The 72089-nt window shown below is 38.9% G+C and overlaps 2 protein-coding genes across 2 annotated transcripts; both read left to right on the top strand.

The window, feature by feature from the left end:
• Positions 1-33244: 33244 nt before the first annotated feature.
• On the top strand, positions 33245-34408 carry LOC306857983 (inward rectifier potassium channel 16-like; the record flags this gene model as incomplete). Its single annotated transcript, XM_079398304.1, has 1 exon — positions 33245-34408. The coding sequence occupies one exon, from the start codon at positions 33245-33247 to the stop codon at positions 34406-34408; it is 1164 nt and encodes a 387-aa protein (XP_079254430.1).
• Positions 34409-36994: 2586 nt separating this feature from the next.
• LOC306857981 (inward rectifier potassium channel 2-like) lies at positions 36995-42055 on the top strand. The gene is made up of 2 exons (XM_079398301.1): positions 36995-37209; positions 39757-42055. Exon 2 carries the CDS (start codon positions 40002-40004, stop codon positions 41283-41285), a length of 1284 nt encoding a protein of 427 aa, XP_079254427.1. The 5' UTR covers positions 36995-37209; positions 39757-40001; the 3' UTR covers positions 41286-42055.
• Positions 42056-72089: the final 30034 nt, after the last annotated feature.

The raw sequence follows: 72089 nt of genomic DNA, 5'->3' as shown, positions 1-72089 counted from the left end.
AGACGCCTCGTGGATCGGCCAACAGATTAAACTGGCGGGGAGATGATTTCCAGTATCAGCCCTTCATCAGAGAGTCACAAAACAAGGAGGCCTTTAAAGCCGCTAAGCGACATCGGTCAGGATGGACGACGTTTGAGGAGGAGGAGGGAGGAAGAAATAGAAGACATAGGCTTGTAAAATTTCTAGGATTGGGTTTGAATGAACCGTCTTCGCATTGTGCGTGCTTGAAATGTGCTGCCCTAGCACCACCAGAGCAGGTCAAAGCGCCAGGCTAACATTTCCCATTACACTAACAAGAAATATTTTCATTATTCTTTTGGTTTGTTCATTTTTTATTTGTCTGGTAACAGCACATGTCAAGTATTCACTGCTCAGCTCTTTCCAAGCCAAGAAATGCACAACAGCGAAAGAGAAGAAAAGCGAGTGAGAATATTGGGAATATTAATTTCCCAAAGTATGTGGATATGATAAATGCCAGGCATCAATGGGTCATTAAAATATTTTGCTACCGAACCAAAAAGTCATACAACATAGCAGAAAGTCACAGACAGCACATGAAAATTTGTGAAAATCCATCTCAGTTAGTTTGTGCAAGAGTCGTACTTTCAGCGTGTCACTGGGGATGTACACTTAAAGGGACACAGCTGTACTTTTTTGTATATTAGCACATTTAGATGTACATTGATATGTGTACCCTTATACTACTAATATCCTTTAGTAGTAGATATGCTTTAAAAGTATTTGTTTAAGGGAACTGCCCAAGTGACAAGTTGATGTACCCTGAAATGAATATACATTAAGGGCTAAGAATAAAAAATTTGGTGCCAATCAGTAGGGAACCAATAACGCTGCCTTCAGAGTATTCAACAACTATTTGGTAACAAGAAACATGAACTAACAAGCTGTTTCTAATGAGAACTATTTCTTCCCTTACCCATTGCACACTCCAGCTCAGTTCTAGCGGGTAAGATTTACTGTTTGATTTGGAGTTCAAAGCCATAGCAGTAAATTTTTCATTTAAAAAAGAGGACAGAAGTGAACAGTACCCTTGTTATGGGCCGAAATGTTGCCTTTTTTTCCTCTTTTTTATTGCAGGGGATTAATAAGACAAGCACTGGAACACCCTCAAAGCCAAAACTTGACTGCTCAAGACCTGCTAAACTTGCTAAATCAAAATAAATTATCTTTAAAAAGGTAAAGCTCTAGGGGAGCACTTGGACACCAGCCGACAGTTTAACCTTTGCTACACAGGACCCCAGTGGGGGTTAAGGGGGTCTAAAAGGCCAGCAAGTTTGGAGAACAGATGACTGACACTAGAGAGACAATTTACGAGAGAGGGCAAAGAAGGTCATACCTCCATCCCAGCTTAAAGTGCAGTCAGCCAATCTTTAACCAACACTGCCAGCATCATCGTCAGTGAATGTGCAGAGGTGAGAAAGTGTACAAAACTACGAACTCATTCAGTTCAACCTTAAATGACCCCAACGGAGGTTGAAATCTCTGCTTTACTAAGAATTTTTTTTTTTAATTTATTGTCTTTCTTCTGTGGAACAAAGAAGATATTTTGAACAACGATGAAAGCTTTCTCAATAAGTAAGGCTACTTATATAAAATAAAATTCACAAATAAAGGTGAATCAAAAAGACGTATACAATTACTATAGCTTATGGCAGTGGTTACTCATACAATGATGGAGAAAAGCATATCACTCTGAGAAGCTACGACATGCCACTGATTCAGGTTTCTTTTGCTTCACATGCTTGCCAAGGTATATGTGAACTATAAAGGCTGGAACTGGGAATCTGTTTTTGATAGATCCTTAATCAATGAATTAATCTTTCAACGCCACCTAGAAAAGTGGGACAAGCAATGTCCATTATTATTTTCACCTAAAACCACTTTAAACAAGAATCAGCCTTCAAACACAGTGATTTGTCCTATCTGAACTAAATATTGCGCAAGCACCAATCGCCGGATAATTAAAAAGATATTACGTGTACGAGAAAGTGAACAATGTGGGAAAATATCATGGAAAATATTAGCAGGATGGAAAATGTTACAGGTATTTGGATTCCATGAGATACTGTAATAATAGAAAGCTCTCTGCCTTCGAGATGACAAAACTTCCAGAAAAACATTAGATCTCTTCAAATCCCACCTACTCACACACCACACACATAAACACACACACATACACACTTCCCTAATGAGTTGGTTTGGCTGCAGTTGTATTCGGGCAAATTCGTGTATTATGACATAACCCAAAGCCCTCTGACAGACCTGAACTCCGAAGTTGTCTGATTTACACTGGCCTCCGAGGACTTGCTGAGAGAAATACACAGTTTCTTTCCTAAATTTCACTTTCTCTTTGTCTGTCATTTTCTCACTCTCTCGGGACATCTAACTGTTTAGGGGTATCAGATTAACGTTCAGATAGAGGAAAGACCAACCTCAGCTGTGTGACTAAGTGAGTGCAGACAGGACAAAGAGTGACAAAGTGTAAAAAATATGTGGGAGTTGTAAAGAAACCGTGTGTGTTTGAGAGAATGAGAAAGCAACAGAGAAAAGCGTGTGAGCGGAGGAATAATTACCTGCAGATGCTGGTCTTAGTTGGGGGGTATAAATCTCTAACCACATCAGAAATTATCCATAAAATTTACAGCTTAGGAAAACCATGTGTGTGGCTCTTTAGCACCCTAAATCTACAAAGCCTTCTCTAGCACTCTCCCACAACAGGACAGCAAGATGTGGGGGGTGGGGGGTGGGTGGGGGGGCAGAGTAACGGAAGGAAATTAAACCAGCCCTCCCTTCTTAATTGTTTTTATGTAGCCAATGCAACCTGCCCCTTGCTGACATGTGAATGGAATAAATCTCTTTTTTTTTTTTAAAGGTGAAATATACTAATAATGTTAGATATATCCGGCTGCAAGTCTAACAGATGAAACAATCTCCTTTATAGGGAGGTTAAAAAGCAAGACTATCAATCAAAATAATATGGAAGAATGGCTTAGGGATAGAGCTGTTAGGACTGGGCAAGATATACTATACATGTAGTGATTTAAATGAGAAAGTATATATGCCCGTAAAGCTATTACACAAAGTTTCCACCAGAGCTGGAACCAATCGTACATCTGAGATACATAACTCCAGACGCATCATTCCATTGGCTGTCTGCTGATTTACACAAACATGTGGTTCTGGGCTACTGTGCAATGACTGACAGCATTTGGGAGCTTGATAGCAGTCTGAAGGCCTAGAGCACAGTAATGAGCCCCGGATCTAAGAGGGAAAGTCTGCATAGATGCTCAAATATAGTCATTGTGAGATTGCGATGAAACCTAGAGCAAAGGTGACTGAAGGTTGCAGAGTTCAAAGTCACATTTACTGGTGCCTGCGATGGATATAATGATACATGCTTGGGATCATCACTATGCTTACAGGTCTTAATTCCAATTGAAACCAGAAGAGGGCATTTTGTGTCAGAACAAGAAAAGCAGTAAGAGGCCAAGTGACAACCTATGCATGCATTTAAATCCAATTATTTTAAAAACTGTGACAAGTTTAAATATAAAGGTTAAACTATAAACCAGTAGGTGGCGCTGCCACCAAACCCTTAAGATTCTCTCAATGTCATAAGCATTGCTAAGATATAGCCTTCCTTCTTGTTTTGCTTTCAAATTCAAAGCAATATCCAAATATTACAATAACCAGGATAGTCATGAGTATAATCGTATCAAAACTGGAAGACAAGATGAAAGCTAGGAACTACATGTAAAATGGCAGATGGGGAATATGGCTGACCTTTGAAAGATGGCTCAATGATCACTGGGCTCAAGAAAGCGAGAAAACAGAGAAAGATTTGTGCCTCTAGATATAAGAGTTCATAGCTCTAACCAAAAGAAAAACTTGAGCAGTTGGTGGTGCAATAGCATTATCAAGTGGGATGCCTAAATGCTTTGCCAATTAGAGTGACCAGATGACCACGATAAAAAAAATTAAATACTGGTGGGCAGTGTGTATGCTTTGACAAGCTGATTGGTGGCAGCAGAAATGACTTTTTATGCTGCATTCACGTGCTATCGTAAACTGCTGATTTTGTCTGGCCAGAGGAGAATGACACTATTTTGACACACTATTTCCCAGTCTAAATACTGTAAAGCTGATATAAAGCCACCCAGCTTTATATCAAGCCGATGTAAAGCTGCTTTGACACAATTTGCATTGTTAAAAGCGCTATACAAATAATATTGACTTGACTATCGGAATTATCGTAAATACGAGCTTCCTAGTCGGAAATTGGACATGAACGGCCTAGAGAGGCCTTATATGGCCAATTTCCGACTAGGAAACTCGTATTTACGATAGTTCCGATAGCATGTGAATGCAGTATAATTCTCCTCACATGACATACCTGTGAACTCCTTTTTCATGTTCTAAGGATTTGTCAGGTTTCAAATCAATTTCTGATGATCTTTCAACTGAGTATGTGTCTAAAATGTTATTTTTCCAGATGGTAGTCAACACAAGTCTGTCACTTGCGCAATTACGTATATGCAATGTAATATTTCAGTCGGTTAAAGAATTACAAAGTCCACTCATTCGTGTTATTTACGGTTACACATTGCGGTGCTGCTTTAATATGATTTTAAAAAAAATGAGCCACATCAACGTCAGTTTAAAATGTTTATTTATAACAATAAAACCAACTTTAACTCCAGATACGGGAAAGTAGTTACATAATAAGCACTGTCTTGGTTTTATTGGGACATTTTGTCACTCTATCCCTAATCGGTGTGCCAAGTTTTCACCATACAGCTCTATGGTTTGCCAAAGACTGGAAGAAAAAGACTGGGCACTAAAAATTATTTGAACACTTGGCAGAATTTTTGTTTAAAAATTTTTGTCAAATGTAATCTTGTCAGCGCAAAACTTGGAGAGTGCCCATGTCTTTTGCCTTTATCATAGAGATGTCTGCAAGGCACATCACCGTTATTATTGGGTATTATATTATTATTATTAAGTATTATATTACTTACCAACTTAATACACCATTAAGGCAAAATCTAGGTGGGGAAAATTTAAATGACAATTGCTGTTGTAATTGCATCACAGGTGCTCACCTCCTGGTCTCAGTGATGGAAAATGCTGTGGGAATCGAGCCAGTGTACTTCCCTTGAGGCTCCGCTGTTCTGCCGAGGGGAGGTGGTGGTAATGGGTCACAGAGATGTGGCGAGAGAGAGACGGATGGAATGGTCACCCTGTCCTTGTGATGATCTCTTGAGTATATTAGATGGCGTCAGTAGGCTCTAGGAGGTAATCACAGTGTTTATTGTCACAGGTGGATCACTATGTACGACTCTGTGCTGGAGACCCAGCTGTAGGGACCAGCGTTTCTGTCGGCCAGTGTGCGTTTTCGCACTAGTGTTTGTTGCAGTGTGTATTACACTGTTCTTTCTGACAGTGCTCTGAAGTAATCACATTTGACCTTACGAGAAAGAGTGTGAGGGTGTTTGGTAGAAAGCTATCAGAAATATTCTTCTCTGCTCAGATATTTGCACGCTGCACAAACACACGACAACCTAAAAAAATGTTGGTTTGTGTGAACAAGCCTTGTTTTTACTTGCTTGCCTGTAGTTCATTTACTAGTGTTTATTGCAAGTGCTACAGGATCACGTGCCTGAAAACCCAATTATTATGAACTCAACCTTCTAGATCAAATGATGAGTATGATGTGATTTGAGATCGAAAATGTCAGCGGAAAAAAGATAACATCTCCTCAGTGGCCCTGAGTCAAGTCAATTTTCCCTGCGGAGACCAGGATAAACAGCACCAGCAAGAAGAGTGGGATTTGATTTGGCCCATTCGACAGACAGAGAAAACAGGAAAATTATGGACCAGGGTAGAGCGTAATTGAAAATGAAAACGATGGAGCGATGAGGAGAAGGACTCTGCCAGACAGTGTGGTGAGTCTTGGCTGAGCTCTTGTTTCTCCTAAACAGCTGATTTCCTCCTCATTCACATACTCCATCAGTGTCTCTCTCTCTCTCTCTGTGTGTCGATCCTGACTCCAGTCCACTAAGTCTCCCAGTTCATCCCAGGACAGATTGTCAGGAACCCAAACGCCCAGTCTCCACCCAGACTAGCCCAGTGAACACCAATGACATCTACAGGAACTCTCACTGTACTCACTCACTTTCTCTCTCTGGAGCGCTGGAGTCGACAGAAGGTTAGCCAGAGATCTCTCATCGCTGTCTTTATGGACTCTAATAATACAGAGAGAGAGAAAAAGAGATCATCTTTATCTTTTGAATGACAATGAATTTCAGTCCAGAACAACCATGTCCAAACTCAACATTACCCCATCTTTAGCATTCCTTTCCAGCTGTAATCAATAATTAGGGGTCTTCCTTAGTAGTCTCTTCTATTTTTTTTTTTTTCTATCGACTCCACCCTGAAGCCTTGTTGTGCATTTGTTCCTCCATTTAGTTCCTCCAACTGTGTGAGAAAGAAGTCAATATATGTCTTAAAGGGTTACTCCACCACAAACATAGCCGCAGGGACATATTTTATCTGGGGGGTGCTGGAGGCGAGGCCATGTTGGGGGATTTTTGACAAAATCGTAATATTAAAAGGCCAAAACTCTTATAGATTAACACAAATGAATACAGTTATATGCGAACCAGTATATATTTGTGCTTTTGTGATTTTAGTTCAATAATTGTTTCTTTAATATTTCTATTATTTAAGGGGATTTTACTAAATATAAACATTGCTAATACGCAAATGTTTCGTCTCTCATCAGAATAAGATAAAGTGCAGATGTACATGCGATGTAAGAGATTAATTAATCATACACAGCAGACAACACTGATTATAGCTTATAGCTTTTTTTAGAGTGCTTATGCTCACGCGAGACTGAATTCAGTCATATTTTTTGATAATGTAAATGTTCTTTGCTCAATGTATAACTTATTCGTTGTTTGAATAATCATGGACATGTGGCGTTATAATTAAACTAAAAATGTATTTTTATTAAACGTGATCAGGTTAAATACAATTCAATCTTATTAAAATATTTTGTCATAATATGGATAGTCTACTTTCCAAAAACGTTATGATGTGCATAGTTAATAGATTACAGTATGTAGTTAATAGAGCTGTGCTTATGAGATTGACAGTGGCCATCTTGAGAAGATAGGAAGCTTCAGAAAACGGCTCATTAAAAAGGACGAAGATATGAATGGTTTTTACAAGTTGGAATGTAAAATTACGGTATCGCGTGAACATATCACATGAAATTCTGTCAGTGTGAGGGGGAGATGTAGGGACACACGCCACGAGGTGTGCAAGAAAAATACAACCGCACAAGGCTATATTTCTGGCCAGTTTAATACATAATTAATCACAAAACTATCAAAAAAATCTATTATCTTGGGGATGATCGAGGGTCACAAGGAAAATCTCAGACTTGGCTCTGTAGCGGGGGGTGCTGCAGCACCCCTAGTTCCCGTGGCCATGACCCCAAAATGAAAATTTTGTCATTAATCACTTACCCCCATGTCGTTTCAAACCCATAAAATTTTCGTTCTGCTTCGGAACACAATTTAAGATATTTTGGATGAAAACCGTGAGGCTTGTGACTGTCCCGTTGACTGCCAAACATTTAACACTGTCAAGGGCCACAAAAGTATGAAAGACATCGTCAAAATATGTGTGGGTTTGTGAGTGTGTGTGTTTGTAAGAGTGGAGAGACAAAGACGGAGAATGTTTGAAAGATTCAAAAAGACTAGAAGGGCTGTTAGTACACACACACTGAGGGGATTTCAATCAAAGAAACAAATTTGAGGCAAGCATAAAAACAACAGATGTATTAACAGTTTGAATCATCGGTCCGTCATATTTTCACCATGGAGAAAAATATTATATAATGACAATAGAACACAAATGACCATTCATTTTTTTCAGCAGCCTGGCTTCCAGAACAATTTTTTTCCCTTTTGTTTTCTCCAAAGACATAAAATCTAAAGAGTATAAAAATACCCCAGTATAATATCCAGAGACAGTTATAAGTAAGTCATTAGTTGAATGATTTCCCCTTCCAAATAATTGCGCTGTTTGCTTGAGCTTCCCATCCAGCTCAACAGTATCACTGGTATCTGTTTGACTGACCAAGTGTTTGGGGAACCTGTTTGAAAGCGATCATTATTTTTGCTAGGCCATTTGTTGGCGCTAGTGGCCAGTGTTTCCATGTACACTTATAAAAACAACACTTAAAAACTTCAATGAGTTCTAAGCCCTAAAACAATCTAACTTGCATAATGAATACTGACTGCATTGATTGAATCTCACTTCAGGATTCTGGATGTTGTACTTTGGGATTTATATAAGATTTAAAAAATGGTTTCTGCAGCAGCATATTCTTTAACTACACTGGATTTTATTTTGAAAGGTTTATAGCCTGTGATTTATTACTATTATATTTCTCTATGGAGAAAATAAATGCGATTTTTATAACTGGAACTGCTGCAGGTGCCATATTGAGCGCCGCATGCTAATTTTTAAAATGTGTTATAGACTTTTTCTCTACAATTTTTTTTTCTGATTTGGTCTTTAAGATGTTTTAAGGGCATAGTAGTGAGAGGGGACATAAAACCGTCACATTATCTAGACTCTGTTGTGGCTCTGTTTGAATTATTGACCATATAATCCAATTAAGTGTACAAAACATTTAAATGTAATTTAGTTTAATGAGTTGAATTTATCTGACATTAAATCAGTGTAAACTACCAAGATGAGTAGATCTACAGCAGCTGAGCATAGTGAACAAAATACTGGCAAAAAAAAACAGCATTTTGCTATAAAAAAAATATGGTGACAGAAAAAAAATTATTTACTTTAATTATCACAACATTTTTGTCACTACAAGTTTTGACAAATAAACACACAGAAACACTCAAAAGCACAAAATAAATGACATGCTTGTATTTCATAAATGTTAATAGATCCATCAGCCTCCGGCAACATCACTATTAATATAATTTTGACCATGAGCATGTCCTATTGTCAGACGCATTTGCAGTCTTTTTAGGCTAGAGTAATTAAAAAATGTGAAGTAGAAACAACCTAAAAAAAAACCAAAAATGTAAATTTATCAGCCTGGTTCAAGTATACTAATTAGGTTATGTTCCCCCAGTAAATGATTTGCTGAAAGCAGGAAAGTGGATTCTATCAAAAGTCCACAGGAACATGTCAGTATTTGGGACAAGGCCATTATAGAAACATTTTTTCAAGGTTCTATGAGTCATTAGTGCCAACTGGAGACACAACGGGCAACCAGAGCAGTTTTGAATGCTTGAGAGATATGCAGATAGATAAGAGGGTTCACAAAAGTGTGTGTAATGTGCTATATCCTTCTTAAAGATGAAGAATATACAACACATCACTTTTTGCCCACAGACGGCAGATTTGTTTATTTTATATGAAAAACGACTGATAAAGTTTCACTTTATCATAGACTTTAAAAATATTTATACAAGTCAAGACCAAAGGTAAGAGCACTTGTCTTGACAACAGGTCAATACGTGACCATAGCCATAAGGTTCTGTTGGATTGGAGGGGAATCTAAAATACAGAGGCAAAAATATCTGACAGGCTAACGACATCTATATGAAGACCTTTCAATCTTTCTGTTGTCCTGGAGCCATTTAACTCAGTCACCAGGAAACATAATCATGTGGATTTCGGCAGAGGAATGAGCGAATAAAAGACAGAAGGAAAGATAGAACATAGTGAGCAAAAGGGCTAAATCTGAAATGTAACATGGAAAAAGCAGGTCTGAGATGGAAACATGGTTGTGGAGCCAAGCGGTCGGGGCAGGGCTGAGGTTGGGTGAAAAAGGGCCAGAGAAAAGTGGCTATTTCCCCTCGCTGTGCTCTATCAGATTAGCATCAATATACAGCCTCATCGCCACTGACATGAGAACGCTTATGAGCAAATGTGAGACTCCGAATGGAACGGACAGGCCTAGACAAATCCACAGCCACATACACAGACGGCTTATACCAGGGGTTCTCAAAGTCTACATTCAAAGGTTCAAATCTGAATTTTCATCAGTGTCAAAGGTCCGGATCAATTGGTTATTACAAAACGTGTTTTTAATAAACATACATAACATATAACAAATAAACACTCATTTAAAAAAAAAAAGGTTCCCTTTGCATTCAAAATACTTTAATAACAAGTGCAAAAGTGGCAAAACAATTAATTTAAGTGTCAGCAGTAGAAGTCGACCTATAATGTTTTTTCTCTGGCCAATGCCGATATTTAGAAATCAGGGCAGCCTATGGCCGATATATGATGCAGATTTTTTTGGGCCGATTTTGTCTTTTTTCCCCTTTATATCAAAAGAGAGTTTGTGTAAATGGTTATTGCAGGGCACAAGATAGTAAGAGTAGTAGTAGTAGCCTAATTCATAGTAATAATACATGGCTCAAAACTTAAGCACCTTCTCAAAACAGTTCTGAAGCATGCTTTTTTGTTTATGTTTGCTGACAGACACCAGTGTTTCCCACAGACTAGCAAATGCAAGTTGATTCTCTGCCAGCAGGAGGCGCTGTTGGAGCGTGATATATAGCTGTTTCCCCGGTAACGACTGTAATCAAATAAGCGCTACTTTATCAGCCATTACAGGAAAGACCAAATGAAAATTGACATCAAAGCTTTTCTGAAGAAAACGGACGGTTCTTTTAAAAGATACATTCATATAAAAACACCCGCGCAGCATTTTATTTTTGAAACGCGCAGTGCTCAGTTTATTCAACGAAGTATAAGCCTTTTGGAAAATCTATTTAGCGGTCAGTTTTGATATTGTGACAAGCCGCCACAAATAAATGTATACACTGGGCACTGCTATAAGACAAATTGCCATAATATAAGTGATAGCAAACCAAAAAAAATAAAAATAAAATATTAGCGGTGAAATGTCGCCCGATTATGTCAAACGTCATACGCTCACTGGATGTCATGATGACAACAAATGTCATGAAGGAAAAGTTTCAATATCTCGCCTGCAATTTCGGACCTTCTCCAAAAGACATAAAAAAATAAGAATAAATAAACAAATGATTTACAAGTTTAACGTGCGTTTATAAAAGTAGGAAATATAATTAGTGTTCTTGAAATATGAAATAGAAGCGGGTCCGGATTGAATTCCCTCCGGGTCCGGACCCGGACCGGAGTCCGGACTTTGAGAAGCACTGGCTTATACCAACGTCAGAAATTAACTTCATTATAAGAAGTGATATTTACAGCCTGGTATTGATGTTCAGGGACATATGTATTTTTAAATAGTTCAACAAAAAACTGAAAATTCCATCATCATTTACTCGCCCTGATGTCAATCCACACTGTGACGAGTCGGCTGCCTCTCCCCTGTCCATCATCACCACCCCGTCCCGTATTCGCCGCCCTTCACCAGGCTCCCGACGGGAGTGGGTGTGTGAGAGAGGAGGGGCGCTGAACACCTAGGGCTGGCGGCGTGTGATGAGGCGCACCTGATGTGAATAGAGCCTCATCACCGCCGCTGTTTAAATGCCGATCGCGCCTCTCCTCGGGAGACCGGTCTCTTCCCCGTGCATGCACGCTGGTGTCCTCGTGGGTCCAGGAAGGGAGCGTCGAGGAGGACGCCAGGAGATAGACGAAGCCGCGCAAGAGACGCCGCCGCCACTCGCTCCCGGCCCCGAGAGGGGAGCGCGGTCGGCCACCGGACTCCGCCCCTTCCCTGGACCCTTCCCTAACGAACACTACCCTCCTTCACTAGCCCCGCGGCACAACGAGGACACCAGATTCCCCGTTTATTTGGACACTTTTCCCCTTGGACACTTTATTTTCCCTTTTTATTGTTGAATAAAAACCTCTCCGAGGCTTGACGCCACGCCCACTGTGTCTGTCGTTGGCTCCTCCCGCCACAGTGGTGGAGAATGCGGGCAGGCGGAGCCTAGACAGCGCAGTTGGGCAACATCCGATGACGTCATCCCCTCTCGCTCGCAAGAAGCCGTCGAGCCCGTACGGGGACGGAGGAAGGACGGGGACAGCCTCCCAGCCACCAAAGGGGTAAGTGACGTTCTTTCTATTGGTTATTTACCCTGTGGCTGGTTGAGGCTGACAACTAATACCCGGTTTCTCTGTCCCGGTTCCGGCGCGGTGCGAGAGGGAGAGTTGCCCAGAGAGGAACCCCTGCCCCGCCCACTCCGACCGCTGGAGCCTGGTTGAGGAAGGTAGCACTCCCGCGTGGGCGGCGACCCTAGGACGGGGATGACGCCCTCCTTCACTAGCCCCGCGGCACAACGAGGACACCAGATTCCCCGTTTATTTGGACACTTTTCCCCTTGGACACTTTATTTTCCCTTTTTATTGTTGAATAAAAATGTCTCCGAGGCTTGACGCCACGCCCACTGTGTCTGTCGTATGCTCCTCCCGCCACAACACCCATGTTAGATCTTATCAATGAATCAGTGAATCTAGCTTACAAAACCAGCTAGAATGATTCAATCACCGATTCGGTTCTCAAACTCAGTTCTGACTCAACAATCCAGTTGCAGCAGTTAACAGCTAACTGTTAACTGCGGTTTTCTTGTTTTGGGAGAAACAGCACAAAATTTCGGTCTGTTTCACAGAAAGTTTTCTTATGATTTCAGAAAACCTGCATGGACCAATCTTAGTGCTTTTGTGTCCTTTTTGAAGCTTGGAAAGCTTTCATCTGCGTTTATTACAAAAACAAGTGTATACAAATCAGTAAATTACCATTTTCATTTCTGGGTATGGTTCCATACCCAGATGGAAAACAAATCTGAGTTAATGGAAAACAAAAAGAAAGAGCAGATAAAGACAAAAAGCCACACCTTAGGGTTTATTTGCATAGAACATTCACAACCATGTACAACTTATTTGTAAATGTCATTTGAAATCTGAATGAAAACATTAGCCTACTTGGACTGCTGCACTAGGAATTATGTAAGGTCCTTCTCTAGAAGCACAGGCATAAATAAGTCTGTTTCAGGTCATCTGTGTTTCTCTTAATAGTTCACATGTGAGACAAACTAATGACCCACAGTGAACCAGGACTCCACCAGTTCTGTAGACAGGGTGGCCCACAGGGTCCCTACAGTGGTACAATTGTTTGTTTATTTGCTGCTTTGCTTGAAGGAAGACATTTAAATGGGGGATGCTTTCTGAACCATTGGACACCAAATACCTTGAATAGATCCACAGACATGCACACACTTACTCATACGCACGCACAGGCATTTAAAAACCTTAGGAGAAGCATATCATTACTGCGTACCATGGTCACAGAGTAAACATCCCACAAAACTATTGTAAAGTGTCAGGTTCAAATGCACTTTGATGGGATAAAAACTAACCGTAACTCGTACTGAGCACATGATCTTATGGACCCCAAACTTATGAACAGTAGTGTATGCATTTTTATGCTTATTATGGTATCAAGCTTTAAGGTTAGCAACATGTTTAAGCACTGATTAAGCAAAGTTAAAAGCCTTGATTAACACCAACAGTGTCTGCTTTGTATGGGATTAGAAGGGGAAACATAAAGCCAGGGAAACTCACAAATTGTTTGGGCTAATTCAATTTTGTTTCATTGAAAGCATGTGCACATCCAGGACCTTGATGACAGTTTTACTGTGTAAAACAAAACAGATCTGCAGTTAAAATAGAAGTGGCAAATAGTTAGATGGAGAAAGACATTGTTTAAGAGTCTCTCAGGTATGTTCTTAACTTAGTTGAATGTTGTGCCTTACATTACAGAAGTAAAATGGCTTGCGGCTGTCCTTTTATGTCCACTGTACAATGCTGTTCAAGTTTGGGGTCACTTTTCAGCTAGGGATGCATTAAATTTCTCAAATGTACCAGCATAGACAATGTTGAGGTTAGGGTTAGGAGGGTCCCATAAAGCGATTTCAGCCAAGGGGGGCCCAGGATCCCTAGTAAAGTCCACAGGAATATCTAACATTTTAAAATATTAAATTAAATTAGAAAACTGTTTAATTGTAATATTTCACAATACTGCTATTTTACTGCCTTTTTACTGTTTTAACAACCTTTAAGATCAATGGTTAACAAAAGATTGTCCCAGAGAATTGGATTGGGCAGAACAACACTAGATGACAATATAGTTTCTCTACCTATATTACATATGATATTACAGAAATCATTACCACACAAAAATGCAATTTCATTGTCAATATTTACTCACCCTCGTGTGATGTCATTGATGCCAATCATAATTTCAGCCTTACATAAAACTAATGGGTTTTAGAAGATTCTGAATATAGTGCATAAGTCATATTGTCACTTTTATTAATTTCTGAAGCTTTTTTTGTTTTTGTTTTTGTTCTTACAGTGCAGCCAATGGTAACCATTTTTAGGCAAAATAATAGCATCAAACACTTCTTTTGTATTCTGTTGAAGAAAGAAAATCAAGTGGGTCGGAACTATGAGAGGTTAGTAAACTTTCCTTTTTGAGTGAATTATCACTTTCAGTCATCTGTTCTCTATACCAGGGTTCCTCAAATCTTTCCCTAGAGGGCCAATCTGCTGCAGAGTTTAGCTCCAACCCTGATCAAACTCACCTACCTGTGATTTTCTAATGATCTTGAAGACTCTGATTAGCATGCTCAGGTGTGTTTGATTAGGGTTAGAGCTAAACTCTGCAGGAGTGGGCCAGATTTGAGGATCACTGCTGTATACTCTAAAAACAACTGAATCAAATATATGCATTTTTAAGAAAACACCTTATTGTGAATCTACACATCTAAAGTACATGTAAATTTCTAATTAGACCAGTGATAATTTATAGATCATTTTTATTTGTGCCAGCATGGAAAAGTTACGGTGGCTGAACAGTAATCTCCTGTTTCCATTTCGTTATGTGTGCCTGTAGGCAGCAACAAACAGCAGCAACCTGTCCAAACTGTTTATAAGTCAAGCTAACCTATTTCCTTCTCAAGCAAGAAAGAGATATAATGATCCTGCATAAGTGAAAATGAACAGAACAAAATTATGTGGCCTAGAGAGATCCTTTTGTCTCATTTTGAGATGCTTTTGAGAAAACAGAAGAGATAAAATTTACTCTCCTTTGTATCAGTAAACTCACTTTATCAGAGCACTTGACAGATGAACAATATTCTTGTAAGTCGTGGATTTTTCATACTCTCTGGGTTGCTTATAGTTTTTGAGTGGCTTTAAAGCAGTTTTAATAGCCGGGTTTAGAATGTCTCATTCAGATCAGCCATTGTGATGAATTAGCTGTAACTCAAAACTACAAAGCTGTTCAGGTATATGCTGTCTGTGTTTACTGTGACAACATGTCCTCACTCCCGGGAGCACGTTACAGGTTTTATTTTACTTTAGGCCATTTTTGTTACTTGTATTTGTGCGTACCCAAATCAAATATGAGTTGCTTGTTTATACTGACATATATGTTTACATTGGACTTAAAAGAACAGTTCACTTAAAAAATTGTCAGAAGTTACTCACCCTCATGTCATTCAAGATTTTGTTCTTCTATATTTTGCGTAATGTTTACAGTGCTCTTTAACACACAACAAAAAGTGCATCATGATTTATACGCCAAAAAACACCATAAAATTTGTTCACACAACTCATTTGCTATATTCCAAATGCACTCAAGCAATATGATAGAGGTATGTGAGTAAAAGACCAAAATTTAAGTAATCCATTTTGCTAACAATCGCTAGCCAAACAAAGCCAATGAATCAATCCCCATTCACACAAAGAATAATAATTATAATAACTATATTAGCACCTGCACCAATAGACAATAACATCTTTTTTATTATGGGCACATGCTGCAATTATGTCGTCTGCCACTTTAAATACTCAAACTCTCTAAAGTTGGATGGATTTTGATTGGCTGTCAATGTTTTTATTGTTCACCAGCTGGGAAAAAAATTAGTTCTGAACATGTTTCCAATGATATTGTTCCACTGTCATCGTTATAGCTTTGGTGTGAACATATGTTTTCTTATAAAATTAGGACATTTATTACAACTTTATGATGATGTATAAATCTCAATTTCGAAAAATTTACACTTAAGACTGTTTTTTTGGTCCAGGGTCACATATAATAATTTAATTTGTTTAGAATTAAAAATCTCTGTCTATCCTGACAGTACAAAAGAATGCTAAAGTGGTCATGTGTAACGTGATAAACATGCAATCATTATTTGGACTAAAACATCTTAAGCACTCAAAGAAATCACTTGACAGACATTGTCGCTATGGCTTTAAGCTTGTCACACACTCAAAGAGCGCATGTGAATTTTCTCCAGCATAGGTACAGGTGGGCTGGTTCTCTATCACACACACTTACCAAATCCAGCCTCTACAGCCAGTGGAGTTTGTGTGCAGCCCTGCACTCAGGTGGAAACTTCAAAGCACGCTACACTTTAACAGCAACAGCAACACCAACAGAGCAGGTAGGCACATCCACATTCTCAGTCTATTTATTCACCAGAAATGGCAAATCACAGCTGTCCAGTGAGAAGAAATGACAGTATTTGTGAGAACAATGCTTGTAGATCATAACAAATTACTTGAGTTAAAATTTTTGGGGAAACCTAAATTACACAGACTTAAGTGTTAAGTTTGCATGGATGGTTTTTTTAAAGGACACGGGGTGGACAACAATTTGAGTCTTTTGCTAAAGATCAGTCATCCACCTCCCAAGTCCTCCTCCCAAAAGTGAATGGTATTCCTTGTTTCCTGTTGCTGTCAGACACAGATCAGAAAAGAGGCAAGTGAGAAGCGATAAACCTATTCTGCTAAGATTTTAAGGCGTTAGAGGAAGGGCTGAGACAGGATATGGGTGACACTCGAGCTGCTTTAGGGAGGACAAGTTTCAAGCTTTAAAATGGGAGCGCAAAAGGTGTCTTAGAGGACATGCTGTAATCTAAGGAAACAATGGACTCAAATGACCCATATGTACGAAAACAGAAGTATTTGTTCCATCTACTGCGTTTCATACTTAAAAATAGATTTACATGTTATAAATTAACCACAAATATTATTTGTCGAACATAATTAGTGATGTATGAAATTAGTCATTAAGAATTCGTTACAAGCGATAATGCATGCTGCTCAACTTGTATATACTGTCTAAGGGAATTTTCTTGGAACGTCTAAACAGCTGACAGCACAAAACTGAATGTTGCATAAATATTCCATGCTAATTTGTTTCTATTAATCTTAAACTTACAAAGTGCTGTTGTCACGTATTCCAGGGACATTAAAAATGTCAACATCTCTGTTTGTGATGTGTGCTTCAGGGCAAAGATTAACGGAGCTTGGCTAACACAGTACTCATGCTAGTAATAAAGTAGCACTTTAAGCGTATTTTTAATGCGGAAAAGTCCTTACAAGGTGACAGCTTAGTCCTCATCTCAATTCCTCTTTAATCTCTGTGATTTAACTAACATGACTGTGAAAAAAAACTAAATAAAACAAAGTGTACCACACCTGTAACCTGCACGTGCCATCTTCCAAGATCTTTGCACAGATTAAAAACTTTACGTAACATTAAACTTTGCTCAACACAGTCTGGTGCTCTGATCCACAGGAGCTTGTGATGGAACGGGTAAAACATTAGCCAAATAAAGTGCCTCTAACTTCCTGGGAACCAAGAAATTCAAGGTCATTATGGGTGAGACAGGGCCTAGGGAAAAGAAGTTCTGCTCCCCACATACCGAGTGGTTTCGTGCGACTGAACACCGTGTATCTGCATGGACGTTATTTGCTTTAAGTGGGCATGTAATGGTCTTGTAAAGCCCTCGAGCAGTGCAGGAAACATAGCAGAGGTAAGCTGTACTGGAATTTTGACATTCAGAACATTGCCATATGTCTTACATGAGCAGTTTATGCATACCACCTTCCCATTTAGTTGACTGTGAGTGAAAGAATCAATCTGAAAGAAGTAAAAGACAACCGTCCATTTAGAAGACAATGCAGTATGAATACGTCCTGTCGCACTTCTGAAGAAACTGCATTTCTGAATTCTTTAGACAAGTATCCTTCAGCAGTGATATTGACTGGGTTTCTAATGATCCATCTAAACCCAGATCAATGTGCTCCCTCACAGTCAAAAATAGTCCGCAGACCAGAGACACTATCACTGATGCAAGAAGCATTTCACTATTTAGTACACAATGAAATTTATCTCTGAATTACTGTGTCGGTCAGGTCAAAACAAAAAACAAAGCAAAGAAGGGACATGTTTAGCTTTCAAAGACACTTACTTGTGCCACAATGATTTGATAAAACATTGGCATCCTTTACCTGACCACATGAACTGGTACCGGTGTTTGTCTTGAGAGACGGTCGTCTGAAGGACAGGGCAGAATTACACCATTTTAGTATGCGTTTTGTTTAAATCTTTGTGACTTTCCATTCACAGTGTTTTACACAAGAAGTGGCCAGTACAGTGATTGAGAAAATGTGTGTGCAAGCTGGTTCTGTTTCCTCAGGAACTTGACCACAAACTGATTCATCATTATATGAAATTGTGACTGTGCATTAAAGGGATAGTTCACCTAAAAATGAAAAGTACTGTATGTCATCATTTATTCACCCTCGTGTCATGGCATGACCTTCAATGCAATTACACTGAAGAGGGACTTATGCTTTCCAGTTTAAAAGTCATGCAGGTTAAAAAAAAAAAAAAAAAAAAAAAAAAAGAACGTGAGGGTGGGCTGACTGGGCTCATGATGACAGAATGTTTGAGGTGAACTATTTTAGGGCTTTAAACTGTGAAAAATCACCCTGGAGTCAGTACTAATTGAGTTATCTAAAGAGCCCATTGTAAATGTTTTTATAAACATGCTTTTTGAGACAAAGTACAGGGTTTATGCATGACGATTGTCATTAAGAAATATTGGGCATGACGGAAATTGATGAAAGGTGTAATTTGGAATGTTCATGATACAGAGACTGCTTTGTGAGCAAATCTAATGCTCTAAACATCGCAACATGAGCTAAAAACAGACTGTAAAACTCACAGGTCAGTAGTCATGCTTTCAAGTTTACTATCAAATAAACCCATGGCTCAGCACAATCAATGCTTTATGGTTAGCAGTTTGGGCAAATGCACACTGAAAAATCTAAATCATACATTTTAACCTGTTTTGGTGGTCACATGCACAATGGCCATGAAATGTCACTTTCTTGAAGTGCAATGAGTAATTTTTCAAGGTTTCAATGTAAAAAAATTATTGGTTTAATATGCTGAGAAAACGTCTCGGGTTACGTATGTAACCCTGGTTTCCCTGAAGGGAACGAGACGCTGCGTTGAAAGCGCTAAGGGAACGTCCTCAGCGTGACCGCACTCTGAACAGAGTGTAATCTGTCCAATGAATGGGCGAGACGTCATAGGCGGGTGACGTCACTGACCGGGAAGCATAAAAGCACGTGCGGTGGAGCCGGCATTTGCTTCTAGGAATGAAGCAACTGCTCGCAGGGATACAGGAAGTATTGCCTCGAGACGCAGCGTCTCGTTCCCTTCAGGGAACCAGGGTTACATATGTAACCCGAGACGTTCCCTTCCAGGAACTCGAGCTGCGTCGAAAGCGCTAGGGGAACGAGATGCCCACGCCACCAGACTTCCAAATACCTGCCCTGTGTGTATCGCTAGGATCACAGCGAGGGCGAAAGAACAGAAGAGCCCGGAGTGGCCCTAAGATCAAGGTCATAGAACCGAACAAAGGTGAGGGGCATGGACCAACCCGCAGCATTGCAGATATCCTGCATAGAAACCCCTGCTAACAAGGCCTTGGAGGCCGCCATACCCCTAGTGGAATGGGCTTTAACCCCCATAGGTGAGGGGAGACCCGAGGATTCATAAGCCAGAGAAATAGTATCCACGATCCACCGACTGAGGGTCTGTTTAGAAGCTGGCAGACCCCGTTTAGGAGGACCGAAGCACACTAGCAATTGGTCCGTCCTTCTCCACAGGGCAGCTCTGTGGACGTACGCGTCCAGTGCTCGCACTGGACACATACAATTAAGCTTCCACTGGTCAGGCTCCCGGAAGGGAAGAGGACTGAAGGCCTGCAGTACGACAGGCCGTGGAGTAGAAGAGGGGACCTTAGGAACATAACCCGCTCTAGGGTAGAGAAACGCTTTGGCCAATGCGGGGGCAAAGTCGAGAAAAGAAGGGGCCACTGAAAGGGCCTGTAAGTCCCCAACTCTCTTTAGTGAGGAAATCGCCAACAGGAAGGTAGTCTTCATAGAAAGAAGGCGATCAGAGATCTCTTCGATAGGTTCAAAAGGAGGTTTACAGAGAGCTTCTAAAACCACAGCCAGGTCCCAAGTAGGGACACGGGATCGTACTGGAGGCCTCAGCGCACCGCAGAGGAAACGTGTAACCAGGGGGTGTCTACCCACTGTAAGACCACCAAGAAGGGCGTGGTAGGCCGATAAGGCCGCCACGTAAACCTTCAGGGTGGAGTGAGTTACCCCTGCGGAGAAACGAGCCTGTAGGAACTCCAGCACTGTAACAATCGGGCAGTTAACTGGGTCAGAGTGGCGGTCTCCGCACCAAGAAGTGAAAAGTTTCCACTTCAGGGCATACAGTTTCCTCATAGAGGGAGCTCTGGACTGGAGGATGGTCTCAACAACCTCGGTTGAGAGACCGGAAGCTATGAGTTGCGCCCCCTCAGAGGCCATACCCACAGCTTCCACAACCCCGGGCGGGGGTGAGGGATAGTGCCCCCCGCCTGTGAGAGGAGATTTCTCCTGACGGGAATCTCCCACGGAGAGCCATCGAGGAGAGAAATCAGGTCCGAGAACCATACTCGGCACGGGCAGAACGGTGCTACCAAAAGTAGGCTGACCTTGTCCTCGCGCACTCTCGCCAGAACTCCCGGGAGCAGAGCGATCAGGGGAAAAGCGTACAGACGGAGCCTCGGCCACGTCTGTACCATAGCGTCCAGTCCCAGAGGAGCTGGAGGAACTAGAGAGAACATTGCGCTGACTCTCGAGTGGTGAATAGGTCCACCTGAGCCTGGCCAAATATTCTCCATATCTGCTTCACCACCTCGGGGTGAAGCATCCATTCCCCGGGCCTCGGCCCCTGTCTCGACAGGATGTCTGCTCCCACATTGAGATACCCAGGGATGAAGATGGCTCTGAGCGAGCGAAGTCTGCCCTGGGACCACACAAGGATCTGGTGTGCCAGCTTGTACAAGGGGCGCAAACGCAGACCTCCCTGGTGGTTGATGTAAGAGACCACCGATGTGCTGTCGGTGCGCACTAACACATGGTGATCTCTTAGGTCTTGGAGAAAGTGCTTGAGTGCACGAAACACGGCCAACATCTCCAAACAATTGATATGCCACGTGAGATGGCGACCGCTCCACAGACCGCGGGCAGGGTGGCCACTCATGACCGCTCCCCAACCGGCGAGGGATGCGTCTGTCGCTAGCATTACGCGGCGACAAGAGGCTCCCAGCACCGGGCCCTGAGACAAGAACCAAGCTTGGCCCCACATGTCCAAGGCACGTAGGCATCGCCGCGTGACCTTGATCATGCGAAGCGGATTTCCCCTCGGGGAGAACCCCTTGGTCTTGAGCCACCAATGTAGGGGTCTCATGTACAGCAGGCCAAAAGGTATCACGTTGAACACAGCTGCCATGAGCCCCAGCAGTTTCTGAAACTGCCTGACAGTGAGTGACTGGACTTCTTTCACTCTCTTGACTGAAGTGATGATCGACTCGATCCGAGCAGGAGACAAACGTGCCTGCATCGTGGTCGAATCCCACACCACGCCTAGATAAGTGGTTCTCTGAACTGGAGAAAGTACACTTTTCTTGGCGTTCAGTCTCAGCCCCAGCGCCTTCATGTGCGCGAGAACGACATCTCGATGCCGAACCGCCATCTGCTCTGATCGAGCTAGAATCAACCAATCGTCGATATAATTGAGTATGCGGATGCCCTGGAGTCGCAAAGGAGCCAGGGCAGCATCCACACACTTCGTGAAGGTGCGGGGTGAGAGTGCAAGGCCAAAAGGAAGAACCCGATATTGGTAAGCTTTGCCCCCAAAAGCAAACCTCAGGAACTTCCTGTGAGAAGGAAGGATGGAGACGTGGAAGTATGCATCTTTTAGATCTATTGTGATAAACCAGTCCTCGTACTTGATCTGAGACACGACCTGATTGATTGTCAGCATCCTGAACTTCAGTCGCACGACTGAACGGTTCAACTGACGCAGATCTAAAATGGGACGCAAGCCCCCAGCCTTCTTCGGAACAATGAAGTACCGGCTGTAGAACCTGGACTCTCTTTCGTGAGGAGGGACCACCTCGATGGCCTCCTTCCTCAAGAGAGTGTTTACTTCTTGTTCCATGATCAGAGCCTGCTGGGGGCCCACGCACGTGGGAATCACCCCGTTGAAAGGCGGTGGCAGAGCACCAAACTGAATACGATAGCCTTTCTCTTCAGTACGCAGGACCCATTGAGATACATTTGGCAGTAGTTTCCACGCTGCCAAATTATCTACTAAGGGAACCAGTAGGTGTGGGCGATATGGGAAAAATATCATATCACGATTTTTTTTTTTAAATATCACGATTCACGATTTTATCACGATTCTTTGTCATGTTGGTTTTACTATTTTGGTTTTACAAGTTGTCTGAGCATTACAGCCAAACTAGAAAGACAAAGCCTTTCAAGGTAACAAAAAACAAACAAAAAAGACATCGCAGATATTTAGGCCAAAGGGGGCGAAGATCAAAATCTTTGTCATCATTTTATCTTTCTTATTAAAAAATAAGAACAAAGATACACATAATATACAAATAAAACAAACAGTACTTTATTTTCAGGTACAATAGGTGTATTTAGCAGGAGCATTCAATGAAATTGAATGAACAAGTATAAAAATAAAACACTACATAGACTGATTCCTAAAGCAACTGTATTAAAGTTTTTCAGTCAAGAATAGTGAGTGATTTTTGTCTTTGCGTTTTGTTGTTTTGTTAACGTTAAATGAATAGTTCCCCCCAAAACTAAATAGTCATCTGTCTGTCAATTCTGTCATAATGTTTTATTTTTATACCATCATTTACTCAAAAGTTGTTTTAAACCTGAATGAGTTTCTTTCTTTTGCTGAACATAAATGCTATTTTGAAGAAGGTGGAAAACCAAACAGTTGCTGGTCCACGGTGACTTCCATAGGATTTTTCTTTCCTACTATCAAAGTCAATGTAGACCAGCAACTGTTTGGTTACCCTCATTCTTCAAAATATCTTCTTTTGGGTTCAGCACAAGAAATTAATAGAGGTTTGGGACAACATGTGAGTGAGTAAATAATGACAGAAATTAAATTTTAGGGTGAACTATCCCTTTAATGACAGTCGACAGCATGTTTAGTGTCCTGTCCCTTTAAGAGCTGCACGCATCTAATATACAGGCACGCATCTGTTTCTCTCTTAACTATTTACTTTCATTTTAGAGATAACCAACTCAGTCTGTATGTAAACCTTGTGTGTTTTGACAGTATTAGCGTAAAAGATAAGTTAGTTGAGTAATCAGGCGCTGTTAGACAGGCTTTTTAGTGTGTGCTTCAGGTGTACGCGCTCAGAAAAAGCGCACGTCAGTGTGGCTGCCGCTCGAGTAATCACCTCCACTAGCTCTCCATCTCAACCTCCTCGGAGGAAGAGAGGCGAAACGTTGAGCCGTGCCCCGGGGGGGGAAGAAACCGCAGAGCGGGCTTCCGACGCCGGAGAGCGGCCGCTGGGTCTGATAGGCGGGGAAGGAGATAGGGACTGGCCCGTCTCGCTTCCCACTACCAGATCCACTTGCGAACCCCACGAGTGCAGCCGCCGCTTCGCCTCGGCGGAAGCGGGACCAGCACCGCGGGGAACGCTGGCAAAGGCTCCCTAGCGAAAGAGAGCCTTCCGGGAGCGAAGTGCATGCAATGACAACAGCTTGCAATGCGGGCAGCCGGCTCCCTCGAGAGCCGACTCAGCATGACTCGTTCCCAAGCAGACCACAAACAACTCGTGAGTATCCCCCACAGTGATGTAGCGTCTGCAAGGGGGAACATACGGTCTGAAATGTCATCTGCTAACGCCCAAGTGCTTTATTTTATGAGCACTTTTTTTACGTTGCTTTCTGGAGCTTATAACGTCTTTAAACAGACGTACAACACTAAATAAGACTCACAACATGAAAGGACAGTACACACAGACAGAGAGGCGGTTGCTGAATGACAAAAAGCAAACGCCGGCTCCACCGCACGTGCTTTTATGCTTCCCGGTCAGTGACGTCACCCGCCTATGACGTCTCGCCCATTCATTGGACAGATTACACTCTGGTTCAGAGCGCGGTCACGCTGAGGGCGTTCCCTTAGCGCTTTCGACACAGCTCGAGTTCCTGGAAGGGAACTAAGTATACATTGGTAGCAAAAACTATATAATAGCAAATAAATAGTGGAAATTGAGGTTGCACAGTAGCAATTGCATTAACATAACATGTTTTTTTCACACAAATATTGGAGACAAAACCACAGGGTCTCTTCTGTTTTTATCCAACAGTTCTCGAGAGAAGATAATTGGATGATACTCTGACTATTTCACATGATTACAGAAATATCAATCCATAATCTGGCAAAAACCTGAATGTCTCTGTATCCAGAGGCAATGGACACCAGTTCAGCCAGTTAGCTTAGTGGAAGCTGCAGCCCAGTATGGCTGGGTGGGGTTAGCAATAAGTGGAGAAGATGCTTACAGTGGTTTGGCCGTAAAAGATTAGTCTACTGCCAAAGGTTCTCCCAATGGGCAGCTTCCATTCCCTTTTCATTTACCTTCTCAGGGCGTTGCAGTTCAGAGATGCTTCCTTTAATGGTTAATGGAGAAAGCACAGGACTCCACCTAGATAACAGCTTCTTGCTATCCTGGCTGAGCCCACTCACCCTGTAGTAAGAAAACTTTATCAGTGCGGAAATCAGCTAATGTTTTCTGAAGAGCAAAGATCATTTAAGGAATACTTTACCAATAATGAACATTCTGTGGTCATTTACTTATCTTCATGTTGGTCCGAACCCATATTACTTTGCTACAATTGTGAAACACAAACAGAGAAATTCTGAATAATATCCTAGTCACTGATTTAATTACAGTGAAGTTGGTCTCAAGCTTTAAAACTTCAAAAAGGATGCAAAAACACCATGGAAGTATCATAAATGTAGTCTATACATGCACTATATTCCTAATTTTCTTAAGTCATATCATATCATATCAGTCATATCATAGTGTTATGTGAGAAATGTGCCAAAATGTATACATTTTTGTTCCTCAACAAATGGTTTTGGGGGAGCTATTCCGTAAAGAGGAGTCAGTTTGACCAAAATGTAAATATTAGTTGGAACCACAGAAAACAAATCACAATCCTAAAACTTAAAAGCTGAACGCTGGCAATGTGAAGCACCATACAAAACCCATTGTACTTCTGTAATCTAAAGTATTTGTGAGTGAAAGTGGATATTCAGCAAGACAACAGTTGTAGGGCAAGACTTTATGTTATCCATCAGGAACTGATTATATCATGAAAAGTGGGTGTTACAGTACATACCAGGATGGAGGTGGTTGGAGGTCAGGCATTAAAATAAGAAAAGGAAAGTTGTGGCAAAGCAGATTACTACATTTTGATATAACATAATTTTGTTTTGAATAACATGCAAAATGCATTAAGTTTGAAATTATTTAATGCCAACTTAAATGTAAATTTCTACACCCCTGAAGAATCTGTCTCTGAAGAGTCTTTTTGAAAGCTTCACAGTAGCAAATCACAAAATTGGTGGAGGTGAGACAAAACATCTAATGATGAATGAACAGCACGAGATTTAAATTACACACAGAACTTACAGTAAATTTCGATTAAGCACATGTAAGAATTACTCAGCAACCAAAGCCAAACTTATCAAGAGAAAGGAACTAAAAAAGGCAACCGAGAATTGAAGATATTAGATTTCTCTATGCACAACTGCTACACAATGCGGTTACGTTTCTAAGAATCCCACAAACTGGAAAGATTACAATGATTTGTTGCATTGAGGTTTGCATCTCCAGGCAACCAATCTATTATGATAAACTGTATTGACACTGGGCAAAGGGAACTCTGAAAAAAAAAAAATGAATTACCAATGATAAACATTCCCAGATTGCCATCTTAAAATAGAACTGGGAAGCTAAAGCATACCAGTCAAACCAACATCCGACAAAAATTCTGATGAAACACATGAATAAAGTTTGGACGAAAAAAAATCAACCACTGGAAAAAATATTGAACAATCTCTCCCTACTTCTTCTTTCTTTTACTTTCTATTATTCCTGCAGTATGGCCTATTCGTCGGTTAGTGTCCATAGACAAGTAACAGAGATTAACACAGGTAAGATAATTCCAATAATCAGCAAGATTTTTTTCACTGATGGTAAAATGCAAATTAAAAAGCAGCAAGAACATGCAGAAGCCAGTACCGGTTGAGTTGAAGGTCACATGGCCCCCAGACAACAATACTTTCAAGGGAACACGCCATAATTTCATTAATTTGTTTTATACCACACAGGAAAGTGACAATGGAAACTGAATTCCTCATCTAAAATAGTGTGTTCCCTTAACACTGAAAAACACTTCATTTATGTGGTGTTCATTTGGATGGAGGCTATGTTTCCAGTACTAAGCTAGAAGTAAATCCTTTGATAAAGGACAGGGACAAATTTAAATCAAAGACGCCAGGAATTCATGCTAAGACATGGAACATGAAGTGCGTTAAGAGTAATTATAAGTATCTGTTTGCATTCCCTTCCATGTTAAACACAGACATTCCTATTATGGTATTGTGGAAAATTTCATAATTTTTGTGCATCTATGTGGTTAAGCGTGCAAGAGTGTCTGTAAGAAAGTGAGTGAGAAAGCATGTGGTGGTGTTTTGTTTTTTGTTTGTTTTACCATGGGCAAAATTTGTTTGGTCATCATTACCAGCAAATATGTATTAACAATGTCTCTCATTCATAAATGTAATGTGTGCGCTTTATATGCATGTGTGTTTGTGTTTGCGCTCGTGCGTTAAACTTCCAACAAAAGCCTGTACATCATCCTGATCAAGAGGGGAAAGTCCACAATGTGGTGTTTCTGTTTAGCCTTGACACAAATGATGTTCAAAAACAGACAGAACGAACTACCCTATGGCGTTATTTTACTGCCAAATGTCTAGAGCGCATTTTTGTAGTGCGAAAGTCGATTAATATAATGCGCGAGGGCGAATCTCCCCGCTCGCACGCACATTTCCTTTGCTCTTGCACAAAACCGGACGCGTGCTCTCGGATATACGTTGCTCTCGCGCAGAGAGAGTACACGCACTTAAAACGTCTCTCCTCTCCCTCAATGTGCGTGTGCGCGCTCAAACTTTGTCCTTATATATATATGAAGATTAATTATTTTCGCATCTGAATTAAACGTTGTCAAAAGTTATCATTATGCACTTTTTTAATATATCTTGAAACAGACTTCTTCATTAGGGCCTTTCCTTGATTTTTTTTTATTGTTGTTACATTTTTGTTTTAACACACTGATTATTGTAGGCTAGGCCTACTTTGTTTTACTTTATTATTATTTATTATTATTTAGTCATTTAGCAGAGGCTTTTATCCAAAGTGACTTACAAATGAGGACAACAGAAGCAATCAATTGTAGTATTAAAACAACTAAAAGCTAAAACTTTATAAATACTACCTATACATTTTAAAAATAAAGAAATTAAATAAAAATGACAAATGCATACAACAAAATTTCAAAACTTAATATTTAAATGAAAAAATAAATAAATAAAGCTAAAAACAATTCAAAATATTAAAGAACAAAAGGTATAGTTGTATAATTACCACTGGTGGTGGATGAGGAGATACCCCCCTTACTATGTAAAGCGCTTTGAGTGCCTTGAAAAGCGCTATATAAATGTAACAAATTATTTTTATTATTATTATTATTCTAACATAACACTAAGCCAAACACCAAAGAAAAAACTTTATATATTTTATGTTTGTATTTTGTTCTTTTCTGTGAAATATTTTGACAATCAAAGAAAGAAGGATCTTTAATTTCTTTAAAGTTTAATAATATTTAGCAATGTTAATCAAATATAATGGCTAGAAATTAGATGCTTGGATGATTTGTACATATAAATAACCTCTGTCCAACTATGGTTGATCAAATCCCTCGATTTATCTTAACTGAATTTAAAATCATTGCAATAAATTCTCAGTTGTTGGCAATAGTAAGTAACAATTCCTATCCAACAACATCAAATGCAAAAATAGTTGTAAACGATGATATCATAACACACTAAATGCTCTAATAGAATCGCTGTTTGGACATTTATTGGGAGTTTTTTTATTTATCTATTTATTTATTTTTAAATTCAGTTTTTGTTTTCAGTTCTGATTTTAGTTAGATTTTCTTTTCATGAAAAAATCTTGGTTACGTATGTAAACACGGTTCCCTGAATAGGGAACGGGATGCTGCTGTGACGTCACCGTATGGGAACACCCTTTGGTGTGACGAATGTCTGAAGCCCTGTACCATCTCGCCAATCCTATTGGGCAAATAGCGCTTGGCACCGCCTTACGCATGCGTAAGCATAGTATACCTGCGTGCCGCGCGCTATTTCACTCAGATTTCCTGAACTAAGGAAAAAAGACGCTATCAAAGGTACGGAACGGCCTGAACCACAGCATCTCGTTCCCTATTCAGGAACCGGTGTTACATACGTAACCGAGATGTTCCCCTTCATAGGTCACTTCGATGCTGCGGTGACATCACGGGAACACTATACCATCACGCCTGACGTACCTGAGATAGCTGGGATCCGAGTAAAGCATCTGCTCAAGCGGAAAGAACCAGGGAGCCAGGGGCCGCCCTCACATCCAGGCTGTAGAATTTGACGAAAGTGTTCGGCGAGGACCATCCTGCCACAGCACATATATCATCCATAGAAGATCCACTAAGGAAGGCTTGCGACAAAGCCACCGCCCTCGTGGAATGAGCTTGGATTCTTAAAGGCGAAGTGAGCCCGCGCACCTCATAGGCTAAGGATATAGCCTCAACCAGCCAATGGGACGTGCGTTGCTTTGTGACAGCACAACCTTTATTTTTACTCCCAAAACAGACGAACAGCTGGTCGGACTCACGTCATTGGGCTGTACGATCAACATAGATCTTCAGCGCCCTCACAGGACAAAGGTTTAGATTTTCTGACCTCTGTGGGGGAGAGAGCTTCCAAGGCCACCTGCTGGAAGCGAAAATGATTCCAAGCGACTTTAGGAACATAGTCAGGCCTTGGTCGCAGCAAAACCTTCCCCAATCCTGGTGCGAAGTCCATGCACGAAAGTGAAATAGAAAGAGCTTGTAAATACCCAACTCTCTTGAGGGAGGATAAAGATAACAATAGGACTCAGGATTTTTTCAGTCACAGTTTCCAAGGGCTCAAACTGATGTCCTGCTAGCCCTTGTAATACAATGGACAGATCCCATGATGGAACTCGCGCACGGCGGAAAGGCCACAGCCGTCGCGAACCCTGCATAAATCGAGACAACAGGGGATGACGGCCCACTGAAACGCCGTCTATGTACGCATGGTTAGCAGATATGGCTGCCATGTATACTTTAAGAGTGGCTGGCGTTACTCCCTCTGAAAACCATAACAGGCAATGCGTAGTCGTGCTCGACGCGAATAAGTCCACTTCCGCTTCTCCAAACACTCGCCATATGCAGCTCACCGTTTGAGGGTGCAGCCTCCATTCCCCTTCCTCCAGGCTCTGTCTCGAGAGCATGTCCGCTCCGAAGTTCAGGTGCCCCAGGACGTGAACCGCTCGGATCGACAGAAACCTGTTCTGAGTCCACAGAAGGACATTCCTCGCCAGCCTGCATAGGGGGTGAGAGCGTAATCCTCCTTGGTGATTCAAATATGACACAACCGTTGTGTTGTCCATCCTGATTAACACATGACGGCCATTCAGCAGTTTTGAAAAATGTTGGAAAGCTAGAATGACCGCTAGCAGCTCCAATCTGTTTATGTGCCACCCTCGCTGTGCCTCCGTCCATGTTCCATGGGATGGCTGCCCTTGACAAACAGCCCCCCAACCCGTCAATGACGCGTCCATCGTGACAGTCTCGCAATGAAAACAGACCCCCAATCGAACTCCTTTTCTGAGAAATTTGGATGACGTCCAGGTCTTTAAAGTCAGAACACACGTACGTGTCACCGAAATCGTTCAATGAGGATGACAACGGGGAGAAATCCTTTGGCTTTTTGTCCACCATTGAAATGGGCGCATATGAAGTACGTCTAGACAGATTACAGGGGACGCTGCCGCCATTAGACCCAAAAGTCTGAGGCACAAACTCACCGTCACTGTACGACCTGCTTTGAAGTGAATGACTGAACGTGCAGAGGAGACAATCGTGCCCTCATCGCGCAAGAATCCAGATCTATCCCCAAAAAGGTTATACATTGGCAATAGATCAAAACACTCTTTTGGAGATTCGTGCGTAAGCCCAGGCTGCTTAGATGATGGATAAGCCCTAGGACCCAAATCCTTACGAGGGGGTGCCATAGGTGATTGCTCATCTGGCGGGGCGCCCTGTTGGCAGTGTGAAGATGACGAGAGCGAGCGCGCTGCCAGTGTCTGAAGTCATTCTATTTCGCGGCCTACGCAGAATCAGCTGGCGGAAAGCGGCTGATTGCTTCTTCGTTGCCCTGAATTTCTCCACCACCGCAGTGACTGAATTTCCAAACAGTCCATCCTTGGAGATCAGGGCATCCTTGAGAAAAGATTTGTCCTTTTCTTTTATGTCGGTGAGGTTGAGCCACAGGTGGCACTCAACCGTCACCATCCCGGCCATCGAACGGCCGACTGCTCGGGCGGTGTGCTTGGTGGCATGTAGCGTCAAGTCCGTGGCCCGCCGCAGTTCCTTCACAGCCTCCGGTGTGATGCCTTCTCCCTCGTCGGGCTCCTTCAATAGCTCCGCCTGGTAGGCCTGAAGCACCGCCATCGAGTGGAGCGTGGCCGCCACCTGACTTGCAGCCGAGTATGATTTCCCGACGAGGCTCGACGTGACTCAACACGGCTTCGACGGGAGGAGGGGGCGAGACTTCCAAGCCGCGGCCGAGCTCAGCGCGAGATGTTCAGCCAAAGTCTCTTCTACCGGCGGCATCGTTGCATAACCATGGCCCGCCATGTCAGTAATGGTGGCGAAATCCGTGGCCGAGGCGTTTGTGATGCGCGCTGAAAACGGCTGCTTCCAGGACCTCGAAACCTCCTGGTGGAGGTCTGGGAAGAAGGGGACCGGTTTACGGGGCTGAGCAGGTGCACGACTAGTTAAGAAACGGTCGTCCACTTTAGATTGGGACTGGGCCACATCCGCCTCCCAATCCAGCCCCATCTTATCCACCACGCGAGTGACCACGTCCAACAGCTCGCTGTAGGACGGGGAGCTGCGTCTCTCCTGTCCGCCAGGAGGGAGAGATCTGCATGTGTCGGCCAGTAAGTGCTCCAAGGCCGTGGTGGACAAAACGTTGTCGTCATACAGCCCGCAGCCGAAGGAGATTGCACTGCAGGCCTCCGGGGCGGGCCATAGATCCTCGTCGGCGAAAACAACGGGCTCCACAATGTTTTCACTGACCTCTTGCACTCGATTGGGGGAGAGCGAGCGAAATCAGCGCATCACTGTCCTCCCGGTCCGGGTCGCACACGTCGCTAAATTCTGTGCAAGCATTTTAATACGTTATAGCTCGTATTTCTTTACAGGGGAAATATAGAGTAACACGTCTTGACTTGACACAAGAAGGGAAGGCATCTGTCTGCTGCTGTTCTATAGAACTACTTGCATCTAATATGAATTTAACACCATGCAGGTCTAAACCGTAAAGCCAGATTTTATCTTTCAGTGAGATTTTTCTTTTTCCCTTCTCCTTCTGACACCCGGACTTTAGACACTTAAGCAGGGCACAATGTGGATTATGTCAAAAGATCCGGTCTCTGTTCTGGTCCAGCATTCCATTTGGTGTCCCCAAGTTAAGCTTGTGTTAAGTCATCTCCATAAAATGGCCAAGCCACTGACCGCAACCCTTTTCTTGTTCCACACATCATCACCCAGGCTAAAACAACCTTAAAGTTGGCCTTAACACAACCCGTTGCACTTATGACCAAGAGACAAAGTATGGTGGTGTTTACAAAATATGTTCTCGTAAAAGTTTGCAATTACTACATTTAGCAGCATTGTACTAAAACACAATACCACCCTGCGTTTAAGACATTTTACTTCTTATATAAACAAAAACAACCAATTCAAGTCACACTTTACAAGATAATATGATGCAGTGTTTACTAATAAACCAAAACAAACAAAAAGCCAACCTTCCACCTTAAGCCACTTGAAAAATCAGCTACTTCACAAACAAGCTATTTCACAAAATATATGTATATACATATATATATATATATATATATATATATATATGTATGTGTGTGTGTGTGTGTGTGTGTGTATAAAATTACTTCTGATTACAACAATACAATACAAATGCCACCATAACAGTTACTGTCACAAACAAGGATGTGTTTAGTGTAAATAAAACTCTGCAAAAAAATAGTTCACCAAGTGCACCCAGCAACCATCAAACCATGTGTTTTTCTAACTGTGTTTTGTGTAAGCACTGTAAGACTTATCATACATCTACAGTACTGGCAAATACTCCAAAGGCATCATTAAGATTTCTGTCAATATCTTTAATGTCCTTGTATATTGATTTATCGTTTGTGATAAGATTTATGGACACCCTGAGGGGCCATGCTGTATTTTTTTTCTGTCTTATTTTCTCAGCATAACAAAAGTTGTTTTCTCATGATCTTATGACAAAAAAAAAAGTTTTTGTTGCTCACCATTTCTCTGGTCAGCCACAAAAATAATTTAACCGGTGTCTGTCAAACCTGTTCTATATCTGTGCAAACTTCTTTTTTTTTTTTGCATTCATGCATGTAAAAATCTGTCTGTCTATTCAAGATGCAACAGTGCATTCATGTATAAAATTAACCACAGTATTACGGATACCTTTGAATCTGACTGTGCATTTTTCTCTTCTCTAGACTGAGGCAACATGAACTCGGGCACAGTACAGTATTCCGGAGTGAAGTGCAGTGATGAAAATCCTAGTGTGCTTACAGATGACGACTATTACTCCAAGAAGAAAAGATACGTGAAAAAGGATGGGAGCTGTAACATAGTTGTGCAGCACGTTCCAGAGGAATGGCTTCTCTGGATCACTGACATCTTCACCACCCTGGTGGAGATCCGCTGGAGGGTCATGTTCTTGACATTTGCCCTCTCCTACATTTTATCATGGCTCTTTTTTGGAATTTTGTTCTGGATCATTGCATTGACCCACGGCGATATGAAAGATCCCAACAATGAGCCATGTGTTTATGAGGTTCGAAGTTTTACAGCTGCATTTCTATTCTCTTTAGAAACCCAGACCACCATCGGTTATGGCTTTCGGGGGATGTCTGAGAACTGCATGATCGCCATCATCGTAGTTACCATCCAAGATGTGATCAGTGTCTTCATTGACACTTTTGTCATCGGCATCGCAGTCGCCAAGATGGCATCTGCCCGTAAGAGAGCCCAAACTGTTGGATTCAGCAATTGTGCTGTGATCAGCTTACGTGACGGTCACCTATGCCTGTCGTGGCGGGTCGGGGACTTCAGAAGGAACCACATGGTAGAAGGTACAGCTCATGCACAGCTGGTACGGCACCTGGCACACAGCACAGGCAAAGTTAACATTACATACAAAGACCTCAACATTGAAGAGAACAACATCATCCTGGCCACCCCAACAACCATAGTTCATAAAATCAGCCCTGGCAGTCCTCTATACAAGGTGAGCTTGAAGGACCTGGGGAAGGAGAACTTTGAGCTGGTGGTCTCTTTCACCTATACAGACGACTGCACGGGCATCCTTCACCAGACACGCACATCCTACACTCCAAGTGAGATTCTGTGGGGCCAGCAATTTCAGGAGATGATCAGGGTCACCCGCAGGAACTACAGAGTGGACTACGCCCTGTTCAACCACACAGTTAAAGTCCTGGTCCCAGAATTAAGCGCAGAGGAGTATGACCTAAAGAAGTGCTCTCAACAGCCAAAACACAAACCACTCCACATAAGTTCTCCAACGGCAGCTGTGGAATTGGTTAATGGGAATAGTTTTGAGGCAGAAAAAGCAACCACCAGCAGTGCTGTCCAAGAACATGAGCTATAACAGTAGACTTGATACATCCTGCCACTTTGAAATCAGGCTTCCTAAAAGAGCATTACTATTGCAAGAAATAGCCTAGCGCACTTATAGTTAGATTTAGACATAAAGGTGTGCTGTCAGCTAGCAGGAAGATCTTAAAAAGCCCTTCTAACACAGGCAGTATCCTGGACTAGTACTGGAATATCACATTAAAGCCCTGTAGGCACTTTGGCTTTGATGAGAATCCAGTTAGAGCACTAAATTCAAAATAATATAAAAGTTTTGTTTGATTAGTATTTTATTTATTTATATAACATTTATATGTATATATATATATGTGTGTGTGTGTGTGTGTGTGTGTGGCATTAAGCAGTCTTGCACAAACTCAGTATCACTTTATACCAATTTATCACTGATGTCACAGATTTGATGGACATTACAGACTCTTCTTATAAGACCTTGAAGGCTCTTTGATATCTCGAGATGTAAAAAAGGTCCTCCTTGATTAAATTATGAACCCAAACCTTCAACCTACATAAGAGGCAATGGATCAATTATAATGACAGTGACGTTAACCGGACCAAACTGTGGTCAGTCAGTGTGTCTCTTTGGCATTAGCTGAGTAAGTGCAGAACACTGTTCCACCTTATTTTGCAGAGTGGTTAACCTTTCCGTCCAAACAACAAATAAAATCTTTTGGAAACAGAGCCCCAGTGGTAATTTTCAATATTTACACAGCATGCATCCAATTCCCTTAAGGACAATCTAACGGTTGATAAATGAGTGTCTAGATTTCATTGTGCAATGTATGACTGTTGAAAGACCTCTTCTCCTGCAACCAAACAATTCTAAAATATTGACATCATATTTTAGTATAAATGTATATATTTTAATATTTAAGCTATAATATATTAAACAGTTTATGTATATATATATATATATATATATATATTTAAAAATAAATTTTTTTTATAAATGTTTATTTGATTAAAATTAAAGTTGTTGTATATATATAACATATATATATATATATATATATATATATATATATATATATATATATATATATTTAAAATTGTTAAACCACACACTGATGTTATCCCATTGACCATATCCAATAATTTGGCAAGACAAAAACGTTCAGGATGTCCTCTTCAAAACAGACCAGGACTCAAAACAGTGGCATGTATGGTCTCAGAGATATTAACAAAAAACATATGTCTACGACAGTAAATAAAACTGCTGGATCCCAGGTTTTCCTCAGAAAGTGAAGTCTCCAGCCCTCCACCTTGTGGTTGGATGCAGTGCTGTCCAAGCATCACCTCAAATTAGGCCGAAAGATAAACAGAGGCCGGACAGCTCATGCACCATGTTTCGCCTATAAATAGTCTGTATTATTTATAGACTTGAACAAGAAAGTAACTAAAATAAGCACTTTGCAACAGCTTCACAAATAAAAGTTTAACATGGCTCATTAGTTATAAGTAAGCAGTGTGTGACACGCAGCAGCCGGGAAGGGCAAAGGCCTGTGGAACACTTACTGCTGGGTTTTCATTGGACCACTTATAAAGAGAAGGAGAAACATTCCTCTGATTGAACAATAAATGATCATTATCTTTCACAATGGCCTTGAATTAATGATTCCCAACAACACAATGCAAAGTCATTATATAAGATGCTGGAAGACAAACAATATTTGAATAAATTCAGAGTAGTGCTGTGGAAATGCAAACAACGGATCCTATACTATCTGTTGATCATATTTCATAATAGCAAAACCCAAAATAGCAGCTTCCAGACTGTATGACTTCACCGTTTTCTGTCAATGGCATATCCCCAGCCTACAACAGTGTTTCACATTAAATTATTTTATGCAGCATTTGTTTATTGAAACAAAATATCTTTATAAAGAATTGTCTGGAGCCTGATCAAATGACGTTCACATTGAATTTGGACTCACTATCAACAAATTAAACATAATGTGTGATTCCTATAGTATGTGTGTTGAAAAGAAATAACGTTACCATTAAGCTTTCAATTTTATATTATTTCAGGAAATGTTCATTCTTTAACACAGGCCGTATTACTCATAGTTAAATATCTGAGGTCAGTGTGAGAATTACACAATATTTTTTTCAGTGTAACGTTACTTTTCTTTTCAATTAACTTAGAAATGTTCACAAGAAAACTGAGCGAAATTCTTCGTTTTAAATCACGTGCGATTATATTTATGACTTGTAAACAGATTATGACCGTATGTTTTGTCTTACTTTAGTGAGAAAAATCGTACTGTTGCTATGGTTACCTCCTCAGGCTGCGTGTTGTCAGCTCATTGTGACTAACACTGTGGTGAAAAAGTTGTTTGAAAACTCTGATGACACATAAGCATACTTATGAAAGAATACATACTTTTAGACACCCACAAGCTTTTGTTTTTGCTTCCTTCGGGGGGATTCAAGCCTTAATTTGCAAGCCGCTGTGGGTCCGCGTTTCACTTGCTCTGCAGTCTGTGAAGAAGAATGTTTTATCCGCGCGTGAAACTCTCCCTCTCTCATCGGATTGGCGGTTTTCAGAGAGGGGGCGTGGCTAGCTGTTGCGTCGTGTTTAAATGGGTTTGAAGCCTAGAAGAAACAGCACATGAGTTACCGCGCGCCGCAAACAGGAGGAGAAACGTGGAGATTTTTGTTCTCATACTTCATATCAAATACTATTAATACGTTACCTGGAGAGAACAAGGTCAATGAGAAGACAGTGTGGATAGTAAAACCTTTTGTGGGATGTTTTTATATATGATAACTTTTTCGTGTTCAGTTACAAATGAGTAGGTAAGGTCGCACATATATTCGCTGACATATTTTATGCATCTGTAAATAAACTCGTACTGTTTGACGATATGTAGTGTTTTGTGCTATACATTTTAACTTCATTCCATTGAGAATACTGTGGCTCAGATGTTGCTCTTTCAGTGCACGAGACCTTTAGTGGATTCTCGGTTATATTTGACTTTTGATAGCATATAATCAATATTTGATTTTTATTTTCTTTGAAGACAAATGCACAAGGTGACACAGCATCCTGAATTTCTCATGACTTTATGCATGTAGTCATTCAAAAGAAAGAAACTGTGAAAAAAGATTAAGGGAATGTCTTTTCCTCCAACACCTGTTGACACCTCCATATACTTCTCCGTGTGACAGATTTGCCTTATAAAATGAACATATGGGGTTTAGTACTGCATTATTTGTATTGTTGCATGCAACATGTGAGGTTAAATATTATATAGCCTAGTATTGTTCATAGTTGTCTATTCTATTTAACTCCGTATTGCTAAATATGCACTTGTCTAATATATTTGGAGCACAGCTGTGCTCAGCAGTTGTCAGGCGTCAGTCGGCTGACAGACACGCAGATCCTCTTTTCTGCCTTAAACACTCAGAGACTTTCAATTGGCAGCTAAATTGGTGCTTTGTTTGTCAGGTCAATGCACGCCACATAGTGTAAACTGTTAAATTAGATAATAGGGCAAAAGGAATTTCCCTAAAATATTGAACCATATTGTAGGAATATTAATCCTAGCTAGATCACTCAAAAGAATGTAGACTTTTATGTAACATTTTCCATTGGTCCTCACTGGTCCACGCCATCAAAATAAACATCATTCCTAGATATAAACACTGTCATATTATGTTTCATGTTAGAAATAATGGCATCTACAACCTGCTCTTTATCTGAATGTCTGTGGGGCCACATGTGAAAAACTTTTAGTGAAACCAAAAGAAAATAAACCGCTTACTTTTGTTTTAGATGGCAGATGTGTCCTTACTAGTATATATAATAAAAAGTCATTTCTGTTTAAGTACACATTTTCTCAGGTTCTTTCCGTCTTACTCGCTTGCTGTCTTTTTCTCTCAAATCCTTCTCTGTTTCGTGCATCTGCTAAATAAGATAAAATGGGACCTTTCTTTTCAGTTATGGTTGCTAAGAACATTGAGGGCAGAATAGGAGCTTTAATGAGTAGTGTTTTAGCCCTCCCCAGGGAATTGTCACAGGGCTGTCATTATACTGCTGAGAGAGAAGATGAGGTCCCAGAGGACAAGCTCTCAAGTCAACAAGCCTGGTCTCAGTCCCTGCTCTGCACCCTACTGCAAACCAGTCTTGGCTTGTTTTTACCTTTGCTGATGTTTAAGCAATAGTTCAGAATGCTATGTATTTTGAGACAGTATTTGAATTAGTTGGACGCAAGAACAAATTTGATCAGAATGCATGCTGTTCTAAGTTCTCTTTCCCTGTTTGACTCTTAAAATGTCAAAAATCCTTAAGGGAACAGGTCTTATTTTATAGCGCTGTACTTTCATGGAAAAGATCAGCTGATTCAGCATTTTACCTGGAATACCTGCGATGACCTTTTTGCGATGATTTGTGAATATCCTGTGAGACACTCTTTAAAAGCATTTTATTATTTTTCAGTACAATAAAAATAGATATGTTAAATATACTGAGGATACTGTAAAGGTTTTGAGTAGAGCTCTCAGGAATCCACTGTTGGTTATAGATGAGATTTTGCCAATTTAAACTAGTGCATAGGTAATAGACATACGTGACTGAACAAAACAATTTTCCATTCACCCATACCCTGATTAGCACAGTATGTGAAAACGGGTATTATTAATGGGCCTGTGGGCAAGTACACTATATGGGAGAAAGCATAAACAGACAGGTTAGTATGGCATTATCAAGTGGTGTGGTGCACTGCCTGGTAAAATGACATTGTATTCAAGATAATACATTTTTGACTAAAATAAATTGACACAGGTGTTGTTGACTGAGATTGAAACTGATATGATATAACAAGAAAAATAAGTGAAATTAAGAATTATCTTCTTTTATGGACAATAAAACTGATGATCCATAAAAAAAATTACTTCACGTCCTCATTTCACAGCCTCGCTGATGATTTAGAGAAGTCCAACTTGGGATCTGTTATTTTGTCCATTTTGAGTGAAGTCTTGTTGGCTAACACTGCTGTTTTTTTTTTCCTAAGTCTGAAAGGAATGGTCAGGGTGCTCTAAAGTTTCAAAGTATGAGTTTTTGATTAAGCACATACCATGCTTCAAAGTTAGTATTATTTCATGTGATACTAAATTCAGAGGGAAATGTTAACATTATGATATAATCAGTGTACAAATTTATCAGTTCAAGCTGAGACTTGCACGAGAATGCATGGGAATTATGTGCATCACGTTTGGTCTCGGAGATTCATGTGCTGTTAGATCCAAAAATTCAGTTCCGTGAATGTTCATGTTAAGAGAATGCTGAGTTTATAGTCTCAGTCAATTAATGTTAACGTGTATCTTGTTTTTTGTTTCTGATAGGACATTTGATCAATGATATCACCAGAGCAGATGAGAACCGAGTGATCGCCCCATCCTTGGTCCTTTCTGTCAATCAAAGGCCCAACTGGAGCAAAGAGACGCCTCCTGCGTCCGGCTCTGAACAAACCCATTTCCTGCTTGTGTTGGTCCCCGTGAGTGTTTCAAAACTGTTTCTCCAACGCTTTTTCCAGAAACTAAGACTGTTTTCCAAAGCAGAAACCGCACAGGCCTCCCAGACTGAGGTGATGGGAAGTGTGCGGGCCAACCGCTACAGCATCGTGTCATCAGAGGAGGACGGTATGAAGTTGGCCACTGCTGCGGTGCCAAATGGGTACGGTAACGGGAAGGGTAAAGTTCATACCCATCACCAGACCCAGAGCAGGTTTGTCAAGAAAGACGGACACTGCAATGTGCAGTTCATCAACGTAAGCGAGAAGAGCCAGCGCTACTTGGCTGACATCTTCACCACGTGCGTGGACATTCGCTGGCGATGGATGTTCGTTATCTTCTGCTTGGCCTTCCTGCTGTCGTGGCTGTTTTTCGGATGTATCTTCTGGCTGGTTGCAATATTCCATGGAGACCTGGAGAACGACGGGCCCAAGTGTGTCTCCAACGTCAGCACCTTCACGGCTGCCTTTCTCTTCTCGATCGAGACACAGACCACTATCGGCTACGGTTATCGCTATGTTACAGACGAGTGCCCCATCGCGGTGTTCATGGTTGTATTTCAGAGCATAGTCGGTTGCATCATTGACGCCTTCATCATCGGTGCTGTCATGGCTAAGATGGCAAAGCCCAAGAAGCGGAACGAGACTCTGGTGTTCAGCCACAATGCTACGGTGGCTATGAGGGACAATAAGCTGTGTCTGATGTGGAGGGTGGGCAACTTGCGCAAAAGCCACCTGGTAGAGGCCCACGTTCGAGCTCAGCTCCTTAAATCTCGCACCACAGCTGAAGGAGAGTTTATCCCTCTAGACCAGATGGACATCGACGTGGGCTTTGACAGTGGTATTGACCGCATCTTCTTGGTGTCACCGATCACCATCGTCCATGAGATCGACGAGGACAGCCCTTTCTACGACATGAGCAAACAGGAAATGGAAAATGCTGACTTTGAAATCGTAGTTATCCTGGAGGGCATGGTGGAGGCCACGGCTATGACCACCCAATGCCGAAGCTCCTACGTGGCCAGTGAGATCCTGTGGGGACAGCGATTTGAGCCTGTCCTCTTCGAGGAGAAAAACTATTACAAAGTAGACTACTCTCGCTTTCACAAGACCTACGAAGTGCCCAGCACCCCCCTGTGCAGCGCGAGGGACCTTGCTGAGAAAAAATATATCCTATCCAACTCAAATTCTTTTTGCTATGAGAACGAGGTGGCCCTTTCAAACAAAGAGGAGAAAGAGGAAGGGACCGGGGACAGCCTGGGCCCTGGAGGGACAAACACAGACACTAGCTCAGACTCTGACCACAGCCAGGCCACTGTTCCCTTAGAACCGCGGCCCCTACGGCGGGAATCTGAAATATGACTGTGCAGAACTAGCGTAAAGGTTTTACAGACACCTCTTCATACAGGCACACTGAGCTGAACTGAGCCCCTCGGCAAGGCAGACTCTAGCTAACGGTACAGTTACGAGGAGGAATCGATAGAGAAACTGTACAAGAGTGTTCTTACGAGTATGCATGGTTAAATAAAACACAGCATAGATGCACTGCACAGCTAATGAAGAAAAGGGAGGAGGAGAGAGAGAGTTCCCCATTTAGGTGACACTACCTTTTTAGACCGTTGCTTCTGAATGACATGAAGCCGAGAGGATGTAACTGCTTGGCAAAACTTGAAAATGAGCAGGCATGTGTCCATGTGCAGTTGTCCAATGATGTAAGAATGATTTGAGCTCAGACCAATATTTTTATTCAGCCTTTTACTCATGCTGCTACCAAAGTTGATAATATTGTGGAAAATTCTGAAATTTTACATTAGGCATTTTGAATAGCTACAAAAAAATAAAATAGGTGCTTAATATTAACAATATTAAAAATTTAAATAATAATAGTTCTTAGAAAGAGCATTATACAAATCAGAAAAAAACACAGCCAGGAGTGTTAATCAATGTCTTAAGTATCATTAAAAAGTCCTATTCCTACCATCTAGTTAATTATTCCATCATCTCCTCGTTTCCTTTCTATTTAAATCCACTGGCCTGCGTGTGAGGCTTTGGGTATTTCTGGAACAATCTTTTAGGGGGCTTAGGTGGGTAACCTCTATTTGAGAATACAGACAAATTAGTGTCTGCTCTTTAAAAAAAAAAGAAGAAAAAAAAGACATTAAGTTGGAAGCCCTCCCATAGTACATTTCAGGTAATCTGAAGGGAGAAATGCACAGGAACATGCCTGTTTATTGCGATATATATATCGGACAGGGTCTTTAGATCAGTATCAGAATGAGAATCGCAGTCATCATGTCCTTATGGACAAAGAGAGTGAACGTGTTAATGAATGTCTTTCTACAAGTGCTGCTATGTTGCATATTATAGAGTTTTAGACTTAAACCAAAGAGTATTCAAAGTGATCTTTCATAAAGAATGCATCAAATTCTTTTATTAGACATAGGATAATAAGACAAGTCATGACGTGGAGTAAAACAATATATATATATATATATATATATATATATATATATATTTGTAAGTGAAAAGAAATGGTTTTTGTTTGCTTACGCACATATATTGTTTATTTTTATTGATTATTTTCTTATTCAAAGCCAAATGTGTATAAGACAAAGACTATGAATAACAAAGCCCATTGGAAATAAGAGCTACAGGTTAGCCTACCTTATTTTCAAACCCTCCTTTCCATCCCATAACTTCAGTGTTACTGTAGTTTAGTGCTACATGAGTGTTTGGGTTGGAAAATGTTGCTAGAAAACCTTTAGATTTAAGGTTCTATTTGCATGGATTACTTATAGTTTCATTTACAGACTGTGTGAGTGTATATTGGCCGAACGGTTTGGGTTCTATTGGAAAGAAACGGGACAGAAAACAGAATCCACTCTCCCTTCTGACTTTAAACCTCTCTAATAATTAATTATTTTTCAATCAACTCTAACCTCTTGTCTTGCCTGACAAACTGCAATACAACCCTAATGACTTGTTTGGCAGGTGTACCAAGGACTGGGTATGTAGACTGAGATCATGGTACTGTGATCCAATGACAATCAGAACACAGAATCTGAGCTCAGAACCGCACTTGCACACAAAATGTGCTCCTGAGATATCGCTTGACGTTTGATTGTGTCTCCTCTCACCCTTGCTTAAAACAGCCACTAGAGCATGCTCTCCGGAAAGCTCTATAAAAGGAGACAATAAAATTAGGGGATATTTATTTTGAAAATACTGCATGTTCTGCAGCTGTGTTAAACGTACAAAAAAGTATCAATGCTTTGTCATCCATAGTTTTTCTTTTTTTTTGGCATGTCATTTTTCAAGAGACACTTGATGAACAACCAAATACGCAGTGCACCTGGTTTTCACCGGGCTACTGTTGGCTCGTTCGAAAAAAATGCTCCTTTTAATGACTGTGGGTCTATAGGCAGCGTTTCTTTTTCTCTGTTTTAAATATCCCCATACTTTATGCAGTCGTTTTTGTATCAGTCTTCCCTATTGTACTGAAAGAAAACAATGGAATGTACAGATTTTTATATTATGATTAATATTATTGTTGTTCTTATTATAATTATTATTATTATTGTAATTATTATTGTACATGCTATTTTATTTCATTTTTCAATAAAACGAGATTGAATGGTCAAAAGTCACTGTGTTCCTTGGGTTACTTGGATTGGTAAGTTCTTTAAATAAACATTGGGAACACTGGAAAGACTAACCATAACACATAAAACACAGATATACAGCTTGAATGTTATAACCTACGGACAGCTGCTATAACATTGTCTAAAACTCCTATAACAATATATTTTAAAGACATCCTAAAAATACATATTCTTTAATTTATGGATGTTTCTTCAATTTAAGGTACTTTTATGTCCCAGGGATTGATTTGAACCTTTTTTGTGTGTGTTTATTATATTATGGTAATATTAAAATGGTCTTTTTTTATTTTTTCAAATGCCTTCATCAATATATGTGCTACTTTTAGAATGCCTTTATATATAAATTGCCTTGTTTTACCCTGTACAGATTTTCCATCTTAAAATTAATTATGCTGAATATAAATTAATAAAATAATATGATCATTTCAGTACTTATTGTCTAAAAATTATTTAAATTCTATATAGTTTAAATAATTTCCAAATGCTTAAATTACACCAAAAAGTCAGTCATATTATTTCAAAAATGTAATTTCCACCACAGAATGTTATCAAAAACAAAACTACAAAACATAATCGGACAAAAAAATGACAATTCTTCTGTGATGTATTTACATTCACTGATATATATTGGATAATTCAAATAAATTAGACAATGAAAAGTATCTTTAATGAGAGTTTATGTTCAAAAAGAATTCAGGACTAAAAGTGCTCATATTTGAAGAAACACCCATATTTTTTATTTTCCATCTCAGTGGGTTCATGTCTTTTATCTACCTATTTATCAAAAATGTCTTTGGGGTCAGCTGTATCCCAGGCCAGGTCATGGCCACGACTTACGTAAAATAGCCTGTTACCGTGAGATATAAAGCAGAAGCTAAATATCCTCACAAAAACCCACTCATTTCATTCCTTTTAACTCAAAGCAGCTCTTTGTCACATCTGTAGAAAGAATATGACCTAAAGTGAACAAACGTATTACAGATAAGTGAAAAGCAAACCCGTGAGAAAGAAAAAACCTGCAGTGCAATTGTCAACAAACTGCTGGGGTTGACATCTAGAGCTTTTAACGCTTTAAAAATTATCCCCATCAACGTGTCATTTCTTTTTTCATAATTGTTACTAACTTTAAAGGACTCACTTTCACACTTCTCGCACCAGATCTCTGTATGACCTACCACCATTATGTCAAGATGAAGAATACCAGTTTGTTAGGGAAAGGAAATTAGATCTTAAGTAATACCAAATAGGGATGACTGTCGTGCTCTGCACATCCAGCACAAGATTTGTGTTTAAGAAAAATTATGGAGAAACTTGATTCAGATTGGTGCCATGGAAAATATCTCTATACACAGGAGGCTTAGATTGACATTAATGTCAGCTGAGGTAGCCTGGATTTTTGGAGCAATGGAAAAGGAAGGAACTGTGTGTTTGTGTGTGTGTGTGTGTGTGTGTGTGTGTGTTTGAATGTGTGTCACCTCATTTGCTCTGTTCGTTAATACTTATTGGCAGATAGATGATGTAGATAGAGACAAGAAGAACGATAAAAAAGAAAGACAATATGAAAAAATAAAAATACACCTGACTTTTCGTACTGTAGAATATTAAGGATTTTTTCAACTGCATTAGCGGTAAAGATAACTAAGATGTTGTAACTTGGTCCTTGGTCTTAAGGCATGGCACCGGACATTGCATTATATGTCTTCAATATTTCAAAATTAAACATGTACATATTTTAAACATGAATGACTAATACACTGGAAAAACATAACATAAAAAGTAACAAAAGCAAAAACACCAAGACAGACCAGCAAAAATTTAAATTAAAATAATTAATAAAAACATATTTTAGGATCATTGATACTAATAAGATATAGTTTTTATTAATAATCTGAATTAGTTTTTTATCATCTGTTTTCATTTTAATTTTTGTAAAATTTTTGTAGTGATTTTTAGTATTTTCTGCCGTAATTATAGTAATTGTTGTGTTTATTTCATTTTTATTATTTTTTTAATGTCTATATACTTTTCATTCATTTTATTTAGTTTTAGTATTAGTCAGTTATCTTTGTAAATCAACATAAACTAAATGAAAATGAGAAATGTTGCCTCGGCAACTAGCTAAAATAAAATAAAATATTTTATTTCAAGTAAATAAATAGTTTATGGTTTCAGTTTTAGTTTTTATTAACAATAGTTAACAGTAACCCTGATGGGAACATATGTGCCAGCATAATTCTGTGAAAATCATGCAGACAGACTGTAACTTACAGCAATATAATGGCTCTACACCATATTTCAAGAAAGTCACAGTTGTTTATTTAAGACTGAATATTAAATTTAGATTTAAATAAATCCAGATTTAGATTTATATTAAATTGTAAAACAGGTATTATCATGTACAGCAATTAGAAGGCAATAATATATTGTATAAGCGCAAATATTTTACTATGTAGATGCAATGAATTATACCAAACTGGAAGATTTAGAAGAACTGGATTATACCAAACTGGAAGATTAGAATGAAGGACAAATTAAAAAGGTATTGTATAGATGTAAAATAAATTAAAGTTTAAGGATCGTTTGAAAAATGATTCAATCTCACACAGAAGGGAGGTTATATCGCATGGGACAAGCTGTTACACTGGTGGGAAAATAAGGAGTAGGGTGTCGACCCTTTTCCGGTCACACCATTTAATATTCCATTTATTTATTGAATTATTCATTTAATGCGGTGACCAGGAAAGGCGCTTTGAGCCTGTGCTTCCTGTCTGAAGGGATCACATTGTTGGGCAAGATGCATGTAACACTGCTTAGTAGGTGATTTTTTCCCCCTCCACTTCTATAATTCCACCCGCGTTTTTTTAGATTTCTCATGAGAGTCGAACATGCTGCAACAAAGCTTCAAGAGACCTCATAACTGATAGGTTCTGAGAAGGTTTTTGTTTAAGCTCATTTATTTAGATTGAAAATGTTGTATTCTTCAGTCAATTACAGGTATGCATCAAAGCAACCAATATAATAAATAATTCATTCTTAATGATGTTATCGAATGCATTTTTATTATTTAATCCCCCTCCCCTGAGCTTACGTACTTTTTTGGTTTAGTTTTCATGCTTTTAAAAAAGTAAAATTCTCATTGCATATGAAATAAATATTTTTTTTTATTAGTGAAGTGAAGTGACATACTGCCAAGTATGGTGACCCATACTCGGAATTCGTGCTCTGCATTTAACCCATCCAACGTGCACACACACAGCAGTGAACACACACACCGTGAACACACACCCGGAGCAGTGGGCAGCCATTTATGCTGCGGCGCCCGGGGAGCAGTTGGGGGTTCGGTGCCTTGCTCAAGGGCACCTCAGTCGTGGTATTGAGGGTGGAGAGAGCGCTGAACATTCACTCCCCCACCTACAATCCCTGCCGGCCCGAGACTCGAACCCACAACCTTTGGATTACGAGTCTGACTCTCTAACCATTAGGCCACAACTTCCCCCTCATTTCCATTACATTTTAGCATAATAATTACATTTTAGATTGTGTGCATATATATGAATATAAATATATAATTATCTGAATATACAATTGTCTGTTTGCATGTGTTGCCTGCATTGTTTTAGCTTTTGATTTACTAAAGGAAATATGATGCAAATGCACATCAATGTTGAAGATGTTTCTGTACATTTTCTAGCAATCATGGCACTATAGCAGCATTAAAGTATTACAGTGTTCTGCTGCACCCTCCACAACTCGTGCTCAGAATAGGCCTGTAAGACCAGGAATTGCTAGCAAATTGTGTTCTGCGCTAATTTTGTTACATTACATGATTTGGATAACTTCTTTAGAGAGCACTAAATGGCCACTAAATCAGTGCACGTGAAAGTAAACAATGCTATCAGCGAGCACAATTTTCCCCTTTTCATAGCAGAATGTACCTTTGTATCGCTAAAAGATCAAGGAAAATGTTATTACTCATGCTATGACCCATTTAATTGTTTTATTCATCCCATATGGAAATATTAAATTGCCTTTTTATGGTGGTATTAAAAAGTTTTTTTTTTAATTTAAAGAATCTAACCAACAATGAAATGTCCATGAAAAGGTTAATGATTTTGAGGTCTGGTTTATCTGGAAAAGGATCTGCGTGAATCAGTCCACAAACAGGTGATTTCTTTTAAGATTTTCTACCCAGCTGTGATCTGAAGGGAGGGTAAACAATGCTGAACTCAGCGGCCCCTGTCCAGGCAACACAAAACAATCCGTGTACCAAACTATCACCGGAAAAAACCTTCTAACAAGCCACCGTCTGGGAAACTGCTCTATCAGACACTCCGAGCTCTGCTGTAAGTCTGTGATCCTCACGCTGTTGTGTCTGTTTATTGAGCACACTATTCCGGTTTCACACGATCTCCCGCTCAAATTCTGTCATACTGAAAACATGTAGAGTGCGATTTCATAACTAACAGTTACATGAAGTATGCAGGACATGACAGAGCATGAAACAATATGGAACATGGATTTAAACAATCAACGCTTTTAGAGCTGATGACATGAAATCTTTCAGTTTCACAGCAAAACCCCTAATAATAAGCGAAACAAGGTTTTCATACTGTGAGGTCAGAACAGATCAAGAAACAGTTGTGAGAAAGTGAGAAATAAAGAACAGTAAACACCAAATCCACAGCACATACTGTGAATTATTTATGGGATTAAGAATTGCAAAAATGTAATCATAAACTTCGCTTGAACTTTCCTTAGTAGGGCAGAACATAGGAGATTTTGTACATTTCTATTACAACTATTAACATAAATAATATTAAATAATATCATAACACTGTCAGTTTAACACATCAGATAATAGCTGTGGTAATTTCATCAATACACACACACGCACGCACAAAGACTAACATGAATACATAAAACAGTTTCTCAATGAGATTAAAAAGAACATTTTGAAACCTGTGGAATTTTGAAATATTTGCAATTCTCAGAACCTTTGGAATTCTGTCTGTTTTTCTGATGTAAGTTCTCCATTAGAAAAAAGGAAAAAAGGACCCTGCTGTTGCTGGGCAGCATGTGTCATTTTTAGCGTCTTTCTCAGAAACCCTTCTTTTAATACCAGTTAAATACCTTCTTTTAATGCTACGGTTTGTTCTCTATGGCCTTAGTGGCATGTCAGTAAGCTCATTCATCCCCTGGCCTGCCATATTATTTGTTAATGAGAATAACTTGGCATAACCTGTGGTGGGTGGGAGATTTGTTCCTGATATGGGTGCAACAAATTTTTGATGAATATTGCATGAATAAAAAAACAGATTAATAATTCAACATTCGATACACCTGTATCAGGGGATGTCACCTATAACTGGGCTGAATAGCATGTGATGCAACCATGCAAATATTCATGAGATCTAATTACTGAAAGTTTCAGAGAATAGCAGGTATAGTGCGATAGCACCGCAGAAACTGATGATGCTACAAACATTCCCTAAAGTTTCCAGCATCTGCCAGGTGAATGAAGCCCCAGGCTGCAAGCTGTGTCCTTCAAAATGGATTTTACTGGTACTTACAAAATTGAGCAGTAATGTCAGGTGATGTATTGTACAAATCGTTTTTCCTCCTAAAGTTTGTTGGTAATGGAAAAGCAGTGCAGAATTTAAGGTATGGTACAAAAAGGTACCGTAAAGAACTTGCAAGAACATAACCAGCTCCAAAAGACAATGATACCCAGTTTTACACCAATGTCCAAAACCATGCATTCTATTTTAAAGCTTCCGTTATAAAGGTCAAATGCACTGATACTCAAACTTTTAATTTCATGTTCCGTCTGCTCTATTTCACAGCATCCTGTTAAAAGTATTAAGACCAAATATTTAGCTCTGGCTCAAAGACCTTATAGCTCTATATATCAGTTATAAAACCAGATGATACCTGGACAATTTTTACACTTGACGGTAAATGACAGCCTCATAAAAAAGAACATTGAGAACATTTTTGCACCTTAAATGGGAATGTCTGCAGAATTTCAATGTGTTCCCTTCAATCAGATTTAAGGAAACCTTGAAAGACACCACTGTCAAGAATGTTAATTTAATGGAAAAATTGTGAATATATATAAGACAGACAGACAGACAGACAGACAGATAGACAGACAGATAGATAGACAGACAGATAGACAGATAGACAGACAGACAGACAGACAGACAGACAGACAGACAGACAGACAGACAGACAGATAGACAGATAGATAGATAGATAGATAGATAGATAGATAGATAGATAGATAGATAGATAGATAGATAGATAGATGTAAACTCGGAATTGCAAAAAGAAAAGTGAAAATTCTGAGATTATATGTCTCAGATATGCAATAAAGACATAATTAGCATTTTTATTTATAATAATAAAGCGCTATATAAATGCTTCATTCATTCATTCATTATGTTTTATTCTGTAGTGGAAATGGGGTGCCATATTGACTTTTTCAACTCAGTATTCTGTAACAACATAGATAGATCCACTAAAACAGCCTGTAGTACTATTTCTGCAGGACAAGGCATGGCCTGCTTTTTTGTTTGTGTGTGTATCCCGCTAAACAAACATCCTCACATTTCCCCTCCTGTGTCGGACGGAATTAGCCCTGATGGACAGGAGATAGACCTGGCATATATAGATATGACCTTGATGGAACAATCGCACAGTGTGAAGCAGAGTTCAGGCCTTTAGCAGCTGGTCTCTGGTAGACGATCTGGACCTGGCAAGGGGTTCAAACTTAACAAATGTTCCCCTGGTCGCTCACAGTTATAAACTGCAGCTTTTAGATGTGGGATAGAATAAGGACCGGTGATGCAGAAATTATTTTGATTGGTATTTTCAAGTCAGTGTTCTTCAAGGGATATGAGAGACTGGGACTAGTTTTAGGTCAAAATTTTCCAGCAAAAACAAGGAATGTCTGATTTTAATTTAATCTCGAGTCTTTTCGTGATTGCCACAACATTCTTTTAGTAGTTCAAGAGAACAGTTGTGATGGCTCTCAACATCCACTGCAGGCTGGAATGAAGACTTGTCATGACTTAAACGTCATTTATCTCTCCATACATTTTCTGATCTAGATGGGGTTATTTGCTCACTGAGTCATCTCTCCCATCTCCTGGGTCACTGGGGTAATGTTGGTGAAGAGACAATGAAGTTGTATTTTTCCATTCATCTATCCCACTATAATAATCCTGACTGAAATAGATCTGTGTTGTAGGGAGAATTTAGTCCGCGCTGGGCAGCTGCAATATTATAGCTCAAGTGTTAATCCCACATATCTTTATAGTCTGATAAAGATACTGGAGATTGTAAAATTCCAAACTTGAATGCACATCCATCTTTTTTTGTTTTTTGTTTTTTCAATCAGCTGGTATTTATTGGTTTGTTTATTTTTACTCCTGTCACCCTGAGAGCTTTCGTCTGGTTTTTATCAGGACAGTGGAAATCATCTTTGCTTTTAATTCATCATTGTTTATTAAGCTTCATCATAGTTCTGACCGCTAGACAAGGCTGAATGGGGACTCGAATACCACTTTTTTTTTAACCCCATACTTGTCTTCTTTTTAACAATTCACCACTTATTTTGAGGTGAAATAGCTTACTATGGGGTCCATATTAGCCAAACTGAGAACAAATTAGCTAAAAAATAATAATAATGGCTCTTCTGGGAACACTCATTTTATATTTGTATATTTTTTATAATAGAATTCATAATAGAAATGAAAACTTATTTACTTTTTGTTTTCTTCATTCAAATTTTTTTTTACTGTAATAAAAAGCCATGAAGGTTTTCCGTAAAAGTAATGTGGCTTTGAATCGAGTTGTTTTGGTCCCCAATGACACTGTGACATTCAGTTTGAGAATTTACTAATTTAAGTAGTCAGCCTGAAATTTACTCTTGAACATTTAGCGAAAAATCCTTAACGAATACGTGAATATGTAAAATGTTAGCCACATCTTGAAAGCGGTGTAAGATTCTTTGCATAAAAGTGTCTGCCGAATACATAAATGTAGGAATAGATGTTAAGTATGTCCTGTAAATTATGTTTAGGGCCTTTCTCTTACGGAAAATAACCCTGGTTTATTGTAGTAAAAGTATAGTAACCATGGTTTTTTGGTGTATCGATTACCATTTGTATAACCACAGTTTTACTACAAATACCATGGTTAAACTATGGTTAGTATAGAAAACCATGATTAATTTGTAGTTACCATATAGTAACCATGGTTTTTGGTTTTATTCTAATTAAAACCATGGTTACGTTTTGTAAGGGTTCCGTCACGATTTTTCCTAGAAGTGTGTCTGTTTCAGTTCAGATTCATTCAGTTCAAATATTTACGCTTTGGTTTAACCAGAGCAACAATAACTGTTTGACATCATCTCCAAAACAGCAGAATAAACAATGTTGTCAAGTCTCTGTCCTCATCCTGATCTAGTAATGCTAGACGTACTTCAGGAAAAGGGAAATCATTTTGTTGTCATGACCATTTGGTCTCATGGTCAAATACTTGTGTTTTTCAAACTGCAGAGTCACTCAGAATGACAAAGCATGTGATGTTTTGCAGCTCCTTCTTCTTCTATGTGCACAGCCCCATCTAACGACAGGCAACAAGGAAGAGCCATCATCATCATCATTAGCGAGCTCATGCTAATTTAATCCAGCCACCCTCCAGTCTTATTTTAGAACATGACACAACCCCCTTCCTACTCCACTAGTGAGATTACATGTTGCTAATTGAATTTCTCTCCTTTCTTCAAGTTTGTTTCTTACTATAGCCGTAACGTAAAAACAGAGGTGAGTCAAGGTTCAGAAAGTAAAAGTCCTCCTCAGTATTTTGTTCCAATCACCTGGATTTGCTAATTAGCACAGTTTTTCAGCCAGGAGGTAGAACTAATTAGTGAAATCAGCTGGCTGAGTTCATGAGTGGAATAAACATATGGCAGGACTTTTACTTTCTGATCCCTGGACTTTCCACCGCTGCGTAAAAAATACAGTAATGCCGCATATCAAAAAATAACAACCACAGTAATGCATCAAACTCACGTTATGAAGTAAATAGGAAGCACATTTGCCTAAGGGGCAACACCAAAGGACATTTGCACAGTTGTGACCTAATGATTAGAGAGTCGGCCTTGTAACCCAAAGGTTGCGGGTTCGAGTCTCAGGTCTGGCAAGGATTGTCGGAGGTGGGAGGGAATGTCCAGCGCTCTCTCCACCCTCATTACTTACCAGACCCTTGAGCAAGGCACCAAACCATACCCCCCAACTGCTCCCCGGGCGCCGCAGCATAAATGGCTGCCCACTGCTCCGGGTGTGTGTTCACGGTGTGTGTGTGTGTGTGTGTGTGTGTGCACACTTGGATGGGTTAAACTCAGAGCACAAAATCATGTGACGTTACATTACATCCTTGTGTCTTTAGTGTCTAAGCAGCATGTTTAAAATGTGGCATGTGTATCTCAATTCCCAGAATGCTGTAAAAAAGCATGAGCAGTTATTAGATTATGTATGAGTGTTTGCAAGGACACAACATTTATCAACATGTTTACGAAGGCCTTGTTGCCAAGGGGAAAAATCAAAAGCATCAAAACAACATCACTATTAGGAAAAAGCTCATCTTGCGCATTTATTAGCACACTGCAGACACATAAATACAAGGTACTTATTCGGTCCTTGGAAACAGAGGATTAGGAAAACCACCTGTTGTACTCATAAATAGGGTTATGCAACATTTTATGTCTGAGTGCGCTCTTCCTACTGAGTTAGCATTACACAGCATTAAGTCTGGTCTGATTTAAAATAGCCCTGTCAGAACAGTGATTTGTTCCTCACATCACACACGTGGCCGACACTGATGTATGGATGGATGTGGGGCGAATGATAGAAATTTCAGCCATCAACCTGTTCCGCTCCATCTACTCCTCATCTGCGGTAAGTATGTGAGATCTCTAGACTTATCTCTTACTGTGTCACATAGTGTTCATGCCAAATGGGCTTTTCCTGAGGTTAGTATTGGCTGTGATTACAGCAGATTGCGGAGTTGTCATATCAGCACATCTAATTAATGCTAATTTGCTAAAAGAAAAGAATAAAAAATTCAGTAGCCTTCAGTTTTTCTCTTTGAAGCAAGAAATTAATGCTAATTTGATAACGGCATTGCAATTTTTTAGCACAAACAAAATTATGCACACGGAAAGAAATATATACAGTGCCCTCCAAAAGTATTGGAACAGTAAGGCCAATTCCTATTTTTGCTGTAGACTGAAAACATTTGGGTTTGACATCAAAAGATGAATATGGGACGAGAGATTAACATTTCAGCTTTTATTTACAGGTATTTTCATCTGGATCTGATACACAACTTAGAAGATAGCACCTTTTGTTTGAACCCACCCATTTTTCATGTTCTAAATTTTAAGCAAAAACAGAATTATTCACATGAAAATAAATACTTTTAAAAACGCTTATTCTCCAGTGCTTAGGACAAATGTTGGGCAAATGTTAAAATTAAAAGGGACATTTAGCTATTTAGGAGAACACTGACTAAATACTGCCTTTTTCAATACAAGTCATACAGGTTTGCAAAGACTTTTGCAGGCATGAAAATAATTACATAATATATAGGCAAATTGTCTTAAAATTACTTTCATACAGTATCTTTAGTTTATCTATTAAAGTAAACTAATAAATATAATAAAAGACACTTCAATATTTCTCTTTGAAGCAATTATTGGCACCTAGTCTGTACCATGTCTATGGTGTGTAAACCGGTGGCCAGACCCCTGACAGCTGGGATCACAGAGCCAACAGTGTGGGTGGATCACGTCAAACAAGAGGGGTAATGAAAGGTCAGGAATTTCATGAACAATAGGAAGAGCTTATTCTGTCTGCGGGAGCCTGGCATGCTTTTGATCGAAATATAAAATGAGGATGTGTTTAGTGCAACAGTGGTTTGGTTGCACAGGTAGCAGCTAGTCATTTTCCAACCAGTGTTGATTAGCTTTGGATCGTATGACTTGATTTTTTTCTCAAAGAAAAGAAAAAAAAGAACATTTGGAATCACGAGAAATTCTCTCATCATAATATCACTTATATTTTGTGATTAAAAACCAGACAAAAGCTAACCTCGGTAGCTATCAGCTCAGGCTCATGTGCTAGAGTGGTTGTTTTCTTTTACATGGCTCACTGCTCGCAGACTAAATGTTTAAAGTGAAAGATTCATCAGCAATTAGGGACTGGTATTCATCCTGCCCAAGTGATGCAACAGGACCTGACTTATAAAACAAATGTTGACTACACATCTAAATAAACCTGTGAATTTAATTTGGAGGTGCAAACATGCCATATCGTGTCATTTTATATGGCATCATATCACTGCATATCATCTGGGGGATGGCTGGACTTTAGTTTAGCGTGGATTATAGTCTAACTCATAGTGTAAAATAGTCTAACTGATTGCTTTTAGATTGAAAAGCTGCCCATAACTCCTTGGTCTAGGATCTGTTTTCTTCGTAATAACAGCATAACGAAATAGATTTGGCAAACAATTCAGTGTTATCTTCTGCTTTGGAAAGCGTCAAATGATTTTACAATGTATTTTCCCAGAGGGGAGCAAAGTAGCCAGTCACAGACATGTTTGTTGATTTCTACAACGCAATGGCCAATCAGAGGTGTTTAGGTTGAATCCACGCACTCAACACTTTTTGTCCAGCGCTGAGTTCTATCATGCTCGTAACTTCATTAAGACAGTTTTTAATAAATTTAAACACTCTTTGCATGCTGCATATGATAATATATTCAGAATGTAAATAAAACTTGTCTTTTTCATGCTTGACAAGCAGTCACGTATGACACAGAGATAGCTAACTACTACACTATATAGATCAAGATAATAATTTCAGAAGCACAGAATGATGTGATTCTGCAACAGAGCCTGGTCCAAATGCAGAATTTAGGTAAGGAAACGGTTATTAATTATTTGTATTGGCTGCCATGCCAAATCGTGCACCTGCTTGCTTTTCTGTTTAATTTAAGTGTTTTTGTGAACAAATATGCTTTAACAACAAATAAGTTTTAGATTTTATAATAAGGTTCCATTAGTTAATGTATTAAAGTGTATTAAAGTGTTAGTGAATTATTGTAAAGTGTTACCCAAATAATAAATTTTGAGCGTTCACTTGAAACCAACCGCACCCCCCATCAAGAGGGTGGAGTAACCCTTTAACCAGGAACCATTGAACTTGCAGAAACACCAGATTTCATTTCCAAGAACTTTGCATATGCATTTAAAAAAGAGATTTCTAATAGATTCTAATGCATGACCATTCTTGTTGCATTACCTTGCTGCTTTATTCAAGGCAATACACGTAGAATCTTTGCATGGGCTATTCCTGTTAGTTTGCTGACAAGTTTTTTTTATTTATGAGGAGGAGAAGCCGTTCCCAAAGTACCCTTACAGTAAATGAGCAGCATTTTGGAAAACCCTGCCATTAAACTGACCTGCATTTAAACACTGACCCCCAGCTGACCTCATATATAGCACATTAGCATGTGTGAGTTTCTGTACGATTGTATCAGCTGCATACTGGGTTGTTTGTCTAGGGCTGCCCAGTTGTGAATGCATGTCTGTTTATAATTATAGGTGTGTATGTGTCAGTCAGTGTGAGAATTTATCACTTCTTTCTCACATGCATTGGCAGAGTCTGAGCCGAGCTCCATTTGACATCCGCAGAATTCTGGGCATCTCTCAGCACACACGGTCATTTTGGAGGCCCACACACTCTTTCTTCAACCTTCTCTCTTGGTCTCTCTCTTCCTCTCTCTCTGGCTTTGATATCAAACCGGATTACCCACAATGCATTTGATACTTTTATCAACGGTGACAACAGTTGTTTAGGCCAGAACAGGTGCCAGTCTGTACTAAAACCCGAGCTAGGATAATGTCAAGGACATGCAGGTTTCTCGATCTATGCGTGAAGCCATTCTGGAAGGATTTTGAGCAATGAACTTGCCCTTCCAATGCTGGCCATCTCGAACTAAAGCAAAGCTGACGGACTGATCCTCAATGACAGTAAACAACACATAGGTCAGGCCTCTAGGAGACTGCCTTTGTGTCACTACATTAGAAGTTAATAAATCTCTCCCAACCAATGGATATATCTGGCCAACCAAATATAATCTTCTATCAGTTTACGCAGTTATGTCATTTGATTTCTGCAGACTAGTCTCTAACTGTCTTAAGTCTGGCTGTAAACATGTAATCCTGGCTTTAAATCTGCTTAAAGGAATGTAAAGTGTGTGTTGCCCCTGTTGCTGAGTATAAGAGGTCAGTCGCTAGTGTAAAAATAACACAGTTGCACTGATACCTTGAGGGCTACTCAAAAGAGGAATATCCGCAGCTATGACTGATATATGATAAACCTCAATGGATTACTAAAATTATCATACAAATAACCATAGTTGTCATAATATCTTTAATCAGCAGAAAAGACCCATGCATGTTGATTGTTTACATGCTCAAGTTTATAGAAACGCATGAAATGCAAGAAAAATAGCAGGAAAAAATGTGCAAGTTTATTCAGAATTTTTCAACAGCTATGGAAAAGTTTTTTATTTATGAGGAGAAGCCGTTCCCAATGTACCCTTACAGTAAATGAGCAGCATTTTGGAAAACCCTGCCATTAAACTGACCCACATTTAAAACACTGAATTTAAATATTAAATTAAATTTTAAAAATGAAATGACAAAATTAAATTAAACGGCTTGTCTTATTTTGCAGGTACTTAACCTAGCATCTTGGGGTGAAGGCTAATATTAAATATATTATTAAATTAACTTCATCATATTCATTTCAACAAAAATTTACATTTTGTTTTTTTACAAAAACAGTTTTAAAACATAAATAAGTAGGAATCAAAATAACAAAAAAATAAAATAAATTATTTTTTATTATTATTAGTATCATATTATCATACATCTCTCTCCATTTGAATGCATGCAGTGAATGAGCATTATCAATAATCAGTATCAGAAATATCAATAATTCAAAATCAATCCGACCAGTCACAGATGATGCTATAACGTTTAAAAGGGGTCATATGATGCGGTTTCATGTTTTCCTTTCTCTTTGGAGTGTTGCAAGCTGTTTGTGCATATATAAGATTTGTAAAGTTGCACAGATTAAAGTCTCAAAACCCAAAGAGATATTCTTGATAAAAGTTAAGACTCTGCCACGCCCCCCTAAAATGGCTCATTCAAACATGCCTCCACATGTCTACATCACGGTGTGGGAAGATTTGCATAACACCGCCCAAATGTATACACAATGAAAGAAGGCGTAACTTTTATTCTCGCTGTAGTATTGTTGTTGCTGCCGTCATGTCGTGGAGACGCTGTGAGTTTCGTTGTGAAAGCGAAAGTACTTTGTTTGGCCTTCCAAATGAGTACTAGAAATCAGTGGTTAAGTTATATTTACAACACTGTTCCAGAACAGTACAAAGCAAATATTCGAGTATGTGCAGCGCATTTTACAGAGGACTGCTTCCTGAACCTGGGAGAGAATAGCCTACAATGAGAACACTATGAATAGCTGCGAACACTATAAAGTGGGGCAATTCCAACGTCGCAAGGACAGTCTGTAAGCTTTGTAAAAATCGGCGCGTTTCAGAAAGGCAAAGCATAGAAGAGCAACAATAATGTATGTGGAAAATAATGTGTTTTTTGAACCTCCAACCGCGTAAACATATCGCATTACACCAAATACACAAAATAATGTTCTTTTTAGCAACGTCATATGACCCCTTTAAAAAAACAGACATTCAAGCAAATAATAATAACAATTTTAAAAAATTATAATACTGATAATTTGTACAAACTGGCAACATTGAGAGTATGGCAGCCAATGTCAATATGTTGTGTGAAAAGGGATAATGTTAAATCTCTTTCAGTGGGGTAACAGGAGCTCGGTGCAAAGACACGATATGGGAAGGATGAGGCGTGGAGAGAAAACAACAGCTGTAGCAAGTATGGGATTGTTTTGAAGAGTAATTTCAAAATGCCAGGAGTTTGGCAAACATCTCCGATCACACCTTTTGTGTGGCCATCTCAGCGGTTTCCTGGGTATATCATCCAGCTCAGACACTGCCGGTCCGCAGCAGACATACTTTATTTGACAGCTGCCAACACGGAAACATTCTCAACACAAACTACCATGGGTGTTGCTCAGGGTCCTGAATGAAATAAACAAATAAATATCTGTGAAATTTCTTTCATTGTTCGCATAACAGAAACTATTCAAAGCACTCCAGCGTCAGATGAGCATTTACTAAAATGTCAACAATTTGTATTTTAATGAGATGGCTCTTTATTGCTCCATAGCAACAAAGTTTCCACCGAGAAACTTGAATGATAAACTTGACGCATATGTATTCATGTTCAAACTGAATCACTCCCATTTGTGCACGTCTTTGTTACTGTGGAAAATACACTGATAGTATCGGAGCACCAACAACTGTTCTGCCAGCTAATTTGGAGTTCCTTAGAGACTGACTTAACCACCGGAGAGAGGCAGAGAAAGCGAGAAAGGTGATACTGGTTAAAGAGACACAGAGGGAGATAAATCTACGGATGTTCAGTTACAGAAAGACACAAGGAGAAAGATGCTAGAGGTAGATTCACAGATCTAGTATACAGAACGACAGAAAATAATAGAGAATGATAAAAAGGTTTGGGGGTGCTGTATGGATTGAGGTGACAGTGGCATGTGGATAATAAATACATGAACAAAAGAATAGGTCATCTTTAAATGTCTGATAATCCCTGAGTAACGCCTGAGGTTTGTAATTACATACAAGCATGAGAACAGGCCTGCACATGTTTTATTCACCTCTTTGATATGATCTATATAAATTACAGGTCACTTTTTTTATAGCCATTCTATTCTGAAAGGCTTAATTTAGGATTTTTTTTGCACACTAATGTTAATTATATAATATTTCACTGAACAACTGCATCATTTTTACCTAAATAAAATTGTATATAAATATAAAAAATATTATAGAATTCATAGGCGTAATTTACGGGTGGGACATGTCCCCACCACTTTTTACCAGGCTCGATATTGTCCCCACCACTTTTAAAAAGTAACTGAAAAATAGATTGCGTAAGGTATATATTAAAGGAAAGGCACCATCTACAAATCGTCACTCTTCATAATCTAATTCATTCATTTAACACATTTTTCCGCCGGTCAGAAGCTTTTCAACGTCCTCAAAGATGAATATTAAGTCTCGTTGTGAAACTATCGCGAGATATGCGTCATGGGATATGTAGTTTCCTTTCCCTATAATTAGTCTACAGATCCTGTACCTTTCTTTTTACGATGTTCGTATTGTTTGGATACTGTTTCAAGGTTTAAATATTTTATTTGAGATTTTTGAGAAGATTAATTGGACAATATCTCTGGTCCACAAGTCAAATCATCACTCACTGTAGTCATCAAGTGATCAAGTGATGACTAGAAGTTGGACGACGTTTCTTCTTCAACCACGCAGCGAGGTGAGTTCACTTGAGGCTTTGTTAAAAAGTCACAAGTCAAAAATTACTAGTTCAACCCAGGATCTAAATGTTTACATTTGCAATCATAAGCAATAGCCTATATTGGCATTTGTCCATCATTGAAGGCTGAATAATAGTTAAAGCACTTTTAGGCAACAGGACAATTCTATATATGACTGGGATTTTCACAAAACAATTAAAAAGTACAAGTCTTTAGTTCATAGTCCTTTAATTCAGTTTTGTATTAAATCACAGCGCGCTCCAGTGGCCGCCAGAAAACATGATTAGCGACAATGTCTATATTCACGTAAGTTAAATATAATATTTTTTCGTGTTAAGCAAAGTAACTTACTGTGCGTGGCTGCTTCACTAAAAAGCTTCTTATATCACTTCCACACTTTCTTTTGGACATTTAGTTGATGTTTTAACATTTATGCTATAGGTATCAACATTTATCGTTAACTAGCCTTTACATGTGGGGTGGGGGAGGAAAAAATAGAGCTTTTATAAAAACGTCATAAAAAAAAAAAAGAATTTCATTTATTTAATTAATAAAGGTAGTTTAACCATTTTAAACACAAATTAACTCTCATTCATGTTTTACACAAGGTTTTGCGTAGTTCAGGATTGGTTAAATTATTTGATTGGATGAGGAAAATGTTGTGGGCTTGTCTTGACTCTTGACGTAATGTTGATTCTTCCATGTTCAGCGCGTGCATCGATCACACCTGCTTTTAGCAAGTTGTCCGGCTGGTATTAAGAGAAAATATGCAAGTAATTCAAAGTAGAATGAATCGTAATACACACACACACACACACACAATTGTGCAATTAATGAATCGCCTACGCTGCAGCTGAGCTGACCATGAAATGGTAAGTTCACCAGATTTATCTTGCGTATTTTGATTGATATTAGCTACCCTGGATGTGTTGTGATAAGCAAAACGTAACATTCACATTTTGAATGTTACGTTTTGCTTATTCGGATGTTTATAGACATATATGTGAATGTGATGCATGTGTACATGAAAGTGAAAATTAAGTGCATTTCCAACTCTGAACTCAGTCCCCAAGTAAATTCGGTTATTAAATAAACAAATAGCAAAACGAGTTGTGCGGTGTCCCCACCACTTTTCAAAGCAAAGTTACGCCACTGATAGAATTGAAATTAAATATCAAATATTTAACTGAGCAAGTGCAATATTGTTACCTGAATAAGATTATACATGAATATAAATACTTTAATAATAGTAATAATAAGAATAATAATAACAACAATAATATTAATAATTTATAATATAGTTTCCTAATAATAATAATAATAATAATATTTTATAATATAATATAAGCATATAGCATACTATAATTTTTTTATATTCACATTTTTTCACATTATTTCATATTCACATTTTTTTATATGATCTATATTTAATACAAATCACTTTTTTATTTTATTTTATCATTCTAAATGTCTTACACTCAACATAGAAACATTAATAATATAATACAATATAATATAATACATTATATCCACATTTTTGATAGTATCTATATTTGTTACAAATCACTTTTTTCATTTCAAAAGTCTTACATTCAATATTGAAATTGTATATGGAAATTTTCATAATTTAGGAAAAATATAGCATGCACACTGATAATAATGATCTAATGACACACACACACACACACACACACACACACACACACACACACACACACACACACACACACACACCTAATATTATATATACTGTATATTTGATGAAGACGATACTAAATGTTATTATTATTATTTATGATAAACTTGACAAATTGTGGGGTGGTGATGGCGCAGTGGATAAGACACATGCCTTTGGTGTGAGAGACCCGGGTTCGAATCCACTGTGAGACACCAATGTGTCCCTGAGCAAGACACTTAACCCCTAGTTGCTCCAGAGGCGTGCGACCTCTGACATATATAGCAATTGTAAGTCGCTTTGGATAAAAGCGTCAGCTAAATGAATAAATGTAAATGTAAATTCATTGAACATAAATCATGATCAAATTATTATTCTCTTTAATAGAATGTAATAGAATTATTATATAATATTATAATATAGTATAATATAATATAATATATTTTATTCTCAGTTTTACCTATTCTGAATATATAAAATAGTGTTAAATGTTAATTGCAATTAAATATCACTTAAACACAAAATATCAAATAATATCTCATGCATTTCATATTTGTCATATTTAAAAAATGTTCTTTCCATTCTCCAGCTGTGTGTATGAGACCATTATGTAGGTGTAAATGAGAGACACGGGCCACCTCTGGACCACCTCTCAGATGTCAGTGAATCATCATCTGAACTTGTCGTCATTGGCTCCGTGCAAAAGCGGCACCAAATGAACCAAGGCCTCCTCCATACTCTTCAACCAATTAGCCATCCAATAATAGCTTAGACAGCGCCACGGCAACACACAGTCTGCCACAATGAGGGCTGAAGAGTGGGAGGGTAAGAACAAGGTGAGGTAAGCATAATAACAATAAGCAGTCACACATGAATCTGATATATTAGAGAACATATTCAAATAGAATGATGCACATTCAGACTTTGCTTAACTTGACTGACAATGCTGGATTATATGAAACAAAACTTTTCTGATGCACAAAGCTTGTAATAAACCAAGTTGATCAGACATATTCACACATGCAAACACACACTCATGTTTGGCAGATGAGAACAGGAGCATCTTGTACACTTTTGATAAAGTGTCTACTTTACAGGCTCGAGGTAGATTAATGACGACATGTCAAGCGGTTTTAAGCACTAATGGTTTGGTGTGAGTGTTTGCACCCATCACCTGACCTTCCACTGCTGTTCTCACCGTCAACCACCACACACACACACACACACACACACACACACACACACAGCCATAGCAACCGATCTCAAGGGAGGTCAGGTAAACATTGCACTCGCCAGCCCTCTGGAGAGAGAGAGAGAGAGAGAGAGAGAGACTGTGAAGAAAAGTCAAGAAAGAGGCGGGCCAGTGAAAGTGCTTTAATGGCTTACATAATGCTTAATGCCAGTTTTTAGCCGAGTCATTATAACCGTCAGCCTGAATGCTAGTATTTGATCTGTATACTTTTGATGCCTGCTGAAGAGAGGAAAAATAGATGCATTTACTTGTAAGTCACAAAAAAAAAATGAAAGAAAAAAAAAAGGCAAATGCAAAGCATGATTATCATGCATGAGGTGTACTTGCAGTCTTTTTCAAAAACACAAATGCAAGGGAAAGTATGCTTGAAAGCTTTTCTGAAAATGGACAGCTGTTCATATACTACAATATATATAAATGTAATATATTACAAAGCATAACACACATGTACCTCAAAAATATATTGTAACGCAAATTACAGGCAAGCTGAAAATATTGTCCAAAAATCTGAGACCACTATTGTGTATATATTTATTGTAAGTGTGTGTGGGTGTGTATACATACAGTATATATTTACAATTAATATATATATACTGTATATATACAGGTCCTTCTCAAAAAATTAGCATATTGTGATAAAGTTCATTATTTTCTGTAATGTACTGATAAACATTAGACTTTCATATATTTTAGATTCATTACAACACAACTGAAGTAGTTCAAGCCTTTTATTGTTTTAATATTGATGATTTTGGCATACAGCTCATGAAAACCCAAAATTCCTATCTCAAAAAATTAGCATATTTCATCCGACCAATAAAAGAAAAGTGTTTTTAATACAAAAAAAGTCAACCTTCAAATAATTATGTTCAGTTATGCACTCAATACTTGGTCGGGAATCCTTGACTGCTTCAATGCGGCGTGGCATGGAGGCAATAAGCCTGTGGCACTGCTGAGGTGTTATGGAGGCCCAGGATGCTTCGATAGCGGCCTTAAGCTCATCCAGAGTGTTGGGTCTTGCGTCTCTCAACTTTCTCTTCACAATATCCCACAGATTCTCTATGGGGTTCAGGTCAGGAGAGTTGGCAGGCCAATTGAGCACAGTAATACCATGGTCAGTAAACCATTTACCAGTGGTTTTGGCACTGTGAGCAGGTGCCAGGTCGTGCTGAAAAATGAAATCTTCATCTCCATAAAGCTTTTCAGCAGATGGAAGCATGAAGTGCTCCAAAATCTCCTGATAGCTAGCTGCATTGACCCTGCCCTTGATAAAACACAGTGGACCAACACCAGCATCACTGACTGTGGGTACTTGACACTGGACTTCAGGCATTTTGGCATTTCCCTCTCCCCAGTCTTCCTCCAGACTCTGGCACCTTGATTTCTGAATGGCATGCAAAATTTGCTTTCATCCGAAAAAAGTACTTTGGACCACTGAGCAACAGTCCAGTGCTGCTTCTCTGTAGCCCAGGTCAGGCGCTTCTGCCGCTGTTTCTGGTTCAAAAGTGGCTTGACCTGGGGAATGCGGCACCTGTAGCCCATTTCCTGCACACGCCTGTACACGGTGGCTCTGGATGTTTCTACTCCAGACTCAGTCCACTGCTTCCGCAGGTCCCCCAAGGTCTGGAATCGGTCCTTCTCCACAATCTTCCTCAGGGTCCGGTCACCTCTTCTCGTTGTGCTGCGTTTTCTGCCACACTTTTTCCTTCCCACAGACTTCCCACTGAGGTGCCTTGATACAGCACTCTGGGAACAGTCTATTCGTTCAGAAATTTCTTTCTGTGTCTTACCCTCTTGCTTGAGGGTGTCAATGATGGCCTTCTGGACAGCAGTCAGGTCGGCAGTCTTACCCATGATTGCGGTTTTGAGTAATGAACCAGGCTGGGAGTTTTTAAAAGCCTCAGGAATCTTTTGCAGGTGTTTAGAGTTAATTAGTTGATTCAGATGATTAGGTTAATAGCTCGTTTAGAGAACCTTTTCATGATATGCTAATTTTTTGAGATAGGAATTTTGGGTTTTCATGAGCTGTATGCCAAAATCATCAATATTAAAACAATAAAAGGCTTGAACTACTTCAGTTGTGTTGTAATGAATCTAAAATATATGAAAGTCTAATGTTTATCAGTACATTACAGAAAATAATGAACTTTATCACAATATGCTAATTTTTTGAGAAGGACCTGTATATATAGTATATAATTGTAAATATAAATTATATATATATATTGTATGTATGTATGTATATATATATATATATATATATATATATATATATATATATATATATATATATATATATATACGTATATATATTGTATATATATATATATAAATTAACACTTTTAATTAGCATTAATTTAAAAAGATGCAAAAGTAAACAACATTTTTTGTAAAATGTACAAAAGATTCTATTTTATGTTCTTTTGAGCTGTTTTCAACTGAGAAATGTTACCCTGTTACACGTGACACTGTAATTGACCAGTCTGGACTGGAATAAGCTGCATTGTAAGTAATCATATTTGTCAAACGACAAGGCAATTCTGCTGATATTAACAGCTCATTTGAATTTTCCATCAATTGATATCACAGTATGCTATATTAATTTCCTGTTGAGTACCATTAGAATATGAGAATAATAAAAACCTTAAGTAAATGTTTGCACTGCTGCTCATTCTGAGAAGTGCGGCAAATGGATTGAATTTATTGATACCAGACACCACGGTGTGTGACTGCAGTAGATACTATTTCAATGGAGACAATCACACCGCTGAATGAAAATGTGCTTTTGAAACTGGGTGGCTCCAGAAAGTACAGTACATAGGGATAACACATATTGCACTGAAACACACACATACACCAACTCCGCAAACACTCCGATGAGATCCATCTTATTTACACAAGCCTCTGTTGATAAATGAAAGAGATTTTCCATGCAGAACAAACCAACACACACCCACTCAGTTAATGTAATCTGTAAATGTAATGTAAACCTCATTGGCCCAATAGAGAATCCCATTAGATAAGAGCAGCGCTCGAGATGCTATAAAGCTTGGTTTTCCACATCTAATCAGCAGGCAGGTAACAGGAGAGGCCAAAGAACACGGAGCTTCCCTGCGTTAGCGTGTGTGTCTGTCTTTCTCGGTTGAAATACACTATCGAGTCCCCTACTTGTGCTTTCATGTGGAACAGCTTCCTGGGACCCTGCAGATACATGAGCAAGTGTGTGTGTGTGTGTGTGTGTGTGTTAGGAGGGTGTAGGATTCAAATGCTGACGTGAAAGGGAAATTGAGAGAAGACAGTTTCATCACAGTCAGTCCAAATTAAATGTTCACACAAGCTTAATTAGCTTGCTAGGATGAGTTACATAGGACCTTCTGTTCAAGCCCTAAAATATATAAATCTGAGAATCTGAGACTCTGACACTGAAAATGTGAGTTTGGAAATAACCAGAACTGTTTTTATCATTATGCAAATAAATAAATAAATTATTAAAAATAAAATGAAGATGACATAAAATGATTAAATTCTGCATTAAGTCATTCATCAAAACAGCAAATTTGTGATACAAAATACTAATATGTAACAATTCAAATTGTTGTAAACAAATACAACAATTAATCAAATACAAAATACAACAATTGTTTGTTATGCTTACATATATAAATATATTTATATGTAAATATATATATTCAAATATATGTAAATATATATATTCAAATATATATATATATATATATATATATATATATTAGTGCTGTGAGGCGATTAATCACGATTAATCACATTCAAAATAAAAAGTTTTTGTTTACATAATATATGTATGTGTACAGTACTGTGTATATTTATTGTGTATACATAATACACCCAAACAGTATATATTTTGTAAATGTTTACACAATCAGGGCAGTATATATTTATATTCTTATATTTTATATTATATATAAATATATTTAATATAAACATAACATATTTTTCTATTTATATTACATTTACAATTTGTATTTTCACTTGGGACGGTTTTGAAATTTGAATAAATTAAAACTAAATGAATGTCAAATCACATGAGACAATATTTTATTCACAATAGAACATAGATAACATAACAAATGTTTAAACTGAGAAATTTTAAAATTTTACACACAAAATGAGCTCATTCCAAATTTGATGCCTGCTAGAGGTCTCAAAATAGTTGGGACGGGGGCATGTTTACCATGGCGAAGTATCTCCTCTTCTTTTCTAAACAGTTTGAAGACGTCTGGGCATCGAGGTTATGAGTTTCTGGAGTTTTGGTGTTGGAATTTGTCCCATTCTTGCCTGAAGGCACCAGAGATTTCTCCAATTTCTCTGAATCTTTTGATGATGTTATGCAATGTAGATGATGAGATTTGCAAAGCCTTTGCAATTTGACGTTGAGGAATGTTGTTTTTAAAGTATTCCACAATCTTTTTACGCACTCTTTCACAGATTGGAGAGCCTCTGCCCATCTTTACTTCTGACAGACTCTGCCACTCTAAGACATCCCTTATATAGCTAATCATGTTACAGACCTGATGTCAATTCATTTAATTACTTGCTAGATGTTCTCCCAGCTGAAATTTCTTGCTTTTTCAGCTCATTGTTGCCCACGTGCCAACTTTTTTTAGACCTGTAGCAGGCATCAAATTTGAAATGAGCTCATTTAGAGGATAAAAGTGTCAAATTTCTCAGTTTAAACAATTGTTATATTCTCTATGTTATATTGTGAATAAAATATTGGCTCATGTGATTTGAAAGTCTTTTAGTTTCCATTTTATTCAAAAAAAAAAACAAACAAAAAAAAAACGTCCCAGCATTACCGGAAATCAGGTTGTAATTTGCTGACGTACTAAAATAATAAATATATTAAATAATGCCTTAGATTTTTCCCACCTCTCAATTTAAAACAATAGCCCTTGATCACTGATAACGTCAAACATTAATTCTAATTTGCCAGCTGCTATTCTTTTCATTCTAAATTCACTTTTATGGCACCTCAGTTTCCGAGAATGCCATTCACTTCTGTGAAAGCCAGTAGAGTTTTTATTTGCCCACTTTGCAGTCACTGTCTGCTACAGTACACACAGTACACACACTGTCTACACTCCCTCCAGAAGCCTACGATCCTGTGACCAGGCTTTGTTGGTAGTCCCTCACGTTAGGATTAAACGTAGAGGTGAGCGTGCATTTGCAGTGGCAGGGCCCCGACTTTGCAATGCCCTGCCTCTAGAGATTAGAATGGCCCCTTCGCTGTCTGTTTTTAAGTCCCTGCTAAAAACGTATTTGTTTTCCTTAGTGTATTGACTACTGTGATATGGCCATTTTCCATTTTTAAACGGGTTGTATTAAATTTTTGTCGGGTCTGTTTTTTGTGTGTATGTGGTATAATCTGTAAAGCACTTTGGTCAGCCTGGTGACTGTTGTAAATGTGCTATACAAATAAAATGAACTTGAACTTGAACTACTGTGCTGTATTTTCTTTTCCAGTCCCACAAAAGTCTGACAGGCAATCACATAGTAAGCAATCTCCTTACGTTCTCCACAAGGAAGAAAAACAAGAGCAGCATAGTTCTGGAGAGCATCACATTAAGCGGATGGTTACTTGTTGGCATTTAGAGGACTTAAATTTGCATATAAGCATGATAAAGTAGGCATTATAGGGTTAATATTGAAATATTAATTTGTAACGATGTTATCTGTGTCACTGAGGGCTCTCACTAATCCCAGATATCACTTCTGCCATCAATCAACAGCAATCTTTTGTGTTCACATCTTCTAGTCTTTCTGGAACTTTATGCTTTTATGCTGTGAATTTTCCATTTTATATTTACTTGTATATATACTTGACCTCCTTGGAAATGAGAACAGGCTTTCTAACAGGTCAAGTGTACCACACAGCAATCGTATTAAGGCCTACTTGCTGAGCAAAGATATTCTAAAACAGGTCTGTGAAAACACGTGTCCTTGAATTTTCAGTCTGTATCCTACTTATTTCTATAACAGCAAGGTTATTGTACAATTAGTGATAAATAACAGATGCTAACCTTCTTCATTGTCCCATTTACTTGCAGAGTTCAGCTTGACCAGTGGTTGACCAGAACTGATGGTTACTTGTTGGCTGATAGAGTGTTTTTTTTTTAGCAAGAATCAGATTTCAGCCACTTGGGGAGTTATTCAAAGTTAAATGGTCCCAGGACAAAGGTTTGATACTCCCAAAGGAACCTAAGGACCTGTTTCAGACTGTCATTCAACCCTGTCCTCGAGACTGATCTTTTTTTAAGGGTGATTCTAGCCGTATTTATGAAACAATGCTCTCTTTGGACACTTGGTTTGGAGAACTTCACTGGACGGAAACTCTTTAATGTGAAAGACAAAGACACCCCTCTTCACTATATCCAAATAGGTCCTCTGAGGTTTCTGGACACTGAAAAGAGCAAATCCACAGTAATCAAGAACATAAGACAGATGTCATCTGGTTAAGAGCAGGGAGTTTTTGCAGAACACGAATACCATGTGGGAAAACAAGACGACAATTTGGAGATGTCAGTTGCTTTATAACTTTCACTTTCATATATAATTCCTGGAATGCCACTATTAAGCCTTGAAAGTTTATTTTGTGGGTTTTGAGTTAAGTGAATCATTAAATAAATTACAATATATGCACTTCAAATACGAATAAATAATCTGCATCTACTCTCCCACAAAATGAATGAATGAATGAAAAAGCAAACAACCGAACGACAAATGAAAAATCAATCAATCAATCCTTTTTTTAATGCAGGTGTTCCTCACACAATAAAAGTCCCATGGGTATAGAAATGAACAAACAATATACAAAATACACTTTTTTTTTTTTATCAAAATATTTTAAGATAAAAATATTTTATAAAACGAAATAAAATAAAGCACTGGAAACATAAACTAATACGCTCATTAATGAACGATTATTCAATCTGATTTTTGAATGAAATTCATAAAGCTATACTGTAATAAAGCACAGAAATCATATGGGACACTATTATGGCGTTTTTATTTTAAATTTTTATTTATTTATTCCTTCATTCATTCATGATAAATCTGTATCTTACCATCCGTAGACACGATAAACAATGTAAAAGAAGAAATAAAGATTCTTCAAAATATTCGTAAAAATCATTAATAAAAAATGTTTGTTCCACAGAATAAAGATTTAGGTTTAGAACACCATGAAAATCTTTTATCATATTTTGGGTGAACTACATACTCTCACCTGCCAGTGGTGTCAAATCTCTGAAGATTTGAATCCCTTATAATAATTTGATGGAATATGAGAGATAACAGCAGTCAGGTCACTGAGTATTTTCACCACTATGGAAAAGGGGTATTATTAAGACAATTAAAGGAAAACCACACTTTCCCCCTGAATGACCTTTCCATGATAAAAACAGCTCTTCTAAAGGGATGAAAGTTTTATTTTTAAAGGCTCGTCTGATGCCGTTTCAGATTTCACCCCAGCTGTCTCCTCTTTCCCGCTCAGCGGGTTAAAATACTTCCCTATCTGGCCAGCATGGAAACTCGGAACCGCACTGAAAACGGGACACACCACGTTTAAAAACAGCAAGCGGCTCTCAAACAGTTATTGTCCCTTTCAAACCCACACACGATCCAATACTCTCCCTCGCTCTCATAACAGCTGTCTAACTTTGCAGTGAGCATCTGTCTGAACTGACACACACTTAGCAAAGGTCAACATGGTGTTTTCCTCCTACACACACAGAGACACTATAATGGGAAATCCCATGGTGGGACAGACACCATTGACCCTTGTGAAAGCAAAGGCACATGTCCACATGTCCACAGACTTCCTACTCTTTCATTCGGCCTTACTGTTTAGATGATTAACAGATGCCAGTAGATTGCAGATGAAATTCACAGATGTTTTTGAATACTAATCTTAGTGCAAATTCATTGTAAAAACAAACTTACTAATCTAGACTTTTTCAGATTCAGATCAAAATCAAATAATGACCACAAAACGGTGTATTTGACTGTTTTCCCTGAAACCAATCTCTTGTGTTAGATTGACCTGACTGTCATAATGAGCAGCTAATTATTAATGGTTCCTATAAGACCATTAATACAGCATATTAACGGATGAATCACGTCAATATTATACCCACACTAGTACAATATTAGCTTTAAAGACTTCTGAAGAAATTGCGTGTGGTAAGGTCTGTCTCACCTCCCATTGGCCGCAGGGGGCCTTGAATATTTTTATTACAATGAACAGCTGTGATCTAAATATAAAGGGCCAAGTCCTACCTTCAGGAAAAAGAGAGAGAGGGAGTGTGTTTGTGTACACGTTTCTCGATTCCCTCCAATCGGTTTCCTGTAGTGACAAAGCCTTTGCACATTTCTCTGGGAAACCACATGATTATTATTTTTTTTACTTTGTAGTTTGTTTTTAACTAGAGCTGTCAATTTAATGTGTTTATTTATTATAATGAAATACATAAAAATAATATGTAAATAATTTGTAATAAAAAACACAATAGATTCAAATGCAACAAATAAATAAATAAATTTAAAAAAAAATTAAATAAAAAATATGCACCGACTTGTACATAAAACTAAAAACAGCATGATGCTTACATATGCAATTACATTTAATTTCTGTAATATTTTATATAATTCATTAATTAATTAATCAGCATATAATGCAATGTATTTCATTAAATATAGCAACAACAAAACTAAAGAAATAACCACAGTACAGTATAATTGAGTATAAATACTGCTATGGCAGCTGTCATAAGAACAAACAGCCGCTTACAGCTGACTATGAAAGTCTTTCAAAACAGCTGCCAGATTCCTCACAGTGCATCAGTGTGGAAAATATTCACAGGGGTTCTTACTAAGAATTTTTTATAAACTCAGTTTGGATTATTTATGTCGTTTATTTATTTACACATCTTGCAGTATTAAGTGACTG

Source organism: Barbus barbus (genome assembly GCF_936440315.1).
Source record: "Barbus barbus genome assembly, chromosome: 38".
NCBI lineage: Eukaryota > Metazoa > Chordata > Actinopteri > Cypriniformes > Cyprinidae > Barbus > Barbus barbus.
Note: the sequence above shows the minus strand (reverse complement) of the source record. Positions and strands in the feature narration are given on the sequence as shown.

Excerpts from the sequence above, each read along its gene's own strand:
- LOC306857981 (XM_079398301.1), top strand. The coding sequence starts at position 40,002 with ATGGGAAGTGTGCGGGCCAACCGCTACAGCATCGTGTCATCAGAGGAG.